The sequence below is a fragment of the Myxocyprinus asiaticus genome, chromosome 35, assembly GCF_019703515.2.
Source record: "Myxocyprinus asiaticus isolate MX2 ecotype Aquarium Trade chromosome 35, UBuf_Myxa_2, whole genome shotgun sequence".
NCBI classification, from domain to species: Eukaryota; Metazoa; Chordata; class Actinopteri; order Cypriniformes; family Catostomidae; genus Myxocyprinus; species Myxocyprinus asiaticus.
This window is the reverse complement of record NC_059378.1, coordinates 9414164-9484942: the sequence shown is the minus strand read 5'-3', so window position 1 is coordinate 9484942 and position 70779 is coordinate 9414164. Positions and strand designations below refer to the sequence as shown.

At 36.7% G+C, this 70779-nt stretch overlaps 6 protein-coding genes across 8 annotated transcripts; 5 read left to right on the top strand and 1 right to left on the bottom strand.

Annotated features, from left to right (window-relative positions):
* The first annotated feature begins 1511 nt into the window (after nt 1-1511).
* LOC127426300 (acidic mammalian chitinase-like) lies at nt 1512-6764 on the top strand. The gene is made up of 11 exons (XM_051673022.1): nt 1512-1576; nt 1661-1690; nt 1823-2027; nt 2185-2241; nt 2942-3107; nt 3531-3655; nt 3759-3882; nt 3959-4141; nt 5783-5899; nt 6007-6133; nt 6247-6764. Exons 1-11 carry the CDS (start codon nt 1552-1554, stop codon nt 6453-6455), a joined length of 1368 nt encoding a protein of 455 aa, XP_051528982.1. The 5' UTR covers nt 1512-1551; the 3' UTR covers nt 6456-6764.
* Nucleotides 6765-13057: 6293 nt separating this feature from the next.
* Nucleotides 13058-17485, top strand: LOC127426540 (acidic mammalian chitinase-like). Its single transcript, XM_051673410.1, has 11 exons — nt 13058-13093; nt 13187-13213; nt 13523-13727; nt 14281-14337; nt 14451-14616; nt 14716-14840; nt 15432-15555; nt 15697-15879; nt 16133-16249; nt 16341-16473; nt 16974-17485. The coding sequence occupies exons 1-11, from the start codon at nt 13069-13071 to the stop codon at nt 17222-17224; spliced, it is 1413 nt and encodes a 470-aa protein (XP_051529370.1). The 5' UTR covers nt 13058-13068; the 3' UTR covers nt 17225-17485.
* Nucleotides 17486-26194: 8709 nt separating this feature from the next.
* Nucleotides 26195-29972, top strand: ovgp1 (oviductal glycoprotein 1). The gene is made up of 11 exons (XM_051673408.1): nt 26195-26599; nt 26730-26753; nt 26894-27089; nt 27201-27251; nt 27456-27615; nt 27736-27857; nt 28420-28540; nt 28624-28806; nt 28952-29068; nt 29164-29296; nt 29429-29972. Exons 1-11 carry the CDS (start codon nt 26572-26574, stop codon nt 29770-29772), a joined length of 1479 nt encoding a protein of 492 aa, XP_051529368.1. The 5' UTR covers nt 26195-26571; the 3' UTR covers nt 29773-29972.
* A 2208-nt stretch (nt 29973-32180) lies between these two features.
* Nucleotides 32181-46167, top strand: LOC127426132 (zinc finger CCCH domain-containing protein 11A-like). 2 transcript variants are annotated; one of them, XM_051672686.1, is made up of 17 exons: nt 32181-32295; nt 33218-33747; nt 33883-34030; nt 35163-35282; nt 35392-35515; nt 37879-38067; nt 38155-38214; nt 38301-38381; nt 38478-38558; nt 38669-38737; nt 38825-38929; nt 39036-39560; nt 39702-39769; nt 42229-42601; nt 44317-44483; nt 44565-44707; nt 44862-46167. In XM_051672686.1, exons 3-17 carry the CDS (start codon nt 33977-33979, stop codon nt 45073-45075), a joined length of 2373 nt encoding a protein of 790 aa, XP_051528646.1. In that variant the 5' UTR covers nt 32181-32295; nt 33218-33747; nt 33883-33976; the 3' UTR covers nt 45076-46167. The 2 variants fall into 2 exon arrangements, with proteins under 2 accessions (XP_051528646.1, XP_051528647.1); XM_051672687.1 differs by having other exon boundaries at nt 32218-32295; nt 33678-33747.
* A 1354-nt stretch (nt 46168-47521) lies between these two features.
* On the top strand, nt 47522-52606 carry maf1a (MAF1 homolog, negative regulator of RNA polymerase III a). Of its 2 annotated transcripts, none has more exons than XM_051673031.1 (7): nt 47522-48249; nt 48412-48508; nt 48635-48797; nt 49562-49683; nt 49798-49917; nt 50630-50734; nt 50978-52606. In XM_051673031.1, the coding sequence occupies exons 2-7, from the start codon at nt 48426-48428 to the stop codon at nt 50997-50999; spliced, it is 615 nt and encodes a 204-aa protein (XP_051528991.1). In that variant the 5' UTR covers nt 47522-48249; nt 48412-48425; the 3' UTR covers nt 51000-52606. The 2 variants fall into 2 exon arrangements, with proteins under 2 accessions (XP_051528991.1, XP_051528990.1); XM_051673030.1 differs by having other exon boundaries at nt 48383-48508.
* Nucleotides 52607-52707: 101 nt separating this feature from the next.
* Nucleotides 52708-57404, bottom strand: LOC127426302 (tribbles homolog 2-like). Its single transcript, XM_051673029.1, has 4 exons — nt 56291-57404; nt 55268-55555; nt 54293-54585; nt 52708-54135 (listed from the first exon to the last, which is right to left on the bottom strand). Exons 2-4 carry the CDS (start codon nt 55553-55555, stop codon nt 53673-53675), a joined length of 1044 nt encoding a protein of 347 aa, XP_051528989.1. The 5' UTR covers nt 56291-57404; the 3' UTR covers nt 52708-53672.
* Nucleotides 57405-70779: the final 13375 nt, after the last annotated feature.

Below are 70779 nucleotides of genomic sequence, written 5' to 3'. Positions count from 1 at the left end.
ATTTTGTCCAGGTGATTTTAACTGTAAAGTATGCTTCATGATCACTCATTTGCATTTAGAACAGTGTTGGTCAGAAGCTGTCACACATAAAAAGCATCATCAATAGTTGTTTAGTGGTTCTAGAACCAAACACTGGTAGCAGCAGAGTAAAAGTTATATGTGAGAATGTAGAAGCACTCAAAAGTCATGCTAGGATTACAAAACCAAAACTACTGTACTGTTTAGATATGAATGTCCTCTTGTCTTTGCGTTTGTTTTGTTCTCATGCTTATATAAATTTTGTAATCAGATTATGTGTGCACTATGTAAAATTCCAATGACTTTCTTTTTTACCACCTTTTCCTTAATGAAATCATTCTGCTGTTTCACATTGTGTACAATTCGGCCTTTTTTGTTGATCCAGAGCTCCATTGCAAGATTTTGCTTGAAACCCAAATTCGATAGCCGTGAAAACTGTTCTCAGATCGGTAATGTCTCATTTTACACTATACAGAATGGCTGTATGTAAGCTTGCAGATTGCTACCTTGAAGGAATCTCAGGCTGTGATGTCAACAAGTTGTCTCTTTGAACTACAGTGTACCCCATTTGTTGTAAAGGCTGAGCCTGTCCACTGTGGACTAAATGTGAATAATGCAGCATTTGTAAAAATTCTTCAATTAAAAAAAAAAAATTGTATTTGAGAAAACTATGTCCAGTAATTATTGGCGTATTTTTTGCACACATAAATGCAGATATGCACATCCCAGCACATACGTGCTGGCTAAAATACGCCATGTAAAGAATCATGTAAATTATCTATAAACAGTGGACATACTGTAGGTGTAATCATTCACAATTCACAAATACAAATACCTCCACATGTATGTTTAAACCTATATTGACAAGCATTCTTACTTTAAATTATACAATATGCATGTACTTGTTTTTGTTCTGTTTGTAATTTTGTGTCTGTGTGACTCTTCAGGTAAATTTACTGTAAATGAGAGGTTATCCATTATACAATTAATATAAAACTAAATCTGATAATCTTTTGCCCCGATTTATTGATTTCTGATTGCTGAGCACGTTGATTGCATATTTTAATCTTCTTTAAAATTGTGGATATTACATTTTGTGGTGATAAAAAAATGTAATAACTTCAAAGGTAATCACACCGTACAGCAACATGCCAGTTATATGACTAGTTATTAATTTATTGCCCAAATATGATGAAGCCAGCACTTATCGCTTGTACTTTGGAACTATTAATAATGTATAAATATGCATGAGCATTAACAGCTCAGTCTCAGTGCAGCTGACACAGGTAAAGAGAAAAGCTTTTCAATTATTCAATGTTTAATTGTTACTTTAATAATTGTAATAGTTTGTAATAGTAAGTTATATTCATATGGTTTTGCACACAGCTAATTTTTGCTTTTTTCAACCATGAAGGTTCCACTGTGCAAAATGTACTAAGGCAGGCTAGTGAAAAAAATGTAATTTGATTTATAGTTTATTTCGTTTTTTCCAGCTCAATTTCTGAAGAATACCTGTTTGGCTTCAACATCAAAATGACTAAATTAACTCTTTTAGCAGGTACATTCCATACTTATATTAAATGATATTGTATTTTACTATGAACATTTTACTCTATACTTAACTATGTTGTCTTTTGTGTAGGGCTTGGACTCTTGCTAACACTTCAGATTGGTAAGAATCACTTATCAATACATTTTTCATTACACTAAAACTCTTTCATTGATGCTTTGTCAAAAAAAAAAAAAAAAAAAAGATTATGGATTATGGTTTATGAACTATTGCTAATATCAGAATTTCTTATAGTGGCCTCTACAAAGCTGGTGTGCTACATGGCCAACTGGGCCCAATACAGACCTGGCAATGGGAAGTTCACCCCGGAGAATGTTGATCCCTTCCTCTGCACTCATGTCATCTATTCTCTGGCCACCATCAGCCCCAAAAATGAGCTCACAACCATAGAATATAATGATGAAATCATGTACAAGTCACTAAACGACTTGAAAAATGTGTAAGCAAAGGCTGTTTCTATAGTAAATAAATAAGCATTACAGTGGATTGTAATTACAAACATGATTTAACTAACATGAATCAAGATTTTAAAGCTTTCGGTGGTCCATGAATCAAGTTTGAGTCTTTGAGCATTTATATTTGAATCTAATTTCTAGAAATCCTCAACTGAAGACGATGCTGTCTGTTGGAGGTACAGTCAACGGCATTAGTCCGTAAGTGATACACAGTTTACATCATGTGCATGTCCTAAAACTTGAAACATATGACATACAGTGTATACATATCCACCTTCTCACTATAATTTGTAAAATAAACACAAAAAATATCTAGAAATAAATAATTTTCATATAATATATACTAATATATATATATATATATATATATATATATATATATATATATATATATATATATATATATATATATAAACTGTAACAGTGTGCACTTTTGATTGTTCTCTACGGAAAAACATGATTATTTCGGAGAAAAAAAGCATGCTATGTCAGACTGAAAGAAAATAGCTTGAAAGTCCTAGGAGCAGTTATAGTCAGAATTGTTCAATGGAAGTTTATGGGAATTTTGGATTTTTGGGTAATCTGATCAGCTAGAAAAGATACACTGAAACAACCCGAATTAGAATAGGCTGAATGCTGAGTAATGATGAGGCGTATGTGCTGTTGCTTGAAAGCTCTAGGAGGGGTTAGAGTCTCGTACAATTTGATCTTGTCCAGGTTAGAGATTTCGAAAACACTCTAATCCAAATTTGTACAATAACAGTATGTTGGCTTTGTAAGTTAATAAAGTAAATGGATATAATTACAAAACTGCTTCAAATTTTCATTTATATCGTAATCAAGGCTTCCTCTGCCAACACATTAAACATGAGTTACTCTGCCACTCTTTGCACTCCAGATTTATTAAAATGGTGTCGACTCCAGAAACCCGCAAGGCTTTTATCCGTTCTGCAATGTTGTTCCTGCGTGCCCACAACTTTGATGGTTTGGACATTGACTGGGAATACCCTGGCCACAATGGCAGCCCACCTGAGGACAAGCAGAGGTTTACTACATTCATCAAGGTGAGAAGGCTATAAATGTTCATAAATGTTACTAATTTTGTTCGCTTGCATTAAAGATATATTTCACCCCAAAATGAAAATTCTGTCACCATTTACTCACCCTTATGTTGTTCTAAGCCTGTATTACTTACTTTCTTCCATGGAACACAAAAGATGTAAGACTAAGCAGAATGATGCATCTTTTTTCCCATACAATGAAAGTGAATGGTGATTGAGGCTAACATTCTGCCAAACATCTCCTTTTGAGTTTGATGGAAGAAAGAAAGTCATACTGGTTTGGAACAACATGAGGTTGAGTAAATGATGACAGAAGTTTCCTCTTTTTGAGTGAACTGTCTCATTCTGTCTCTGTAATTTGACTGTTTGTGTTTACGTTCTATGATTTTGGGACTGACTTTGTCTCTTCTGTGTGAAAATCCCCAGGAATTGAGGCTAGCAATCGAGCAGGAGGCCGTAGACTTGAAGAAAACACCTTTTGTTCTGTCTTGCAGAGTTGCCGCCTTTACGTCCACTATTGAAAACGCATATGAGATCGCTGCAGTTTCAGGGTAAGTTTGCTACAACTGAGGTCCATCAAGTTCCATCAAGCTAAAATAAGGTGAAAGCACATATAAAGTATACAAAACTTCCTCAATCTTCCCGTCATTATAGTCTGCTGGACTTCTTGAGCATCATGACCCATGAATACCACGGCCACTGGGATCCAGTGACAGGACACAACAGCCCCCTTTACCGGAGCTCCTTTGACAGTGGAAATGACGTTGACATGAACATTGTAAGTGTGACATCCATAAATTCACATTCAAAATCTAAAATAGTGTCCAATGTAAAATCTTCACTCTCTTCATTAGAACGCCTCTGTGACATACTGGTTGAATGGTGGCGCTCCTGCTGATAGAGTGCTCGTTGGCTTCCCCACATACGGACGGACATTCACGCTCAAAACTGCGGACACAGGTCTCGGTGCCCCAGCCAATGGCCCTGCTGGTGCCGGTCCCTACACACGTGATGCAGGATACTGGTCCTATTATGAGGTTTTAAAACATTACTTCACACTTACTTAGCTAGTCCCAAAAGTATATGAAAATATATGATCAGTGGTTCTCAACTTGTTTGGACCAAAAACAAAGACATGAAGTGTCGACCCAGTGCTGCACCAGAAGTAACAAAAATGTCCTTAAGAACAACATGAAATGCATTAATTTTACCATGAACTGCATAGGCCCAACAATATGCATAATTATTAACATGACTTCCATATGACCCGCATCAACACTGCCAAATACACTGTTGGATATATCCGATTACTAAGTAATTAGTTACTGTAATCGAATTAATTTTTATTCAAGAAAAAGAAATGTAATGCCTTACATTTTAAATTCTTGTAATCAGATTACAGTTACTGACTTTCAATTAAAGTAATTGCTTTTAAGTAATTTACTTGTGTTAAATAATATGTATAACACATTTAAAATATTAATTCATATGTATGTCTGTTAGATAGTAGGTGTCTGTGACAGCTGAAGAGTGTGCAACAATGAATGAGGAAATTTAGACATTTTGAATTTGAGGGGAAAACCAAAAACTTTTCTATGAAAAGTGATTTAGAAAGTAACTTAAAAGGAAATAATTGGCAATGTGATTACTTTTTACATTAAGTAATCAGTAAAGTAATCTGATAAAATTTTTAGGGAAGTAATTAGTAATTGGTAGTGGATTGCTTATTTTGAGTAACTTACCCAACACTGATCAGGATTGAAGCATCCCTGCAATGTTCTAGGAGGGTTAGTTTATGGTTATACAAATAAAACATAAAAAATAACCATAGGAGAATGTTCTGTTTAAGTTGCCAATGACCTTTCGAAGTGTCAGCCAATGATTACCAGACAATTTGCATATATGCAAAGTCTGTCTTTTTAGTGTCACAGGTTTTTTCCTCACTTATGTTGTCTTTTAAATTACAAAGCAACAAAAACTTTCAAAGTTCTTGAAAGAATGTTTCATAATTGATTTTTATACATAAATATTTACTTATTTGTTTGCAAACATCCCGAGACCGCAGTTGTTTTAACTAATGTAAAATCAGCAAGAACATCCTAATACCTTTACGTAAATGATTCCTCTTATTGCTTTCTACAACAAATGTACTGTATCAAAGCAATTGCCAGGACTTTTTTTTTTTCTTTTTTTGAATACAGGTTTTCAATGATTACTGTGCACACCTCCGCCTCCATCTCCACACCTCCGAGACATGTGAAAGCCGCTTAACACATGCAACAAACACTTGGCCAAATATTATATCAGTATTAGCCATATTAACATGTGACAAATAAATATGCAACAAAATACCATAAAGTTTGATTTGATTCTCAGCCTATGATGTCAACAACAAAAGATGTGGGAAGCGTTTTCTCTACCTTGTAAGCCTATTTATTTCACTGTCCAAACTATGCACAATTAAATGGTAAACTGCATTTTAATATTTACATTTAGCATTGTTTTTTCCCTGCTATCTGTGACCTTATCAAAACACAACCCACCAGCTGAGAACCACTTTATTCACATCACATTAAGTGTAACACTTCACCAAATCTAGGTCCAATGCATTTTGAAGTTTGATTTTGCAAGATGTGTCGGAACAACACAAGGATCATGGAATGTTTTGTGGTCCACAGATCTGCCCCATGGAATCAAGTGCCACATTGGGATGGATTGAGGAGCAGAAGGTGCCCTATGCAGTTCAAGGAAATGCTTGGGTGGGCTATGACAACCGTGAAAGCTTTGCTGCTAAGGTAAATGAATGTCTGTCTGTCAAATATGCAGAGAAATTTAAGACAATGCAAGGTTTGACTGCCGTCCCCTTATTCTGACTACTCTTCTGTGACATTTGCTTAAACAGGTGCAGTGGCTTAACTCCATGAACTTGGGTGGAGCCTCAGTGTACACCTTAGATTTGGACGATTTTGCTGGCCGTTTCTGTTATCAAGGAGCTTACCCTCTTGTCACCCATCTGCGCAACTCATTAGGTTAATAATCACTTTGAAAGGATAATCATGTGATGATGCAGAACATTTAATTCAAGCCATACTTGTGTAGATAAAGCAGTCTGAAATTCATTCTGTCCTCTCTATTTTCACAGGTTTCCCTCCCAAACCCACCACTACACCAGGACCTACCACAACCGCCGACCCCCTCAGCTCCTTCTGTGCTGGTAAACCAGATGGTTTGTACCCCAACCCTGCTGATGAGACCACTTACTTCCAGTGCTTCCGTGGAAACACATACCTGCAGAAATGCCAGCCTGGCCTGGTCTTTGTTGATTCTTGTAAATGTTGTGACTGGCCTTAAGAAGAACATCAAATATTGCAAATATTGCACTCCTTGCGTTTAAATCCATTAGTTCTGTTCAATAGAGCTGTCTAGAACTTTTAGAGGACTTGTTGTAAAATGATGTCCTCTTATTTCTTTCACTTTCAAAAGAAATATTTATAGCAGTGAGATTTATTATATCTTCTTTAAAATACACAAAGCTGCTCTTCTAAAGAATAAAACAATGCTAAAGACAGACCTTTTTTAATAATAATCTCATGAAACTGTGCTGTTTTGCTCCTGTTATTCACATTATTCACAAGTTAATAAACATTCTTACTATGAAAACTTTGGCATTTTCATTTGAATTCTTAATGGTTCTTAGCACTGCAGTCAACACGTTGACTCATGACAGTCGACTCTGCTCTCATTTTACTAACAATCTGGCGACTATCAGCAATGATAACCTACTGTACCTGTAGCATTCAGTAGGAATTTATATATGCATGGAAGCAACTAACAAAATGCTGTATTTAAAGGCTATGGGTGAGACTGTGTTTAAAAATAAAAGTGCTTGACTTTAGGGGATGAAAGTGTCAATTCAAACTGCTTACATGTCGGCCTGTATGGCTGGTGCCACAGCCAACTAAGCAGACCAAGTTTTGGAATATATTATAGTGTTATGTGGAAAATAAATTAGCTTTAAATAAATAAATATGTCATGTAAAATTTTGGGCTATTTCTACAGCTTGCACCTCACCCAGGCTTTCTCGTTTGCCCCCGCATGCAAGGTAATATTAGGAGCATCTTATTATATAATAATATTATTAACACACATCAGGCAAGCTCCTACCCCCACCAACCAATCTGACCATTTTTGATTATATGACTTACCTCAAAAGTTATCTAACTGATGAACATCAGTTCTCGCCAATAGCTACCATTTTAAATGTATTCTCAATTTGTGTATTAACATACAATATTCTCGCTGAGTAACCTATAACCGCTACCTGAACTCGAATGAATATAATAAACAGTAAACTTTCCCTCTGACATCATTGATCTTGCCAAGATAACATGAAAGGAATAGTTATAAAATGGCAAATTAGCCTGCTACTATCCTGATAATGTTACACTAGCATAAGAACTAAGAGTTTTTTCTATAACAGCTGAGCTAATAAACTACTAGCAGACATTTGGAACACTTTTTTATAGGCACACATTAGATCTATTTTTTATTTTTATTTATTTTTTCAAATGTAATGGTACCAGTCAATGAAATACATTTGCATTCAGTAATTATATATTTACATTTGTGAAATTTAAAATTTCAACCTAAATGGAGTCCCTGATCCAAAACACAAGTTACCATCTACAGTTAGTCTGTCATTGTGTACTGTGTTTAATAAACTGTGTCTATATTATCATCCTAACTTGATTTCCTATTCACTGTCTCATTATACGCATTTTCTCAGCCAATGATAAATAATAATTTACCTGATATTCAGCATGCTGTTGGTGAACCTCTGGATGAGTCCTGCGATGTAGACAGAGTTGAAGTTCCTCTTCTGCAGCTGGTTAAACAGCATGTCCACATGTGGCATGATCTTGTGAAATAATGTCAGGAAAAATCAGAAATCCTCATCTTCCAGCATTCTCACAAAGCCCCCGGCCTCTCTGACAGATGAAGGATCAAAGTTACCAGAGTCTTTGATGGTCAGGAAACACCATAGGAGGTCATCTTTGTGCTCATACACTGTGTTAACAGCACGACTGTGGAAGTTCCATCTTGTTGTCAAAGTTCCAGGAAGTCTGTGTGCCACCACTTGATCAAGCATGGCGGTTCGCTTGACACCTGTGGCTCCCCTCATCACAACAGCCCCATCATAGGCCTGGGTGATTAGTTTGCTCTCTTGTCCCTCAGGGAGGACTGTGCACAGCCTCTCCAAAAGAGCTGTGGCAATTGTGTCAGCGTTTGCATTCTGAAGAGGGATGAACTCGAAAAAATGCTCTTGGATGTTGTTATGGGGGTTGATGCACCACAGCACAAGCACCAACTGGCAGTGAGTCCATTGTCTCATCTGCCTGCATGGCAAGATAATCGGCCTTGTTTACTTCCTCCAGAATGCAATCTTTAAGAACTGACAGCATGCAGTCCAAAAGTTCGTTTTGCACAGTCTTTGAGGTGCCTTTGAAAATGGTAGCTGTCTGAAGGTGCTCGTCCAACACATTGTCTAGCGAGGAGACAAGATCTACTAACCACCTGAAAACACCAGGGTTGTCTGAAGATTCGGTCTCATCGTGGCCGCACAAGTCTAGCTCAAATGCCCCACAGAATTTCACACAGTCAATTATCTTTGATAAAATGCGCCTATTCTTATCCACCTCTTCATTGTGCTTTTTAATCCCCGATTCTGTGGCCTTCGTCCAGTTGCGTAGCACTATTGCCCATATGTGCTTCTTTGTCCTCTCTGATAAATGTTTTAGGTCCCTTAATCCTAAAACAGTCCATGTTCCATCTGTCCCCGTCATTTTAAAAAGTAGACATGGAAAGCAAAATAAGGCATTGGCATGACTACATCCAGCTAGCCAAGACTTTCTGCTGTACCAAGTACAGGAGAAGCATCGTGGATGGACTCAAGACGGCGCCGAGTATGGCTGCTGTGTTGCGAGCTCCGATACAACATGGTAGTGTTTTGTTTGTTTTGTTTACAATTCTTATGTTTTTTGTCTTGGATGTTGTCTGCCTTATTGTCTATGACAGACAAACACTTTTGGACATTGGTTCAGCAATTACACACCGTAAACCGGACTTCAAATTCCTCAATGCCGACCCGCTGTTTACAAACACACAAGTGGAGCCCTTTGTCTGGGCAGCCCGGACGCGGAAACGCAGAAGGAAAAGGGGAAACAGAGCTGGAGTTCTCATCAGAGTAAGACGGTGCACAAATCGACCCCCACTACCCAGAATTCTACTGGCAAATGTTTAGTCTCCGGATAACGAGCTGAAAGCACGGATCTCTTTCCAACGAGAAAGCATCCTGACTGGCTGCATATCTGCCTGGTACGGCAATAGCACAGCCCACAACCGCAAAGCACTGCAAAGGGTGGTGCGAACTGCCAGACACATCATCGGAGGTGAGCTTCCCTCCCTCCAGGACATATATACCAGGTGGTGTGTGAAAAAAGCTCGGAGGATCATCAGAGACTCCAGCCACCCGAACCATGGGCTGTTCTCACTGCTACCATCAGGCAGGTGGTATCGCAGCATCAGGACCCGCACCAGCCGACTTCATGATAGCTTCTTCCCCCAAGCAATCAGACTTTTGAACTCTTGATTTTCCACAATCAAAATACATCAGCACTGCACTTTATTACTCTTATATCTCACACAGGACTGTCATAAATTATATTATTATTATATTATATTCTCTCTTAACAACTTACTATCAACCGACAGCCTGAATGTCAATACAGTACAATACAACCTACTGTACATTCTATATATACTATATATACTTTTTTTATTGAATAATGTGTATCTATATTGTGCGTATTGTATACTGTACAGTGTATGTTATTATTTGTATATTGTGTTGTGTGTAATTATGTGTATATTAGACTTTAAATTGTGTTGTGTAAATTTGATGTTTATTGTAAATTGGTATATGTCTCATCACTGTCACGACTGCTATGTTGATCGGAACTGCACCCAAGAATTTCACACACCATTGCACTTGTGTATATGGATGTGTGACAATAAAAGTGATTCGATTTGATTCGTGTGTACGTTTTGCTCTTTTCGCTAGCCTGTTGTTTGATGTTGATGTCAGGTTGATCTGGGCCAAGCTCTTTTACCCGTAGTTTCTCCACCAAAGTTCTCCTCTCAAATTGATTTTGCTAAAGAGATCTTATTGAATTTGGGGGCAGACTGGGCAGCTGAGATCCTGCTCCTGTGTCCGCGTTCATCATTGCTATAGTATTACAATCTACTGGCAGAGACTGTCAGTCGTCCAATGAGACGATGTTGACAGGGAACGTGACTATGTCAAGAGTCCCAACCACCACTGACTGCGCACACTTGGGGCGCTGAGAGAATCGCCCCTCAGGCCGTAATATCGAGGCTGCTGAATGGCTAAATTTCTTTTGCACATGTGAATATCGTGTCAGCATTGGTTGCACTGCTCCGCCGAGGGGCGCTGGAAAAAGCCCCCCAAGCATGCACATTCGGTGGTGGTTGGGACTCTTGACAAGGAAGGGATGAAAAGGAAGCTAATTTTCCCCCACATAATGATTTATATATTACACGTTATTATGCAGTTTAAACACACATACTTAAAATAAGTTTTAAAAAATTACTTTAAAAATCCACAAGGTGGAAAGCACCCCCTATGGACCAGCCACCACTGTTTACAGTGCTGGTAGCCAGACCTGAAACAAGTATAGCCAAACAGTGAAACCAAACATGGACTGGACTGGACTGGACTGGACTGGACACAATGTTACAACCAAACAATAATTGACAAAGGACTAGAGGGAACATGAGGTCTTAAATACACGGACAAGGGAAACACATGACAAATACAACCAATGACAAGACTTAACTAATAACAAGATAACAATACTACTAAAACATGAACCAATGAAAATACAAGACTGATAACAAGTTAAAAAGACAATAAACCAATGAGAACAAGACACAACTGGAATGAATCAAAGGGAACACAGAGAACAGAGGCACAATAAAAATCAAACTTCAAACTAAAAGTCTTAAACCTTCTTGCGACCTCTAGTGGCCGCTAGGGAAATCATTACGACATCCTCACTATGCAACATTTTTCACAAGTGCCTAAGGCTTTTACATATTTAAAATTGTATTTATATTTAAATATAATGACAAATATTAGATTTTATTAAATTGATAAGATTGATAAGATTCGACAAGTCCTTCCAAAGTCAATGCATTCCTGCACTGAAAAAATAAAAATGTTCAATGAACTTAATAAAATTAAGGAAACTTTTTTAACAAAATTAAACCTTTTTCATCAAAAACTAATTTATTTGAATACATTTTATCAAGTATTGTTATACCAACTTAAATTTATTTTGTCACATCTACAAGAAACATTTTTGTCAAAGTCTTTAATGACATTGAGGCAATTTACTTTATACCACTTCCATTTTTCTGTCAAACATTTGTTGTTGTAAGTGTAATAAGCTGTGAACTTGTAGTCTCAGCAATATAGTATGGCATCTTGCCGATGAGTTTTAAATCAAGTTTTCCCACCAGGCGTTCTTCACATTTAACTCACAAACCACAATGATGGTGGCACTCAAAAATCATATTTTTTAGAGACAGATGCACTCACATGACACAAAAACCAAAGGGACAACAAACACAACACCACCAAATATTAAGAACTTAATTTGCAGTTTTTATTCATGCCGCTGCATTCTGGAAATCTGACATCACATGTACATCTGGTTATAGCCAATGAAAAATAATTCAGTTCTCCCAATGCAAATGGATGTGAACTTCCATTTAACAAATTTAAATTGATTGCACACAATATAATTAAGTCGTGGCAAAAAAAAATTACGAATTTTGTTACATTCAACAAAATTCAAAAAGGAGCAAAAATTTATTTTTTGAGTGTGTATGTGATCAAATAATACATAACTGACACTGCAAAAAGTTTAATGATTAGAACTGTGTAACCAAAATCCACATATGGTTAAGGGACTGGCTTCCATTAAAAAAGTTTTGTACATGTTCTATCTAGACTGATAAGCTTTAGCACACTGTAACAATGTGTTATGTGGTCCTGATAGCACACAAATCTTATATAATAAAATTATCTTTATAAAGACCTCTGCACATCATATTGATCCCATAAATGTTTGGTGTACTGGACACTGCATGGAAACCTTCCATTTAGATATCACACCTTCCATAGTCATCAGAAATAGAACTCCGAAAGTATATTTTTTAGTTATTTTCATGCACTGGGACTTTAATGAGAAGAATAACAACAACCTTGATAGGATTTGAATAAACATGAATGTTTAGGAAACAACTCTAAAAATAAAACTCTTACACTGTAAAAAATCTATTCATAGTTTTTGACACAAAATATTATGATTCTTAGAGTTGACAGACAATGGCATGAGTTGTCTTTATTTTAAAAAGCCTACACATTATATTGCAATTTCCATGGTTACATAATAAAATAAAAGACGTATTGGCATCTTTTTGCACATTTTATCACTGTAGTCCCAATTTTCATCTTATCTGATTTTGACTTTACAATTGTACTGAAAAGGACAAAGGTATTTTAGAGTTGTGCTCGTTAATGTCATTCCAGTCCATAGTTTAGAGGAGATACCATATCTTACACTGTCCCAATTAATCATCCCATAATTGGATACCTAGACAACACCCAGCTTTGCTCAGTACCTATAAAAACTCTGGGGTCGTGATATACTCGGAACATTTGTCTTGCTTGAGGTACCCCAGGTACGTTATGTCCATCAAAAATTTTCTACGTTTAGAATTTTTCTTCAAATGTACATTTCTGCTATCATTCTAAATGTAATTAAGATATTTCTTCTTTGTTACATGTGCACTTTTTTAAAGAAATTGGAACTGAAAATGGGGAAACTTACACTTATAGCAGGTAAGAGTAAATGTTGTTTATTTCTACATTTTTATTAGTGTTTAATTCATTCTATTATATTTTCCACTTACATAATATCATTGCTTATTCTAGGCTTGGGCTTGGTGCTCTGCCATGTCGGTGAGTCATTGAATATGTATTGCATCATTTAACAGCACCAAAAGTTGTTATTTTAATAAAATATCAAATATTGCTATGTTGAGAGATAACTGTCACTAAAAAAGTGTCATTATTCTAGACAGACATATTAGTCCAATTATAATGGTTTATGAGTGTAATTTAAGTCACCGCTATCAATATTTAAATTGCTCATTCATGGATCTCACTCTGTTGCAGCTATTGTAATATTTCAGTGCATATATGTCAGTGCAAGAGCCTCACACATTGACTTTTTAGCTAACTAGTGCATCTTTGTGTATCCATAACTAGCCTTTTCCATGGAGATGGCCTGCTACTTCACAAACTGGTCCCAGTACAGACCTGGAATTGGGAAGTATATGCCCTCAAATGTCGACCCCTTCCTTTGCACGCACCTTATCTATGCTTTCTCAATCATCAACTACGCCAACGAGCTTGTCACTTATGAGTGGAATGATGAGACCCTCTACAAGTCCTTCAATAACCTCAAGAATATGTATGTATCATAATTAAATTAAGAGCTTGCTTAAAATTTTAGTTGAAAATGTTCTCAAACTATTTAAAGGGATATTTCAGCCAAAAAAAATATATATATATATTATGTCATAATTTACTCACTTTCTTCCGTGGAACACAAAAGGCAGAGATATTAAGCAGAATGTTAAGGACTGACAGCCTCAGTCACCATTCACTTTAATTGCATCTTTTTCCATACAATGAAAGTGAATGGTGACTGAGAATTTTCATTCTGCCTTATATCTCCTTTTGTTTTCCATGGAAGAAAGAATGTTCATACAAGTTTGGAACAATATGAGAGTGAGTAAATAATGACATCATTTTCATTTTTTGTGAACTGTCCCTTAAAGATGAATTTTCTCTTAAAGACTTTAAAGCAAAAGATTATTACTGAAATTGTAAGATAGACCTACTGTATTTTATAAAGAAGTATTACTGGAGAAGTATAAAAGTAGAATTTAACTAAAAGTTAACATAAAATTACTCTTAGTAATGTCTATTATAATTACAAATATCTCCATTTATCCTCACAGAAATCCCCATCTTAAGACTCTTTTAGCTGTTGGTGGATGGAACTTTGGTTCAACACAGTAAGTATTTATTAAAAATATAATAAGTCATTAACTAGCTTGAGGCTGTTTACTAAGAACCATGTCAACGAAATTGCAAAAACATCAAAGATTGTTTCCAAAATCCATCTTAGGTTCTCCATCATGGTGTCCACTCCAGCAACCCGTCAAAAGTTCATCAAGTCTTCCATCGCGTTTTTAAGAACTCATGGATTCGATGGTCTGGACTTGGACTGGGAATACCCTGGATCAAGAGGGAGTCCTCCCGAAGACAAACAGAGATTCACACTGCTGTGCAAGGTCAAATTGGAGTCAAATGCCATGTTTAATCACCTATTGTGGTGCACTTTCCTTACCTGATCTCTTTTTATATTTACTTAACTACTTTTCTCTTTGCAGGAACTTGTTGAGGCCTATGAGGCAGAGAGCAAAGCTTCTGGCAGACCTAAACTAATGCTGACTGCTGCTGTAGCAGCTGGCAAAGGAACAATTGATGCTGGATATGAGATTGCAGAGATTGCCAAGTAAGCATGATGATTCCTATTCCAGTGTAATATGGAGAGATGCATTAAGTAAGCCATTCGTAGGTTGATTCCCATGGGATGTGTAAACACTGAGGCGCTCTCAAAACATTGCTATGTTTGTTTGAGCATCCGACCAGCACAACATAGAAACACTGGCAGAACCAGTGCGCTGAGTTTGGGGCAGGACTATCTGTTTGTTTGACCAGTGGCTGACAGGGGGAGTGTTTCGGGAAACTTGTTAGAATGTGATTTGAGATGCATACAAGATGCAAATTGGCCAAGTGAAAATGCATTTGGTTTCGACAAAGAAAATTGGGCACATAACACCTGTTGCCTTTTTTAATGCAACTGTCAAAGCAATTGTAGCCACCTCCTGTTTTTAGTTTTTTTGAGCCACATCAAGTGCAGCATAATTTCACTCACCACCATTAGCATCATCATAGAAATCTGTTATATTTTTGAATATAATCTTTGAATTTAAAATGGATTTATATCTGCTTTACACAGACACATTTATTTGGACAAGTGTAAATGCAATGTGCATACCCAATCGGATAGCAATCCTGAATTGTGTGTTTATTTTTGTCCTAGGTACCTGGACTTTATTAATATCATGACTTATGACTTCCATGGAACTTGGGAAAGATTCACAGGACACAACAGCCCACTGTACCAGGGGTCAAAAGATGAGGGAGACCTGATCTATTTCAATACCGTAAGAACTGATACCATCAAATACTGATGAGCTTTTTTCTGTGATGTACAACTTTCATATTCGTATAATTTTACCTTTAAATTTTAAACCTACACAATTTATAGTTTCCACATTTTAAAAACAACAATTCTCCAACTTCAGGATTTTGCTATGAGCTACTGGAGGGACAATGGCACCCCTGTGGAGAAACTCAGAATGGGTTTCGCAACATACGGTCGCACTTTCCGTCTGACAACTTCAGAAACTGGAGTTGGAGCCCCAGCAAGTGGACCTGCTGCAGCTGGAGCCTACACTCGTGAGGCTGGATTCTGGTCTTACTATGAGGTGGGAGCTTTAGAACAACCATTAAACCCACAAGATTAAGCCATAAAGTTAAAGGGATATACACAACACACACACACAAAAAGTCTGTTTGAAACAACATGCGGGTGAATAAACGATGACAGATTTTTCGTGGGTGAACTATCCCCCTAAAAGAAATTATGATGAAAAATACTCACCAAAAGTATCATTCAATGAAAACGCAATGACTTTGGAACAGTCCCAACATCTATTATTACTTTCAACATCTATATAGATCTGTGGCTTCCTAGAGGGAACAAACATCCAGTGGATTGATGATCAAAAGGTGCCTTATGCCACAAAGAACAATGAATGGGTTGGATTTGACACCAAGGAGAGCTATGAAACTAAGGTATGTTGAGCCTTTACTGCGTGGGGATTGGGTTAATTGACAAAATTTGCCAGCAACTGACCACCAACTCCTTAATTCTTTGCCTCTCAAGGTCCGTTATCTGAAAGACAAGAAATTTGGAGGAGCCTTTGTGTGGGCCCTTGATCTGGATGACTTTGCTGGACAATTCTGTAGACAGGGAAACCATCCTTTAATGGTCCATCTACGCAATCTTCTAGATATTGGTAAGAATTCACAAGCTGTCATTGCAAAAATGGCTGTCTTTAGTCATATTACATTTTATATTAAGTGTTTTTGAATACTTTATGCTTGCTTTAAAATTGTTATACAATGCACTCATTGTGTACCAATGTTGTTACATTGTGCTTAGATTAAGAAGGGATGGTTAGATGGTAAACCTTGTTCTGCAAAAAGTCTTGCTAGGTTCACATTCAATATTCACGTTTATTTGGAGCCCCCTGCAGTGAACCAACCTTTACCCCAACCCTAACCCTTGTGGCAAAATATTGTATATGTAGAAATTAGCATATACCAAGATTAATAAATGCTGTACAAGTATTGTGCATTGTTAGTGGATGTTAACTATTGTATTTTCACTAATGTTAACAAATGCAACTATTGTAAAGTGTTACCCACTGGTTTTTATTATCTGCCGTTAAAAAACATCAACCATAAAAATCACAAAATCCAAACTAATGCTAATCAACGTACTCTTTTTCAAAAGTGCCTACACTGCCTCCAGCCACCACCACAAGACCTGGTGAACCAACTACAAGTACCACCACAACTACCACAACAACCACTCATGCTCCAGGACCAGGATTTTGCAATGGAAAGCCAGATGGACTCTACCCCCATCCTGAGGACCCAGTGAAGTTTTATAACTGTGCAGGAGGCAATTCTTACCTGAGTTCCTGTTCTGCAGGCACAGTGTTTGATGACAGATGTAAGTGCTGTAGTTGGCCCAAACACTAACAGATCGCTAATGTACAATCTAATGACAAACCATATACGAACTCTGGACAAAACAGGACACTGAGAATTTGCATTTGCACACAAAAGCAACTTTAAATAGGAGCATTAGTATAGACTGCAAATAATTCCTTATTGTGTCTTCATCCCATTTGAATGTACTGTATATTGAAACTGTATTAAGCCTCTTTTTGAATGACTGCTTTGTCAATTTGTTTCTTTTTTCTTTTTTCTATGAAGAAATTAATAAACTATCTTGTCATTTCTGGAGACGTTTATGGAAATATATTTTACAAGTGCAAACAAACTCATCGCTCAAAAGCAAAACTCAAATACTTAACTCAAAAGCAACTTCTCAAAGCAAAACATCAAACATATGGGAAAAAATCATATCTATAATGTAAATAATGACTTAAATGAAACAACAACTATAATGTGAATAACGACTTTAATTTTGGACTGTTCCTCATACAAACTAACACACATGGGACTACTTTTATGATATGATATGGTGCATCTTAGTCATCTTTGAAGCTTCAAATGCTTCAGTCCCCATTCTTTTTTAATCACAATTGAAAAAAAGAAAAGAAAAAAAAACACTACATTCTGCAAATCTTCAACTTTTTGTTTTCCACAAAAGAAAGACCTTATTAGGCCATCACATCATGATGGAAACTTGCGCTAGTGTAATTTCTTTAAGAAAGAAAATTGCTGCACATAGCCACATACATGTTCCACTTTCACATCCATGTTTAGTGTTGTCATTATGAAGTTATGTTTACATTTTTAAAGTTTCCTAAATGGGGTCAGCTGATACAGTAACAGTGAGAGACAGTACAAACTGTACAAAATCACACAGCATACAGTCAATAAAAGTGGTGTGTTATCAATATACATTATCAAAGGTCTTGGATAGTAGATCATTAGTGTATTTCAACATAAAAAGGACACAAACTGGAGATGTAAGAGGCAATTCATTTTATCTGAGCAAGATGATTAGTACTTTAAATGATTAAGGCTCAGCTATACTGCCCAGCCCTACAATCAAAAAATGACTTTGATTTGATTCAATCGTGGACAGTGGATCCACATGTTTAAAATGAGTTTTATTAACTTGAAATTACTATGTAATCTCAACACAAAAACGTTGTGTAGAAAGAACCTAGTTGAATTGGGTAAACCCAACAAAATTAGATGTGTCAATGTAACTCAAATAAATCTATTTTATTTATTTTTGTACACTGGGAAAAATTAATCAGTGGGGTTGTAACACTGTAACAACAACAAAAAAAAAAAATAGAATATTTTCAACAAATGAATCTGTTTGTTAATTTACTTAGATATTTTAAAGGTGCAGTATGTAAGATTCAGAAACCCTTGTTATTAATGACACCTGTAGCCGTTATGTGTACAGCAGCCAGCTACCTCGTGCTCACGCTCATGCATACACTCCATAGGGATGCGAGCGAGCGAGCATCGGCCAAAACAATGAGTGGATCACGTTCGGTACAAAGAGACCGAACGTGATCCACCAGCATCATGCTGACAGATGAGGTAGCATAATTACAATTACACAGTTATGATTGTTTTACTAAAACCTTTGAGACTAAATAAAACCACTTATCAGCTAACATAGCATACTGATACACACATACAGTTACATACTACCGAACTATACCAGACAGTTTACTGTTGCACCGCACTGTTATGTTGCACTATTGTATGTTTTGTATGTCATATGTTGTACTACGATCAAGAAACCAGCATATTTGCTTAAATTTATCCTGTATACCTGACTTTTAGTATAAAGAGAAGATCGTTGAAATTATTCGAAAGTTACGAAGCAAAGTAGCTTGCAATTCGTCAGCATTAGCAAGCAAGATCAAGTTAACTAAAATTACACAAATCAATCCTTATGGCACTATATTTCACATTCTTTGCAGTTATGTAATCTTAACTGTCTAATAAGAAGAATGCCAATTCAGGGTCGGTTTTGATCCCCAAAACCGAACGAAGGTCCCTCCAGAAATCAAATGCCCTGTCGATGTTCACTCTAGTTTTCGCTCCACCACGATCACATTCCCGCTTAGCCGGATGGGATTCAGTAGAAGGCTCTCGGGAGTGCACAAAAATGTCACATCCTTTGGATTTTCCCGGCAAAACCGACCCGCTCCCTTGGCATGAATATCAGTCTACAGGCTTTAATAGGCAATCTAGGAAGTCCGGGAAGGGCTCATTTTTTAAAGTTGCGTTACAAGCCATTCACACATTGGCAAAAAAAAAGGAGAATATTACATGAAAATTGTTACATATTGCACATTTAAATAACCAACTTAATATCATTAGTTACAAATACATATTTTTTTATGGTTAAATGTTGTATGTATTATCTTGAGTAATCTCTACAAGGCTTTATAGGCGTGTGGATTTTCGATATAGTATTTAAGTTACATTTACTTGTTACTTAGTTGCTGTCCTTTTCTGCATATCGCTGCCCCCTTCCGCATATCGTGGCGCCGTTTTGTGGCACATTCTACATAACGCTGTGGCACATGCAGCCCCATTTCACGGCCGGCCCACCGGGAAAAGTCCCGGTTCTACCAATGGCCAGTCCGCCACTGCTCCATAGGGACACGAGCGAGCAAGCATCGACCAAAACAATGACGTAACGTACAAAGAGACAACGTGATTCACCAGCATCATGCAGCATAATTAAAATTACATAGTTATGTTTGTTTTACTACAAACTTTGAAACTGTATATTATATTTGACTCTCCAGTGCTGCAACAGGGCTAAAACAAAGTGTGGATATAGGTCTGACTATGCGAGACTGTAGTTTGAAGTAATCACTTTTCTTTGCATGATTCATTGACTGCATTTATACGATAGCTTATGTCAGCGTTAGCTAGCTAGCCAGCTTTATCAATAGCTGTTAGCTAAATTTGGTGGATGATGACAGTAGCTGTTTATAAAATAGACTGTACATTATAAATATGTTGACACAATTCAGTATTGATGTGATTCCATCACAAATGTCATTTTGATATATTGATGTGCTATAGTTTTATAATAACAGAATGTATATATTTTCTGTATAACCAAGTTACATTACACTAATGAATGGAGCTTTTTGCATTATCTTGAACATTGTCTAGCTTTCGTTTCATGTGTTATTTTTCATGTGGTATTATTCATAGTTTACCTTGCTGAATAATTACAGATTAACATTGTTTATGACAGTTACTGTGCAGGCTAGATCAAGTTAGCTAAAATTACACAGATCAATCCTTAAGGCACTATATTTCACATGATTTGCAGTTATGTAAGCTTACCTGTCCAATAAGAAGAATATCAATTCAGGGTCGGTTTTGATCCCCAAAACCAAACGAAGGTCCCTCCAGGAATCAAATGCCCTGGCGATGTTCACTAGTTTTCGCTCAACCACGATCACGTTCCCGCTTAGCCAGACGGGATTCAGTAGATAAATGTTTTTTTTTTTTGGCTTACTCTGAGTTTGTGTAGGAGTCGGTGCTGTGCTGGGAGTTGGATGTTTGCTGGATTCCTTCTCTAAGATAACATTACCTATTGTTGCAGTTTGTTGTCGCTGTTGAATAGCGGAAGAGAAGCTATTACTGTCTGAGGCAAGGCTCTCGGGAGTGCGCATAAACGTCACATCCTTTGGATTTTTCCGGAAAAACCGACCCGCTCCCTTCGCATTAAAATCAGTCTACAGGCTTTAATAGGCAACCTAGGAAGTCCGGGAAGGGCTCATTTCTTAAATTGCGTTACAAGCCGTTCACACATTGGCAAAAAAGGCGAAAATTACATGAAAATTGTTACATATTGCACCTTTAATGTTAGTAAATGCATTTCTTGCCCTTGATCCATCTGCAGAGCACTATACATATACAATACTCATGTACACATGCTGTATAAAAGACGAAAGAATTATAATTTTTTGGGGTGAACGAATTTAACTACTGTGTGTTAACATTAATGCATTATGAACTAACAATTAACAAATTTCATAAATTTACATTAACCCAAAATATTGTTCATTGCCACTTGAGTGAATTAAACTAATGTTAACATATAAAAAGTTGTAACTGTAGTTCATGGTGAAATAATAGGTACTGTTCCTATCTTGTACATATTTTGATACCAAACCTGTTTCTTTGTACTCCCATTTGTGTTTTAGTCTATATAAGTTGGTGTGTTTTTGTGGTTTGTATTTTTCTTGTATACATTTACAAATGTATTGCTGTTGAAATGTTTAATGAATTTGTAAAATTGTAATATGAATAAATATTTGGAATTTCTTTTGAAACACTTGTTGACTACACTTTTTTATAATAAATAGGCTATATTAGGAAACTTGGAATATAAATTAAATGAAAATCAAGTGTAACTAACTTAAAAATATGTGTAGCCTATCAGAAAAAATAAGTAAATATTTCTTGATAATGGTAGTTCCCTACAAGATAAATACTGCCTTTATAACTTAGAGAAATGGCCTGTAAATTGATAATTTGAGTTTGCATTACATGTAATGTTTAATATCAAGTTCAAAACACTCAAAAAGCTGATGCAAAGAGTTGCTTTATTTACTTTATTTTAACATTTAATCATGCAAAGCATGCTGGAAAGTTTCATCAATGTTTCTATTCATGTAGTCCCAACTCAAATGGATTAATTAAACTTCCATTTTACAAATAGATAGAATGCAATGTTATCAAGTTGTGACAAAATGTTTTAGAATTGTGTTGCTTAAGTTCATTTTAATTAAGTAAACTGAGCAAGCAGCAAAAATCCTTTTTTGTGTGTATTCAGTCAACTAAAAGGGTTTAAAACCATGAGAAAAACATGTTAGTTAGTTATGTTAGTTATTTAACATGTTAGTTATTTATTTCTTAGCCCCATATGAAGAAAATCATATAATGGGAATAACTTTTTTTGGTCTGTTCCTCACACAAAACTAACGCACAAGTCATATACTACTTTAATGATACTTTTATGGTGATTTTTACTTAGACCTGAGCCCCATTGAAAACCTTTGTAATGTGATCAAGTGGAAGATGGATGGCCACAAGCTATCAAACAAAGCCGAGCTGCTTGAATTTTTGTGCCAGGAGTGGCATAATGTCACCCAACAGCACTGTGAAAGACTGGTAGCGAGCATGCCAAGACACATGAAAGCTGTGAAATCAGGGTTATTCCACCAAATATTGATTTCTGAACTCTTCCTAAGTTAAATCATTAGTATTGTGTTGTTTAAACATGAATATGAACTTGTTTTCTTTGCATTATTCGAGATCTAAAAACACTGCATCTGTTTTTTGTTATTTTGACCAACTGTCATTTTTTTGCAAATAAATGCTTTAAATGACAATATTTTTATTTGGAATTAGGGAGAAATGTTGTCAGTACTTTATAGAATAAAACAAAAATTTTCATTTTACTCAAACACATACCTATAAATAATAAATCCAGAGAAACTGATAATTTTGCAGTGGTCTATTAATTTTTTTCAGAGCTGCATATATATATACTATACGTACTGTACAGTATATAAATTTGTCTTAAGGTGCTATATGTAAGATTGACAATAAGCGTTTGAAATGGGTACTGCAGTCCAAATTCAAAATATTGGAGAGTTGCCTGCTCTGCCCCAGACTCGAAGCTCATGCGGGTTGGCAGAATGTTGACATGCAAATTTGCCAACTCAGCATCCGTTTTAAAGGATTTCTGGGCTTTAAGCTGTCACCATCTTCCAAAGGCATCTCCAATATTTATTCTTGTTTTACTATGCCTCTGGTCATGGTGGTTTTTAGATGGATGGCGAGGCTTTTTAGGTCGGGTGGAATCTGTTAGCTCTGATCCAGTTGCTGGCTTCCATGGCTGCAGCATGCAGTGTCAAATCTGGCAACCCAGCGGTGTCGAAATACTATTGGTGAGTGAGCAGTGGGTGGGATCACACAGGCCAAAACATAAACAGAAATTCCGGCCTGGAATAGAAACTTCAAAGTAGAATATACTGGCTGAAGCATTGTTATTGGAGAAGCCAGTATTTCAACTTAGCATGTTTCCTAAATCTCTAATGGCATATTATGGTCATTTTATGATTTAGTACAGTAAAAATATTACATATAGCACCTTTAAAACCTGGTTTGGTCTTCATCTTTATTACAATAATGAACAAACACAATCTGTTTTAACTGATAACACACAAATTATTGTATTGTTATTGCACATATTGAACACATCATTCAAACATTCACAGTGTTGATTGGAAAAGTATGTGAACCCCTAGGCTAATGACGTCAACAAAAGCTAATTAGAGTCAGGAGTTGACAAACCTGGCATACAATTCATGAAACGAGATTGGAGGTGTGGGTTAGAGCTACTTTGACTAATAAAAAGCACTCAAACATTTTGAGTTTGCTATTCACAAGAAGCATCTGCTGACATGGATGACTCACAAAAAAAGAGATCTCAGATAACCTACAATCAAGAATTGTTGCTTTGCATAAAGCTGGAAAGTGTTACAAAGTTATCTCAAAGAGCTTAGCTATTTATCCATCCAAAGTTAAACAAATTTTCTTTCAATGGAAACAATTTAGAACTTTGGCTACTCTCCCTAGAAGTCTAGCCATCCAGCCAAGATGACCCAAAGGGCACACCGCAGAATGCTCAGTGAGGTAAAAATGAACCCTAGAGTGGCAGCTAAAACTTGAAGGAATCATTTGAACTGGTTAACATCTTTGTTCATAAGTCTACTATACAGAAAACATGAAACAGGCATGTCCATGGCAGGACACCACGAAGGAAGCTGCTGCTTTCCAACAAAAACATTGCTGCATGCCTGGAGTTTGCCAAAGACCATCTTGACACTACACAACACAACTGGGAAAATGTTTTTGGGACTGACAAAGGTTGAATTGTTTGGGAAGAACATACAGCAATACATATGGCGTAAAAAGGGCACCGCATACCAACATGAAAACATCATCCCAAACTTGAAGTACAGTGGAGGGAGCATTATGATTTGGGGCTGCTTTGCTGCTTCGGGGCCTGGACCACTTGCCATCATCGAGGGATAAATGAATTCCCAAGTTTATCAAGATATCCTACAGGATAATGTCAGGGTTGCTGCGCGCCAGCTGAAGCTCAGTAGAAGCTGAGTGATGCAGCAGGACAATGACTTTAAACATTTAAGTAAATCCAATACAGAATGACTTCCAAAAACAAAAATCCACCTTTTGGAGTGGCCCAGTCAGAGCCCAGACTTTAACCCAATAGAAGGTCTGGAAGGCTGTGGAATGATCTCAAGAGAGCCGTTCACACAAGAAATCCTAAGAATATGGTTGCGCTAAAGCAGTTCTGCAAGGAAGAATGGGTCAAAATTCCTTCTGAACATTGTGCAGGTCTAATTTACATTTATCAGAAACGCATTGTTGAGGTTATTGATGCCAAAGGAGGATCGACGACCAGTTATTAAATCCAAGGGTTCACTTACTTTTTCCACAGTACTGTGAATGTTTAATGGCATGTGTTCAATAAAGACATGAAAGATTATAATTGTTTGTGTGTTGTTAGCTTAAGCATATTGTGTTTGTCTATACTTGTGACATTGATGAAGATGAGATCACATTTTATGACCAATTAATGCAGAAAACCAGCTAATTCCAAAGGGTTCACATACTTTATATATATATATATATATATATATATATATATATATATATATATATATATATATATATATACTGTATACATGCACACACACACACACACATATAATGTATACGGTATATATATTACAATAAAAATGATGTAGGCTAATCTTTAAATAAAATAAATCTTGCCTATATTCTTACACCACTTAGTTCACTCTAACTACAACTACTTTTATGTTTTAACTGAAAGCATTGTTATGTTAAGAAATCTCATGTTAAGAAAATGCTTAATAATTAGTATTTTGAGAAGCTGGCACTTGCTCTGTAAAAATGCATATTATCAGCAAATACACTGGTGAATAAATAGCATGTGTGACTATTTCTGCAACTTCAGACGTCTTTAAATTTAAATGTAAATACAAAGGAAATGGACATTTAAAAGTTGTAAAAATGTAAATATAATATAAACTTTTATAAACTATTATAATGTGCCACTGATATTATCAGAGGTATATGGATAGAGTTTTTACACAAAGCTAATATCATGAATATAAATTTGTTCATAATAGCCTTTTACTGCTGTGCTTACATTGTTCATACAGTACCTGACTCACATTGACTTTTCTATGACCCTGTTCTCTCTCTGTGTGAAAGACAGAAAATAAGAAAATAACATACACTGCATAGAACAAATGTACCTTTATCTGTTTGAATAATGGTCTTACACAATTTTCTTACATAACACCGGGTACATTTTATAATCAATAATTGCGTTAATAACTGATAGATATGGTTCCAGTACTGGAATTTCCCTGTATGATCTATTAGAAAATATGTGAGCTGCACATGCTTACACATCCCTGCCATATTACAGGCTGCTGACCCTGAGTTAATTCTTAAGGCTATTAAGGATCGTGTAAAATTTGTCATATTATCTTTGTCATATCTGTCTGCATGCCAAATGTCCACACGCCTCAAGTCACTAAAGCATATTGTGTTTGTGATGACAAATTTTGTGACTGTAGCAGCAATACTGCAGTTTAGTTACAGTACTAGAGTTTCTAGTTTCGGTAATAATGAAAAAGGTAAAGAGCTTGAGGTAAAATTCAAAATAGGTCACTAACTAAAGAAAAATAGGTTTCTTTTGAGAAAAGTTAAAAACATGATCTGAAAAGATAGGAAGTTTAAACAGTATTCATGGTGTTGTTTTTAAATGCACATTTTTTATTATTACAATGTAATTACAAAATAAAAATAAAAAAGGATTAAAAAAGTATTTAAAAATAGAGCACCTTCCTTCACAATCTCAGGTGAGTAAATTGCCTTTAAATTGTCAATGTATTCTTAAGTGTTTTGAAAAGCATTTCATTCTACTGTGAGCAGCCTCAAGGGAACGACTATCCACACTCTTGTTTCCACTGTGAAAGATATACATTGTGTTTGTATCTTTGTCTTTAAAAAATAAATTATGAAATTGCTCAAATCAGGTAAATCTTGATTGGACAATGGCTAAAATATGACCAATCTTGATTTGTCTATAGGCTATCTTAAATTAGAGTGGACATTTATTGTAATCCTATACATGTGTAGCCCTTCCTATCACTCTCCCCACCCCTCACTTTACATTGTGGCTTTTCCCACAAAGAACACAAGGGACATGTAGCAGCAACAAAATGAACAGGGTAATAACACATTTAACAGGTATTTAAGCATTTTTTGTCATTCTTAATGACAATAATTAATAATTGTAGAATTGTTTAATTACAATATACTAACACACATCTCATGTAAAACCATTTAATAGTTATCTTATTTTATTAATATTTTTTAGGCTTGAATCTGCTCTTTCAATTTGGTAAGATGATTTTCATTGCACTGTGTAGTATAGGAAGAAATGAAATGTAGAATGTTGAAAATGAGAATATTTCATAGAAACAACAACGTTATGACCAAATTACTGATGCTGACACACTGATTTGCAATTTTTTTCCTCAGTTACTTGTTCAAGACTGGTGTGTTACCTCACAAATTGGTCTCAGTACAGAGCAGGAGCTGCAAAGTATCTTCCGGAGAATGTGGACCCAAACTTGTGTACTCATTTAATCTATGCATTTGCCAATATAAACTATATAGCAGGTAGTGAGTGGAATGATGTGGCATTCTACTCAACCTTCAATGCACTAAAGAACCGGTAGGTTTGTGGCCCAAGTTTTTGACTTAGAGTCTTGTTTTAATAATTGATTTGTCATATGTTTTGCTGCGTGAAAAAGATTTTACAAAAATGTTTGTTCCACTTTTGAAGAAATCCTCAACTGAAAACCTTGCTGTCTGTCAGAGATCAGGACTCAGGCCAGTACGTTTTCTGTTGTTATATTTTTGAAAATGTTTCCCTCTACTGGTAACAGTTTTTCACACGATTGTTGTATACAGTAGATCTTCCAAATAAACACACACACACACACACACACACACACATATATATATATATATATATATATATATATATATATATATATATATATATATATGTATGTATGTATGTACATGGTCTCACCAGATTCTCCAACATGTTGTCCAAATGGACCAACCGTCAGACATTCATCAAGTCTTCCATAGAATTCCTTAGGAAGCATAAATTTGATGGACTGGATTTGGACTGGGAACACACTCCAGAAGAGCCACCGGAAGATAAGCTGAAATATACACTATTGTGCAAGGTTAAAGCCAAGTATATGTTCATATAGTTCCAAGAGTTTTCCATTGCAACAATATGAATAGCATATATATATATATATGTGTGTGTACCAATGTAACAAACAAATTCTTTGAAACTCTAGGAACTTTTGGAAGCATTTATAGCTGAAGGCGCAAACAAAGATACAAGACTGATTTTGACAGCAACTGTATCAGCACAGAGAGAAGTAATTAAAAGGAGTTACAATATTCCAGAGATCTCAAAGTAAGTGAAAAATAACATCCATTCCATATCAATTTATAAAAAGTTACTACATTTCAATTTCATAAAGGTTTTCATTAAATTGAGTTGCGTAATCTTTGACCAAATAAAATGAAGAAAAAAAAAACCTAAATAATTTAATTTGGTTAAAGATTACACAAGCCAAGTCAATATGATAGAAATATTTTATGAAATGTGTAAATCTTACAAATAGGCTAAGTGTCAGTAATTAATAGTGGTTTAGGAAATTATTATTTTGCTGTTTCATATGGTTTATATTCTATTCTATGCGGATAGTTATTATATTTATATGGCATTGATGTTAATTTGATTTTATATGTAACATCCTATCTAATTGTTCAGACTGAGAATGTATTTATTTATTTACAAATTAATCACATGGTGCTTTGTATATGTTTAGAAAGAAATATGCCCTCATAAAAGAAGTAAAGATATCTCTGAAAATCAAACACAAAGGGCAAATATTGCCCCTTAATTAAAAACTTCATTTCTGATACCTTGAAAGTGCAAAAAAATACTTTTTATTTTTTTATTTTTTTTCTAGATACTTGGACCATATTAGTGTCAAGACATTTGATTTTCATACCTTTGAAAACGGAATTGTGAGACATCACAGTCCTTTGTACAGCAGTATCCATGATGAGGAGGATGCCTACACAAACACTGTAAGAGGATTATCTTTTTCCATACTCATACAAGCACTGGCTTCAACAGTGACACAGTAATATAATTTGTATCTTGCATGCAGGATTATGCCCTACAATACTGGAGAGTCCAGGGAGCTCCTGCTGAGAAGTTATTGATGGGCTTTGCCACTTATGGCCGCTCCTTCATCCTCTCCTCCACTCAGAGTGGTGTTGGTGCCCCGGCCAGTAACTTTGCTTCCCCTGGACCTTTTACTCAAGAGATGGGCCTGTGGTCTTATTTTGAAGTTAATGTCATGAGTCAAGCATTTTGTTTGATATCGGTTTTTTTTTAAGTTTTTTTATGTATTGCAAATGCTCTTAAATGTATCATTGGCAATTTCCAATTATGTGTTCAGCTTTAATTTGAACATTCTCTTTTGGTTTTTCAAGATTTGTCTTTTCCTAAATGGTGGTGTGATACAGTGGCTAGAGGACCAGAAAGTTCCATTTTCTGTTAAAGGGAGTGAATGGGTGGGTTTTGACAATCTAAAGAGCTTTGAGACAAAGGTACATCTCTACTCATCTTATGCCATGCTACCATTATGTCTAACCTTACAGATAACGTAACAAGAAATATGACAGTTTTGCTTTATATTGTTCAGATAAAATACTTACAGGAACATAGCTTTGGGGGAGCGTTTGTATGGACTCTGGACCTGGATGATTTTTCTGGATATTTCTGTGGACAAGGCAATTACCCTTTAGTCCGCCAACTGAAGAAACTGTTAATAGTTGGTGAGATTTACAGAACTACATGTAACATATATAAAGCAAATATACTGTAAAAACTGTTACCGTTACATCTAAATGGTTGTTTAGTTTATTAGAACTTTCAGATTCTGAAACATGTTTATTTATTTGCTACAGGAGCAAAAGAAGAAATGCATATTTCCATGACTACAAGCACCAGCATTTCCATCAACACTTTTGCAGTGGTTGGGCAGAGCTCTTCACCACCGACAACATGTATGAAGACTCTCAGCTCTCTTCCGGCACTGGAAAGCCAGTTCTGTGCAAACAGACCAGATGGATTTTATCGCAAAAAAGATGATCTTAATTTATTTTATTTATGCCATAGAGGCAAGACAAATATCACCTGGTGTATCCCTGCCATTTTCAATCATTCTAGAACAGCACAGCCATCACAGATTATAACTTTCATTGCATTTTGGACTGCAAGTATCCTAACTCTGTGGCATACTCTACTTTAAGAGCTTTGCACTGATTTAACATACAAGCATAGTGCAGCATACCTAAAATATATCCTATATAAAACTGTACATGTGGGGCACTTGTGATCGTTATTGTGGATATCACTATTAAAGAGATAGTTCTCCAAAAAATGAATAGTCTCTAATTATTTACTCAACCTCATGCCATCCCTGATGTGTATGAATTTCTTTCTTCTGCTTAAAACAAACAAAGATTTTTAGAAGAATATCTCAGCTCTGTAGGTCCACACAGTGAAAGTGAATGGTGGCCAGAACTTCGAAGCTCTAAAAAGCACATAAAGGCAGCATAAAAGTAATCCATAAGACTGAAGTGGTTAAATCTATATCTTCTGAATAAATATAATAGGTGTGGGTGAGAAACAGATCAATATTTAAGTCCTTTTATCAATATAAATCTCCACTTTCACTTCCACGTTCTTCTCCTTTGTTTTTGGCAATTTGCATTATTTGTGCATATCACCACCTACTGGGCAGAGAGGATAATTAATAGTAAAAAAGGACTTAAATATTGATCTGTTTCTCACTCACACCTATCATATCGCTTCTGAAGATATATACCACTGGAATCGTATGGATTACTTTTATGCTGCCTTTATATGCTTTTTGTACCTTTAAAGTTCTGACCACCATTCACTTGCATTGAATGGACCAACAAAACTGAGATATTCTTCTAAAAGTCTTCGTTTGTGTTCAGCAGAAGAAAGAAAGTCATACACATCTGGGATGGCATGAGGGTGAGTAAATGATGAGAGAAGGCTAATTTTTAGATTAACTATCCCTTTAAGTCTTTTTGACTCACAAGTCTGCTGTAAAATTTGCCTTATTTACCTTTGAGCCATTTTAATCAATAGCCAAGCAATGAATTTATCAAAGAAAGTTGCTCAATGATGTATGATTGATGTTGTCAATAACTGATTGCTGAATATATTTTAAAATATAAGTAACTGTATTCCACTACAGTTACAATTTAAATCATTGATAATTAAAATTACAGTTACATTCAAAAAGTATTTTGATTACTGAAGAGATTACTTTGTATTTTATTGTCATTTGTTTCATTTAATATTTAATCCTTTCAGATCGATAACATTTATACATAGAAATGATTCAATCCAAAGTGCATTTGAACAGCGGTGAAACACTTTCTTATGATGTGTTACATTCATACGAGCAGACAGAGAAGTTTGAAGTAAGTTTGGAGCAGAAGAAATTGAAATAAACCTTGTGTAAATTGTCAGCTTTACGCTAAGCTAAAATGCCATTTTACATGCACATGTTACCAGGCATGATCATATTTTTTTATCAAGAATATTCACGTTGGATCATAATTTCTTTTTTTTATTTTAGTAAGACCTTTGATATTAGGGCAAAAATCGTATTCTTGATAATAATTTCTGTATTGTTTTCCTGTAAAAATATCTAAAAATCCTTAGAACAAGATCAATTTGATTTATCTTGTTTTAGAAACAACACTGCATAAGATATTTAGGTTTTTCAGAGAATGTATGTTTAACATGTGTATTTTGTCTTACTGCACTGCAGAGTTTTTATAGTCAAAACAAGTGAAAAAAATCTACCAGTGCTGAAGAAGTAATCCAAAGTATTTAGAATACGTTACTGACCTTGAGTAATCTAACGGAATATGTTACAAATTACATTTTACAGCATGTATTCTGTAATCTGTAGTGGAATACATTTCAAAAGTAACCCTCCCAACCCTGTATATATATATATATATATATATATATATATATATATATATATATATATATATATATATATATATATATATATATATAAAATACTATCCTATTTTAAAGACTATTATTAAAGACCATGAAAATGACAGGATGTAGATCTGAACTGAGATAGAAAACATTAACATTTACATTGTAAAGTGCTAAGATTAAAAAAAATAAATAAATAAATAAAAAACGAGCTTTCCAAAGAAAACCAATTGTCAATATAAGTTAATAATTTATAATTTAGTCAATATAATTTAATATTTTACAATACAAATATAATTTTGTGTGGTTAAAATAATAATAATAATAATTACAATAATAATAATAAGATAAGCCATTTTAAAGACTCTTTCAGGAGATCCATTTCTGTTAAGATATATATTTAAGGTGGAATTTGCCTATATATATATATATATATAATCTGGCCATGCAAAATATAAAAGTTTACCACTTGTTCACATTTGTATAGGAGCATACTGTGTAATACCCTAGATCTTTCAAGGACAAATTATATAATTAATATTCCTTTGGTCACCTTGGGTTAAATAAGTAATTCTAAGGACAAATTGCATTTATATAATAAATAAATAAAATATATTAGTCAATCAGTATGTCACATTGACGTCAACGCCTGACTGGACAGAGCCAGGCGCCATTTTGTTCGCCAGCGAAGCAGCGAATGGACGAGGCCAGCAGGACCGCTGAACACTCCTCATACATCAAACCGAATATTCTTAATTCCAGTCGGTATTAACTGGTAATTGTGGACGCTTTATTTAATCTGTTTGAAACATTTATTTATTGAATTACTTATTTTAGTGAAAAAAGAGTAATAATCGTGTTGCAGTTAAGGTGTTAGCAACATGCTATGTGATAAGTCGTAGAATATTGAGTTTTTAGGTACACAGCTTTTAAGTTTAAAAACATACAAATTTCTTGTTCTATTTACATTATGTAGACGGTGTATTTCTCGATGTTTCTGCTTTGATAGATTTTATAACTCTAGCAATAAGTTTAAACATAAGGTAATCGGTCAGAAATCTAGGCCTAACATCAAGAATGCTTGATTTGTTGAAACAAGCTACTTTAGACATATTTAAATAGTGGATTTAAATCCATAAAGAGCGCAATCGGTTAATCAATTAGATTTGATTTAGACACATTTTGCCATTTTAATATCGGGTTTATCAATTGGTGATTGTTTTAGTATTTTTGTTCTTTTGGTTATTGTTTATTGGTCATTTAACTGTGATTCGTTTGTAAAAATGTGGCCTTCTGATGATTTAAGATTTAAAAACGTCTTTACTAATTGTGTAAACGTTAATGGTGTCTGCGCCGTACATTTACAAGTATGGACACAAAATCAGCCAAATGTCGATTCAGCCAATAACAATTTTAAAACGTAGTAAAAAACTTCGTCTTAGCAATGGTCGAAAAAATAAAGCTGTACACCAGCTACCAAAATAATCGCCTCAGACTTCAAAATATGAAATGATCGTGCTAGTTCTTTGTCCCGAGAGTTCATATCTATTACTATTTGAAATGTGCTTTGTCTTAAAACTTGTGCTTTCCCCAATAATACTGTTGTTCATACAATAATATACATTGTGTCCCTGTCCTTATTCAAATAACTATTTGTTCAGCACATGGGAAGTGTTTTTGTCTCTTTTTAAATGTAGGTTATGCAAGAACGTGTTCTTCATCCAGAGGATAACTGGATATTTGACTGCATTAGTTTCCCTGAAGATTGCTGCTTTTTTTTTTTTTATCTCACCATTGATTGTTTTTTCCCCCCATTGGGCATTTTTCCCCCTTCAAAGTTCCAGTCCACCCCATTTAAATTTTCCACCCAGCATCAGGAGATGGAGAAGACATCCCTTTTTTCTTTCCATCACCTACAAGATATGCAGTCCCTTGGCTCTGCTTTTTGACATCATCTAGCTTGCAGTTTTTTTTAAACTTCCCAAACCACTTTGAATTTTCAACATTATTGGAGAAAAAAAAAAAAAGGACATTTTCTACCATCGACTAATTTTAAAGCAGTCTAATGGGAACAGGTCTCTAAGAGAGGCACAATAGGCCACAAGTTGCCTCTCTCACTCTGTTCAGTCTTTACTCATCAGTCAAGTATTCCTTCAGGATCCACATAGTGCGGAGTGACCCTTCAAGAAGTGCTTGAGATCACCAGGAAACATCTCAGCCACTGCAGGTGAATGAAGTTCAACGCTTTCTTTCTTTAGTGTTTTAATATCGGTTGCCATTTGGCATTACTCAGGACTGAATGTAGTTAGATAATTTGACCAGATCAACAGGAGTATGAATAGGCTTGTAACACTCTAAATAGGGAGATTCACGTGAAGCCTGTCGCAGGCATCCGGGACGAGATCCCAACATCGCTGAAGAGCTCCTGACCTGGAAGTGTACAGACTTGTGCCAGTATGACCATGCAAGGAAATGACTGCTATTTCTACTACTACTCCACCTGTACCAAGGTAAAATGAAGTCTAGAGACACTGTTGATTCACTTTCACTTTTGGCTGTGCTTTGGTGAGAAATTTCCCTGTTAGTAACTCTTAAGCCCAAAGTATTTCTCAGTTAGACTCAAATATTAAGCATCTGCGTACAGGACACGTGACACAAATTTCATCATCAGCAGAGTGCTTGAGCACTGAACGGCTGCGGCCCGATTTTTCTAACCAAGCACAGATGAGCCATTGCTGTCACAAAGTGCTAGAAAAATATGTAATCGCCACCAAACAAAAGCAGACAAAGGTGGAATCAACAACAGTGGATGTTCATGACAAACCTGCATTTGTAAACTTTTTGGTTCTAAACTCCTGAAGAGAAATAGTCCAGTATTTCATAGCAGTCGTAGTGCGTATGCCTCATCCGCCTGTGTATGCACGCACAGTCAAATGAAGTATACTTTGAAAGGCTGAGCATTTGACTACGCAAATGCAAAGTGTTTGCCACAAAACTGAAGTATACTTTGGGCTTTAAACTACATCAGCTTATTCATGTATGCAGTGTACCCAGAGTAACGGATTACATGTAATCTGGACTGCGTAATTATAGTACAAAAATCAAATATTTGTAACTACAATTTTAAATACTTGTAATCCGATTACAATTACTTTTAAGGATAACATCATTACATATTAATTAGGCAAAGGCAGTTAATAATTGATCCATTTAAATCTGTTACCACACATGGATAGGGTTTGTAATACCAAAATTGTCGGGAGTCATATCAATTCTCATTTTGATCCATTAAGTTTTTTTACTTTACATTTAAGCAGCATTGTCAAAATGGTACAAGCTAATCCTACTCAAATGCATGTGACATCACACTAACAAGAAGTAATCAAAAAGATGGCAGATTAAATAAGTTAAAAAATGTAATTAAGATGTTACATTACTGACTATAATTTTAGTCATGTAATTTGTAATCGGTGCCAGAATACAATTCTATAATACAGAAGTAATCTACCCAGCACTGCATGAATGTATATCTGTTTGCTCAAAAGTGGATTTTTCATGTTTCAAAATTGCAGTTGAACATATTTTATTTATGTAAACTGAATATAGTCATTAATGTTTTTGTGCTGCATTTTTCTATTAAAGGGTGACAGCTGCCCTTTTCGTCACTGTGAGGCTGCCATGGGTAGCGAGACTGTCTGCACCCTATGGCAAGAGCAGAGGTGCTTTCGCCAAATCTGCAAGTTTCGTCACATGGAAATAAAGGTTGGGGCTCACCACCAAAACACCTCTGTGTTAAGTTCTTTATGTTGTTACTTGAACATCATCTTAAATGGGATCTCAGCAATGACTCACTTTGTTACTCCTTTTATAGAAAAACCGCAAGACGATCCCGTGCTATTGGGAGAATCAGCCGGAAGGCTGCCAGAAACCTCACTGTGCTTTCCATCATGAGAAGTCACGCCTCATTGATGGGATTTGTTTCCCTCCAGATGAAGGTATCGAGTCGTCTGTACAGTTTTTTTTGTTGAAGCATATTGGTTTTCATAAGCAAAGAACTTGTAGTTTAAAACAGTGGTTCCTAACCTGGGGTCCACGCCCACCTTAGGGGGGCGACAGAGTTCACAGGGGGCTTTAATGTGGTCAAAGATTGATTATATGCACAATACCAGTAAGACAGTATGTCAGCTTCCTCGTTTAACTCAACATGCAGTATCTCAATATAAAAAAACGTGCAAAAACTTGACACCCTGTCAGCTGTAGCAAAACTTCATGAAATGTCACTCATCCAACCAGAGCCTCTTTACAAAACTGCATGAGGATGAAGTGCATCAAATATATTCTGCGGAGGTGCACTGACTGTTGTGTGGCCAAGTGCTTGTGAGTTTACTTTTCTTGGATTTTGGAATAACTGCAACATCATAACCACACACTGCAAGACTGCAAAAACTTATTAAAACTGCATACCTTGTTGACGTGTTATACGCATTATAAGGAGACCATCAAATGGACTCAGGGCTCTGCATTGGGGTAGTCGAAATACCAGTAGAAATCTGTTAACAGCAAGAAATGTTGAAGTATTTTGTCTGTTGTGGTTATACAAAATCCAAATGGCAAAGAATGCACATTCCAAAAAAATAATTATATTGTAATGTATAGTTTTTATCAGTTGTTATACTTTTGCGTTATTTTTGTATTTCTCACGGCCTTGGATGATAGCGCTCCCTCTCTCTCGCACGCACGCGTGACCAAACACAGTGAGAGATGAGATATGATACAAAAGCCCCACTTCTCTTAGTTACTGACACCATGTTTTCCTTTCGGCATCTGTTTTGCCAGAAAGTACGGAGACGCTATCGCACAAGTAAATGACCTCAGCAATTATGATGTAACCCATTTGTCAACCGCTATGTATAGTTATGTATGTATATTTAGTCAACAGTCAGCCACTTTAAACCCTTCAGAGAAGGGGTTACACAAATGGAGACAGAAAAATAATTACAATTATGAAACGTTCTTTCCACCATATTTTTTTTTCATGTATATGCATTAAATAAAATAAAATACAGTTATATACAACTTAAAATAACTGAATTTTTTTTGTTGTTGAAGGGGTACCCAGTTAGTGCACTGCACACCACTAAGATATTTATATATACATACATACATACATACATACACTGGTGGCCAAAAGTTTGGAATAATGTACAGATTTTGCTGTTTTGGAAGGAAATTGGTACTTTAATTCACCAAAGTGGCATTCAACTGATCACAAAGTATAGACAGGACATTGCTGATGTAAAAAAAACAGCACCATCACTCCAACACCTTATCCTTGAGTAATCATACTTAATTGCTAATTTGGTACTAGAAAATCACTTGCCATGATATCAAACACAGTTGAAATCTGTTTGGTTCGTTAAATGAAGCTTAACATTGTCTTTGTGTTTGTTTTTGAGTTGCCACAGTAAGCAATAGACTGGCATGTATTAAGGTCAATATTAGGTCAAAAATGGAAAAAAAGAAACAGCTTTCTCTAGAAACTCATCCGTTAATCATTGTTTTGAGGAATGAAAGCTATAAAATGCTTTACACTACAGTCTTCAAAGACAAAGGACAACTGGCTCTAACAAGAACAGAAAGAGATGTGGAAGGCCAGATGTACAACTAAACAAGAGGATAAGTACATCAAGAGTCTCTAGTTTGAGAAATAGATGCCTCACATGTCCTCAGCTGACAGCTTCATTGAATTCTACCCGCTCAACACCAGTTTCATGTACAACAGTAAAGAGAAGACTCAGGGGTGCAGGCCTTATGGGAAGAATTGCAAAGAAAAAGGCACTTTTGAAACAGAAAAAGAAAAGGTTAGAGTGGGCAAAGAGACACAGACATTGGACAACAGATAATTGGAAAAGAGTGTTATGGATCTTAACCCCATTGAGCTTTTGTGGGATCAGCTAGACTGTAAGTTCTATGGCAAGTGCTACAGGAAGCATGGAGTGAAATGTCACCTGAGTATCTGGACAAACTGACAGCTAGAATGTCAAGGCTCTTCAAAGCTGTCATTGCTGCACGTGGAGGATTTTTTGATGAGAACTCTTTGAAGTAGTTTAAGAAGTTCTGAACATTTTTTTCAAATTGTAATAGTAATTTTTCACATTATTAATATCCTGACTATACATTGTGATCAGTTGAATGCCACTTTGGTGAATAAAAGTACCAATTTCTTTCCATAAGAGAGAAATCTGTACAGTGCAGACTTTTTTGTAATTAAGTTAGGGGGGCTTCAAGGAAAAAAGGTTGGGAACCACTGGTCTAAACAACTCAGATTTACAAATTGGCTTTTGTCATTGACTTGCAGGGCAAGGAGTGCGGAAGGAAAAAGAAGATGCCCCACATGAGGACCAAGTCATCCAACTCCCTTCACCCTTTGCTCCCCCCACCAACCCACAACTTAGAGGGGTCATTAGAACTGAGACCCAAGAAAATGTGCCCAGCCCCACCCATCCACCCGTGGTCATCAACCCTGTGGATGATGATGATGAGGATGGTAATCACAGACTTCTGTGACATGTCACATTTCATATCATGTTTCTTCTAGAAATATCTCACTGTTCTGATGCTTTAATATTTGCAGACCAGTTCTCAGAGGAAGGAGATGAATCTTTTGGAGGCTCACCAAGGAAACTGATCAAAAGTAAAAACTATTTTCTGTGCTCTTACTCTGTTTTTTTGTATGTGATTAGAGCTTTATTTAGACCTAAGCATTGATTTTTCACACAGATGATAATCTGAATTTTGGAATCCAGACACTAGAGGAGATCAGATTGAGGAAGGCACTTTTGGCCAATTTAAGGATGACTGGTAAATAAACCCTCGATGCTCTTGTTTTTCATGTAATTTGTTGTTCAGACATTTCAGTTTTAACAATTATTTTCTGTTCCTTCACTTTCTTTATAGGGCAGTCCACCATGCAAGGTTCTGATCAAAACAATGGAACTGCTATTGAAAAGGAAAACATTCACTCTTTCTCCAAGATTGGTACATACTCCAAGTAGTTTTCAGTTATTGGCTATTCTAAGATAAGGGCTACTTTGAATAGTATTAAACCAATAATTAATTTTAATACCATATTAAAATCATTGTTTCAGATTCTCCTGTTAATGAAATTGGAAAGAGAAAAATTACAGACAGACTTGGGAAAAGAAATTTTAAAAGAGGTAACTAATTTACATTATAGGTTTGTGTTTGAGTGGTGTCACGTTTTTACACACTTGTGCATGACTTTGTCTTGGATTCTTGTCAAGATGTTCCTGTGGATGGAGAAATACCTTTGAAACGGTGCATTGCTGAACGTCTTGGTGGAATTGTTGAATCATCCACAGAGCATGCAGACATGCCACCACAGAAAGGTAAGAGACCTGTTATTGTGCTAGCACTATTTCAGTGTTTTTAAAAAAAATCATTTTCAGTGTGTATTTACTTTGTGTGTATGTGCTTGCGCTTCTCTTTTCTCAGCTCAGAAACCAGTGCGTGAAAGACTTGGATTGGCCACTGACCTCGCTACCACTGATATGGAGCCAAAGTCATCTGGAGATATTCGTATAAAATCCCTTGAGGAGATTCGGCAAGAGAAAGCTGCCAGAACCCTCAAAGTGAGTAAAGTGGTCCGTGTTGTGAAAGAAGTCCCAGCAAAAGAGCCGAGCCCTTCCAAGAAAACTGCTGGTGGAGCTCAAGTTAAGACTTTCTCTGAAATCCTTCATGAAAAGAAAAAACTACAGGAGAAACAAGCCCAGGAAGCGAAAGCAGCTGCCAGAAGCCCAGAGAGAAACGAGGGGCCAGCCACTGCCGGAGCTGCAGTCAAGGCCTCTGTTGCAGCTGGAGAGGTGAGAGTAAAGACACTGGAGGAGATACGCAGGGAGAAGGCTGCACGAATGCAGGCACAACTGAAAGAGACGACAAATGACAAGACCCCATCTTCAAATGAAGCGGAGTCTAGTGCAGCTCCAAAGAGGCACATACTTCGCATTAACAAAACCTTACGTAAGACATGCATACATTTCTCTTGATTGACACTGTGTGCTTCCAGGAAATGGTTTAATAATTGTTACCTGTATCCAAGTCTGTGTGTTAACGTAGTTGTCTTTTTTTTTTTTCTTTTTGTTTTTTTTTTTTTTTTTACAGCATCTACAAACGCTGCGAGTCAGACAAAACTAGATGCATCTGACAAGAAACTGGGACCTGCTATAGAGGTAAGACCAGTTGTGACCCAATCTAGAATTGTGGCTTTGCTTCTGTATTTAGCATACGTCCTGTTTGACACGACTGCAGTAGCAGGAATGCGTTGATCTTTGACTTTGATGTTTCTGCCTTTATACAGGAAAAAAAAAATATATATATATATATTATTTTTTTTGTGTTTGCTTATTATTTCTTAATTCTTAACCACAATTACAAGTATGGTAAATATTTTACATGGATGCCAAACCGTAGCCAGGAGTGAGAATGCCATAACCTGTGAATTTAATATTCCAGTTTCAATACAAGTTAAGCTCAATCATCATCACTTGTGGCATAATGTTGATTTACTACAAAAAATGATTTCGACTTGTCACTCCTTTAAAATAAAAGCTAAAATCTGGGTTACAGTGGAAGTGAATGGGGCCAATCCGTAAACGTTAAAATACTCACTGTTCCAAAAGTATAACCACAAGATGTAAACAATATACGTGTTAACATGATTTTAGTTTGATAAAATTGTTTAATAAACTTTTCTGTGTAAAGTAAAATCCAATTTTACAACTTCCTTGCAATGACGACGTAACACGGTAAACCCTAAAACGACCATAAAAACCACTACAGTAAAAAAAGACTCAAGTTTTAACAGATAATGTAAGTGCTTTTATGAAATTAGAAGCTTCACATTTCTTTCTTTAAACCCTCTAAAAATTGGCCCCAATCACTTTCATCTTGAGTGCCACGCTATAACCTTGATTGTAAGTTTTTTTTTCTTTTTTTTATTTTTTATAGAGAAAACGGACGAGCCAAATAATTTTTTTATATCTGACTAAATTCGCTACCTGTGTGCTGTTTGATCACAGCCGGCTGCTTTCAAATGCTCACATGCGTGTGTCTGCCCATGCACTTGTGTCTTTTGATGAATGATTTGGTGATATTACTTTAAACACTGCTGTTAATGAATTACCAGTGTAAACAGATGGGATTAAATCTGTGCTGCCTTGACGAGATATTAAAGCAAACACAGCCGTTAATCTATAAGCAGATGAAACAGATTCTTAAAAATGTTAGATTTGTGTGATGTCTAAATGTATATAAGCTGCATGCTGTCTGTTATAGGCATTCAGGCATTCTTACTGCTAGTGGTGCATTGATCAGGAAATTTGAGGCCGATACCGATCTTTTTTTTTAATTTTTTTTATTTATTTTTAACGCTAAGATTGGCCGATACGATACCGATTTTAATTTTTTGTTAAGTGCCCTTTGCCACACTTTTGCAAGTTATATTGTGCAGTTATGTTTATGCCCCAAACTGTAAAATTATGGCAACACATTACAAAAAGGTTCCATTTGTTAACATTATTTAACAACATTACAGTAGTTAACATGAACTAATGAACTTAATGTTAGTTACAACATGTACTATTCAATTTTAAAATCAATTTGTGTTAGTTAATGCACATTAATGCACTGTGAACTAACAGTTGTATTTTTATTAACTAACATTATGATTAATAAATGCTGTAAAAAGTATTCACTGTTTGTTCATGATACCTAATGTATTAACTAATGTTAAAAAAATAACCTTTTTATAAAGTATTACCAAAATTACATAATTACATTAATTGTGAGTTGCTAACATTTATTTGTATTGAAAACAGTTATGTATAGTTCTGTTGTCAATATCAAAAGGTCATTGTGACATACTGGCAACCATTAAAAACCATGAGAGCATCACGCACAGCAGAGATACTTTCAAATATAAGAAAAATATATCCATTACAAGCTATAAAACTGCTCCAGTGAGAAATCATTAATATCTATGATTTGTTTACTGTCTTTGGCATTTTGCTGTAACACATCACTAATTATTAAGCAAATGTATGAAGACGTGGTGCAGACATTGAAAGTTAAACAGTTATATCTGTTATCTGCTATTAGCGGTATTGTGACCAACATGAATCTGATTTAAATTGGGATCCTCACAGAATAGCGCTGGGATGAGTGACTGATGAAATATTGAGAGCACCCGGAGAGCGCGCATGTTTGATTGACACCAAGAGTGCTCATGATCGCTCAGTCTATATTGCTCCATTGTCTGATTGTCACGACTCATGTTACATCACGTGTACTCAGATTTGTATTTGCATGTTTATTTGTTGTTTTTCATTCGTTTTTATACCCGTTAGCAGCCTCTTTATCCTCTGTGCAGCGAGTCAGAATAACTACTGTAATGACTCTAGAAAATACTTTGTTTAATACCCTTATGTCCAGGTTTTGTAAATCACTGAAATAAGCATTTTTCTTCAGAATCGTGAGAGAATCGTGATCTTTATTCCCAAGTAAATAAATCTTGATTCTCAGTTTATCCGGAATCGTGCAGCTCTAGGTTCTATTGCTTTTGATTCGACACGCCGCTCACGTCTGGTGTTAGACAGGATGTAAATCTGTTTCTCTGTTTAACTTGTTCCAGGCAAATGGGAAAGGGAAAACGTCTGGCAAAACTGTTAAAGTGAAGTCTTTTGAGGAGATCATGCAAGAGAAGAGACTCCGCAAGCAGCAGGAGGAGCAAGGCACTTCCACCATCCAGAAAGAAGCAGGACCAGCCTCACCTGCTGCCTCACCACCAGCCTCTGAACCCTCCACCAAGCCTCAGACCTCTGTGAGACAGCGCATCACCCTCAAACCCAAGACCCTTCCAATCCCTGCTGCTGTAGTTTCCCAGCAGAGCTCCCCTGAGCAGTCTGGGGAGAGTGATCGATCTTCAAAGACACTGACGACCCCAACCCCTGCAGTGATACCTGTCCAGCTAGCTGGGGGAAGCATTCAAACATTGGAGACCAAAGGTACTAATCAAGTCTAATTTAACAATTCTATTCTACTCAATTTAAAAAAAAAAAAAAAAAAAATTATAGGAAATATCCCAATCGGACTCTTTAATTTCACTTATAATTAGTGGTCGACCGATATATCACAGAGGCCGATAAATCGACTGCTTGCATGTGAAGCAACTGAGACATGTAAACAACCAGTCACGGTTTTTGTTGTTACGTGTCATCGTGTTACTACAATAATAGACCAGTGTGCAACACAGTGTCATTTAAATGATCCGCATATCAGAGCCGCGAAAGACGCGTTTGAGCTCATAATGATGAATTGCTCACCTGTTTTATTCTCCCTCTCTCTCCTTAACAGTTCCCTGTAACTTTAAACTGTCTTGTCTAATGATAAAAAGGCAAATATCAAACTAATCATATACCTTCTGCAAATATGCACATATCTCATTTAAACAGATGTAATAAACCAACCTCACTTCAGCATCATGTGGAGCACTTATTTATCTTCCTCTAAAGCATGTATTCTAACAGTCTCTCCTCAACAGTTCCTTGTCACTTTTCTAATGATAAAATGCAAATATAAATAAAACTTCTATTATATATCATCTGCAAATATGCAGATATCTCGTTTAAACAGATGTAATTCACAAACCTTATGAAAATCCAGCATCGAGCACTCATCTAATATCTTCTCTGAAGCACGTATTCTGTTGGCCAGAATCAAAACTTCAGGATCAAAAGTTCCTTTGATTCACAAATCATGAAGACATTCCAAGCAGGCGATCCAGGCCATTTTAAACTGTCAGGAGATTGAGGCTTGTGCTGGATACGCACGAGCCCGTGAGTGTGACCAGAGTCTTTCTAGCAAGTCAGTCCACTGTCAGCAATGTTTGGAGTGCTCTCAGGAGACTATTTCCAGTCATGAAAGTGCAGCTCCTATCTACTTGAATGGAGAAAGACCAAAATCTCCAAAACGGTTGGTCAAGATTACGATCAAAGTACATATTTTCAAATCAGCAGTAAAATCAGACAACACTGGTATCATAAATGGTGGTGCTTTACCCTAGATTACGCTAAAAAATGCAATTTTCCCAGCTTTTATAGCTGATGTGCATGCGCGTTCGCGAGTTGATTGACAGGCGATGTCTGTTTCTTAAAGGTGGTTGGCTCTTTTACCTGTAAGGCAGGACTTCCTATCTACATCCGTTGACCATTGGCTGTAGTTGGGCATTCTAATTTCTCCCATTACTTTTAATAGAAGTGGCCCATCTTTGCTAAATAATCTCTGGTGCAGATTCAAAGAAAAAGTGCTTCATGTGTGCTATGAGTAAATGTTTTATTCACTATGCACTGTATGTACAATTGGTTTGATTTGGCATTTTTTGAGAATGCGATTGCTAACGTAGACATGCCATCTATGGTTGCTGGCATTGTATCGGCCAATCGCCCACCCTGCTCTCTGGATATCGGCATCGGCCATTAAAAAAATAAGGTGGCAGTGAAGTGCAAAACAAAACAAATCTAAAAACACAATGACAAATGGCAGTGTTGTGTTTTCTGATTTGCTGATGTATTTCTGAATTGTTATTGTCTTTGGATTCACTGTGTTTTTAGATTTGTTGTTTTGTTTTGCACTTTACGGCCACTGTAAAAAAAAAAAAAAAAAAAAAAAAACATATTTGTCGACCACTGCTTATAATTGCTGTTTTGTGTCTCCATTTCAGTGAAGCCTAAGGTCAATGTGAAGCCATCAGTGATGAAGCCAGCAGCTCAGCTTGACCTAAAGAGAAAAGCTTCTAAAGTTCATCACTCTGCTGTTGCTGAAGTGAAACCTCTTAACACTGCCCATCAAACACCGTCATCATTAAATATTCCGAACAAACGGCTTAAGGTGAGAGTTTTTTTATTTTCTCGTACAAGTTAGGTGTTTCTACTAATCTAAATAAAATAACACTTTTGCATCCTCTTTCAGTTGGCTTCACCAACCTCTGCGAAGGATGGTCAGTCTGACACTCAGCAGGTGCCCTCTGACACTATGGATGTAAAAATAGTGCCTATGCTTGAGCCCAACAGTAGCACGTCAGCAGCTTCTGAGACAGTTGCTGTCCCCAAAAGGTATATAACATGAGAAATATTCTTTATTCTTTGTTTTAGGAGGCAGGAAAAATTTGATGAAGTTGAACAGCGTGAAAGTGCATGCCCAGTTCAGACCGTCTCAATCTTTGAAATAATTTGCATCCTATTTTATCCTTGAATTGTTTTCCCATAGCCCTGTGATCAGAACACCTAGTTCGCAGCGTTCTCGGCGGTCCAGTACAACTACTCGTACTCCTGCTGTTGTTGTTAGCAGTTCATCAATGGATGACTTTGAAAACCTCTTAGATGAATTTACTGACGATCGGCTGGAGGACGACTTGGAATTGGACCCAGGCAAAGGAGAAGACGACCTCCTTTTAGAACTTTCCGAGATGATCGACGGTTAGACATTGAGCGTTTACATCCCTTCACTTACAGGCCTGTGCCCTCTGCCCTAAAACCCACTGCCACTAAGGATTAGAAAGGCCTTCATGACTTATTTTAGTCAACAGCATTTTAAATTAAAATGTTTTATTTGCAAACTCATAAATGTCTGTTGTAATTACCCTTTTTATTTTCATGTTTTTTTGTCAATGTAAATGATTTTTTTGTCAATTAGTGCTCAAGTAACTGTCCCCCCCCCCCCCTCATTTTTCTTAAATTTTACTTATTGTTCTTACTTTGACTTCTGTCAAAAAAGGAAAAAACTTTGTTCTGATATTGCAGGTATTGTTTAACAAGCCACCATAGTATCAGCCTCAGGTTAATTGTGTTGGAAGTCATAGATAGCACTAGCACACAAATCGTGTTACAAAGACAGGAACTTTTCACTTGTGTACTATGTATACTGAAAGTAGTTTTTTATTAGGCACAGCAAGACTACACCTTTCTTAAAATTGTCTTTGATTCACATGTATTTATGAAGTGAGTCATTAAATGTTCATTTGCCCGTGTTTGAGAAGATTATTTTAATGGATAATTTCCCTCATCTTTGATCTAGCATAGGACAATATTTCTGTCCCTCTTGTTTACTGATCTTACATAGAACTAAAGGAAAGGGATTCTGCATTTTAATTTTTTTCCTTTGGGCAGAAGCAATGCTAGCGCAAATTTTACAAACATTCCCTTGGGACTGTCTCTAAATTTTCTCCTCGAGTAGGTTATGTGAATTTGATTTAAAGTATTAGCAGTCAAGTTCCATCTCAGACTTCTGATTTCAGTGGGACAAAATGTAAATATAGAAAAGCTGTGTTCTCAGGGAAAATGTTTCTGCTTAGGAACTGCTTGCTTACCTTTTATATCCTTTTCATGTTTTATTTGGAAGAGTCTTGCCCGTCCATGTCATCCTCGCTTAGCCTTTTTATTCAGTTTGAACTTGAAATTGCGTAATTCATTTAGAACTGGGATCTGAAATGTATTTTCTGCTGGAGTATGTGCCTATACTTGAATGGCACCTCTACAAACCATCACTGTAAATAAAATGTCTTTATGAGAATATATATTTGGGTTTTATTTTTGAATGGCTTTATTTTTGCCAGTCCATTTTCTCATATTACACTTTTTCATTATGCAGCATTTGGGGTTTAACTAGGGCTTATGCCACTACAGTATCCCACACAGTAAAACTCACAACTCCATTTTAACTCGATGCAAAAAGCAATTATTGGAATAATGGGAACTAACAAAATCCCCCATTGAACGGTGTTTAAACTCATGGCTGTTTTATATATTATTGTACATTAAAATTACATTTGTACATAAAAGGTTATTTAAATCTATTAATTCCAAGGATTTGGTAGGTGGCTTACAAAAGGAAGTCCATTTTAATATTTTGGGTTTTGGGTTCCCATACAAGTTTAGCTCAACTGAAAGCATTTGTGGCTTAATGTTGATTACAAGTAAAAGTAGGCCTAATTTCGACTTGTCTCCTATTCTTAATAAAAGCTAAATTCGGGGGGCCTGGGAAGCTCAGTGGGTATTCACATTGACTACCACCACTGGAGTCACGAGTTCAAATCCAGGGTGTGCTGAGTGACTCCAGCCAGGTCTCCTAAGCAACCAAATTGGCCTGGTTGCTAGGGAGGGTAGAGTCACATGGGGTAACCTCCTCGTGGCCGCGATTAGTGGTTCTCACTCTCAATGGGGCAAGTGGTAAATTGTGTGTGGATCGCGAAGAGTAGCATAAGCCTCCACATGCTGGGAGTCTCCGCGGTGTCATGCACAGTGAGCATTGGCGGTCTCAGAAGCGGAGGCAACTGAGATTTTTTCCTCCGCCACCCGGATTAAGGTGAGTAACCGCGCCACCACAAGGACCTACTAAGTAGTGGGAATTGGGCATTCCAAATTGGGGAGAAAAGGGAATAAAAAATAATAAAGCAAAATTCTGGGTTACAGTGAAGCACTTAACAATGGAAGTGAATGGGGCCAATCTGTAGACGTTAAAATACCATTTCAAACAATATTAGTGTTAACGTGAATTTAGGGTAATAAAATCGCTTGCTAAGCTTTTCTGTGTAAATTTATATCCAGTTTTACAACTTCGTAGCCAAGACGACGTTACAACGTAAACCCTAAAACGCCCGTAAAAATTACGATTTAAACAACTTTACAGCTCAAATAATACACGAGTTGAAACAGAAGAATTACTGCGCTTTAAGCTATGTAAAGGAAAAAATTAAAGTGCTTTTATAAAATTACAAGCGTCACATTTCTGCCTTTAAAACCCTCCAACAGTTGGCCCCATTCACTTGCATATTCTCGCGGCTCAAGTGCCTCACTGTAGTTAACGTTATGCCACAAATTCTGTCGTTAAACCCCAAGCCAGTAGGTGGCAGTAAACCTGTAACACTGGTGTCTGTGACGTCGTAACCGAAAAGAAAGAACAACAGGAAAGAGACAACTGCGTATCACTGCGACTGAAAACTGCAAAACACAACGCTCGTCCTTTGCTGTTGTCATTTTTCAACACTAATTGACAAAGGAAATCGAGGATTAAGGCTTTTATAAGCCTTGGAATTCTCCTCAAGTTCTGATTCAATTGCTGGGATGCATAATTTCCCTCTAAATTTTAGCTTGTTTAATGGCAGGTATTGGAAATTTCACAGTAAAAAGGAAGAGATATTTATTAGACATAGAAGTACAATAAGCAACCGGCGAAGATTACTTACGTGGTCGTAAAAATCTGCAAAGGGTAAAAATCACTTTTTTTTTTTTTGTTTTGTTTTTTTTTGGTGCGCTTTTTAAGGTAATAGAGAGGCGTTTATTTTCGAAATTGAGGTATTTAAAAGGGGCATCTGAAGGAAACATCGAGGTTAGAGGTTGGTCAGTATTGACCCAGTATTCTTACTGATTATTCTCATTTTGCTTCTGAGCGTTGTTTTAGTTTGATTTAACAGCACAATAACAGACCGATGCTTGTTTATCGTAGTGATTGACATCTAGTGGTAATAAAGTGTCATTGCAGTGCTGTCAAAACTGTAAAATACAGTAAAATAAACCATGAAGCTCCTGGAGAATTCAAGTTTTGAGGCCATAAACAGTCAGCTCACAATTGAGACGGGAGACTGTAAAATATTTGGACGGTAAGTGTTCAAATATCCTTCATCTTAGTAGATAAAATGATGTAAAGTGGCAAAGCTTCCTTTTATAAAAACATTTGCATATCTGGTGGGTGTACAGCAAACCACTAACAGCACTGTGATGTGTCTCTGCTAGTATTGAGAGTTATTCCTGTAAAATGGCAGGGGACGACAAGCAGATGTTTAAGCTGTTTTGTCAGGAGGGACAGCCACATGTACTGGAGGCTCTCTCTCCTCCGCAGAGCTCTGGAATCAGTCCCAAGTAAGTCAAAGACTTTTTCTCAGGTACTGATAAGCATTTCACAGTTAGGAAACCCCACACATACACTCCATGCAAACATCTTGCTGAAGGTCATTGCGTGTTCACCGAAATATATTTTATATTCAGACTGAGTCAAAGTTTGGATGATGGAGAGGGTCCTCTCTCTGACAAGTGCAGCAGAAAGACGCTCTTTTACCTGATCGCCACTCTCAACGAGTCCTTCCGGCCGGACTACGACTTCAGTCGCACCAAAGGCCATGATTTCAGCAAAGAGCCCAGTGTAAATTGGGTAAGAGTACATTTGGACATAAAATGCTTAAAATGGTACATTTACAGAAATAATGGGTCAAAACAAGCAACTATCACTAAAAGAACGTAGTTCTGTTGGAGCCATGGTCTTGTTAAAGAAATATTCTGGCTTTCAGCTCAATTGACAGCATTTGTGGCATATTGTTGATTACCAGAAAAATGTATTTTGTCTCATCCCTCTTTTTTTTTGTTGTTGTTGTAGTGAAGCACTGCCAATGGAAGTGAATGGGGCCAATTTATAAATGTTAAAATACTAACCATTTCAAAAGTACAGCCTCTAGATGAAAACAATAATGCATATTGTTAAGTGTGATGAAATCACGTGCTAACCTTTTCTGTGTAAAGTTATTTTAAGGCGTAAAGCCGTAAATCCTTAAATGACCGTAAAAATAAGACATTTACAGCTCAAGTAATCCACGGGTTTTAACAGAAGAAATAATGTAAGTGCTTTTATTAAATTATGAGCTTCATATTTCTGCCTTTAAACCCTCCAAAAATTGGCCCCATTCACTTCCATTGTAAATGCATCACTGTAACCTCGATTTTTTTTTTTTTTTTTTAAAGTAAAGAAGGGACGAGTCGAAATCACTTTTTGTGGTTCTCATCAATATGCCACAAAGGCTGCCGATTGAACCCAGAATGTTCCTTTAAAAGTGGCAAGATTTTTAACATATTTTAGTCATATTCAGTCTTTAAGTGGGGGGAAATGTCAACACTGAGTTAAATTATTTTCTGTTTTTGCAGGTGTTTAATGCAGTGAACAGTAGTTTGTCTGCTGCAGCTGGTGAGGCATATAGTCACTTGCAACCTCAGTTATGGGAGGCTGTAGACAAGGAGATTAGCCTTGCTGAATGTGATATATACAGGTAGATATACAGCAATGGAATCCCCATTTTTGACATTTTAAAGAATTTTCTTTGAATAATCTAAGACTGCATTACCATGCATGCTTATAAAGTTCTGATTGCATTTTGTAACAGTTACAATCCAGACCTGGATTCAGACCCATATGGGGAAGAAGGAAGCCTTTGGTCCTTCAACTACTTCTTTTATAACAAAAGACTGAAAAGGATTGTGTTCTTCACATGCCGTTCTGTCAGGTGAGGATTTCTAGATCAGAAAGCAAGTTCATCTAAGCATGGTTCTGTGTCATCTTTTGAAAAGTTCTGATGTGTTACCATATTACAAAGATACGGATAGTTCACACAAAAATGAAAATTCTGTCATTTACTCACCCTCATACTGTACCAATCCCGTATGACTTTCTTTCTTCTGCATAACACAAACGAAGATTTTTAGAAGGTCCATTCAATGCAAGTGAATGGTGGACAGAACTATGAAGCACATAAAGGCAGCACAAAAGTAATCCATACGACTTCAGTGGTTAAATCCATGTCTAAAGCTGATAGGTGTGGGTGAGAAACAAATCAACATTTGAGTCCTTTTTAACAAAAAATTCTCCTCCCTGCCCAGTAGGTGGCGATATGCACAAAGGAGAGAAGAGAATGAAAGCAAAAATAGACATTTATAGTAAAAAGGGGACTAAATATTGCTATGTTTCTCACCCACATATATCATGTACATATAGACATGGATTTAACCTCTGGAGTTGTATGGATTACTTTTATGCTGCCTTTATTTGCTTTTTGGAGCTTCAAAGTTCTGGTCACCATTCACTTGCATTGAATGGACATTCAGAGCTGAAATATTCTTCTAAAAATCTTTGTTTGTGCTCAGCAGATGAAAGAAAGTCATACACGTCTGGGATGTAAATGATGATCTTTGATCTTTATCAAACTGTGCATTTTTTAGTCTTTTCATGGCTCCCCGAGACTCTGGTATCGGCACAGAACTGGATCTGGAGCTGGATGAGTGCAGCTATGAAGAAGAGGAAGAGGGGAACATGGATGAAGAGAGGTGAGAAATTGGGCAAATTGGGACAGGAATAATTTGTAACAGAAATGACTTCTTCAGGAAATACTGCATTTCTCTAAAACACCTATGCCATTGTTTTGTCATCATTGAGATTTGACTGACATGTGACATGCAAATAAATCACATGGTAACAGAGTATTTGTGTGTAGAGAGCCAACAGCCAAAAGCAACATTGCTGTGTAATTACCAAACTGACAAAATCGATGTTATTGGATCTTTCTACAGGTATGGTGCACTGTGTGCCTGATAATGGAAGCCCTCCTCCCTGTCCCCTGAAGCCAGTCACCTCTTGCCTGAGTTTTAATGCCTTTTAGCGTTTTCTGTTTTCCTTGTTCTTTTTTATATTGTTGGTAATTTTTTTTACAAATGGAGAGGTGTTGTAATCCAGAGATTTTGAAGTACTATGCCCTGCAATTTAACATTTGCCATTACTTTTTGTCACATGACTGTGTGTGCGTGCGTGTGTGTGTGTGTTTTGCATTGTTTCGATTGAGATTCTCCTCTGACATTTTCCTCATTAGCCTTGGAGGGAACAAAAATGAAATGTGTTTTTACAATTGTTTTTTATTGTTGTTGTTTCCAAAGCGGTCTTTCTTTTCTCTCTGTTTTTCCAAACCTAATTTATTTATTGATTTGAATCATTGCCAGTGGTTTAACAACTCCATAAAAGTCACTTGAGTATTTCCACTAGGTGGCGCCTTTGAACCTAAAGAAATAATTCACCATAATTTTCTTTTTTCTCTCTCTCCGGGGTTACTCTTCAGGTGTGTATTCAGTTTTCAGTGGGTTTTTTTATTTGGTTTGGCACCAAATTTGCAAGGCATTTTCAGCATTAAACAAAGTTTGAGAAATTGGAAATTGAGTTTCCATATGTTTCAGGCCAACACATGCTCACAGCAAAGCAACTCTATTTCCAGTCTATTTTGAATCTTTTGTGATGGATATTACTATTTACAGGTCAGACGGTTTCCCTAATTTAGATTGTTTCGCTATTAATGTGTAATATAGTGTTGTATGTCGTAAAACATTTTCCTGCTCGTAATCAGTGTAAACATCACTCGATACATTCACTGAGAGAAGTGCATTGACCCAGCTACAATCCGTTATCATAGATCAACTCCCCATTTTAGTTTCACCACAAAGCTAACAGATATATGAAAAGAAAGAGATAAGATTGCCATTATGAACATAGATCAGTTAAGTCTTGTTACTGATTTTTTAGTGAGTGGGTTTTTTCATGACTTCTGAGGTGTATAACGTGAAGTAAACATTGCAACTCAGCTTTCTTTCACTTGGACATGTTAGTTTGAAGGACAAAATATCCCTTCCTTTGCTTGTTTTTATAGCAGTAGTCCCAACATGGTGCTGTGGAAAGATATTAGATGTGATCAAATTAACTTTGAGAAGGGGTGTCAATGAAAATTGCATTATATTGCTAAACTGTTACATTTCATTTTGTTTATAAAGCTTGATGTAAAAATCAGAGCACTTTGATATACTACAGAGTGTTTAAGTATCAATATAACAGCAGGATATGCACTTGCAGTATCTTCAGTATTTCATTTTGGAATATAGTCCCTCATAAGAGGGGAGTTCACAACACGTCACAAGAATGAATCCAACTGGATGCTGATTCAAGCATCAACACTGTTAATGATTCGTAAGCATTTCCTTCTTGACAGCTTAGAGAGCCTTTTCTTTATTTTCAAAATGCTATGTTAAATACACATCTGCTGACTTGATGTCCATAGTTATTTTACTCTTGAAAAATATATATATATATAGATATACACTGCTGTGTTGACATTTCTGTGCTAGTCATTTAGAATGTATACATAAATATGTAAATCTTTTCTGGGTTTTTTTTTCTTCTCACAACTACTGGCCCAGTATCATTAATCAAGCCATTAAGTAAGTCTAATTATCATTCTTTAAGTCATCAGTGAGCAACAATATAGTCTTGTTGGGTTTTTTATTTTTGTGGCAACAACAAAATACTTATCTTAAAGGTACAACAACCCTTGAAACAACATGTAGTGTCCGCTTCTCTCTAGTAACAAAAAGAAATCTACAAATTGACAAGTACTTTAACAACAACAAAAAAAAGTCATAGCACTGCATGCAGGAATCACCAACGAAGTGTATGTTAAGCTTTTGTTTTGCTCTACAGGTACACTGCGAAACCATTATATGGACATTTCTTGTGGTGCATGTCAATATATGCTCCACAGCCTTCAAGGTCGAACCTGCTCTACTGCACAAATACATAGTCTAATAGATGAAGACATTTACAAAGAATCAGATGTAACTGGCAGAGAAAAAAAAAAAAAGCCTTCTGAATTCTTCACATGAAAAGGAAACAAGCACTTCTGCTTCTGTTGCAGATCCACAGGCTCAAGCTGGGAAAAACTCAAATCTTTGGTACTTCAAGTCCAACAACAACATCGGCTGTTTTACTGGGGGGGAAAAGGCACTTTAAATAGTCATACCTATAATTTTCCATTGCAAAAAAATGATGTAAACAGTACATAAAGGCACACAGTGTGCATCAAGTATTGCAGGATTTAAGTTAGAGGTATCAAACTATTAATTGACACAACAAAGCTGCTTCCACAACACGTTTACAATGGGTGAAATCCATGCACTAATTAGGCAATACTGTTGAACTTAGTTATGATTTTCTTTCTAGACTTAATCCAAACTGTGCCATAAATCAAAATCTGCTAGGAAAGCAAGTTTTTCGCAGCCCATGTACAGCACAAGCCCTGCATGTGTCGTTTCTTGACGAGATCACCGCAAATGGGTATTTTCAGAGGTAACAAAACACAGTTACTCCCCATCCCCACCCCCCCCACCACCTGTGGCGTCCGGGAAGTAAACGGAATGAAGGAGGCGCTTTCATTTACCCCTTGTGGAATTACTAGCAATCTTCACTCTTGCTCGGTTTGAAATCAGGGACAATCTGATCCGTTGAGTGTCTGGTGTTGGAGTGCTGGCTGAGGGATATATTGTTGCTACAGTGCAGCCATGGGTGGAGAAGAATATCTCCAGCCTCTAGCCTCTCTGAAGGACATTTCCTTAGCATACAACACACCAAAGACTTAGCCCTGGGTGAAAGAGTGTCGGGGATGGTGAACGCACCCCTACGAATTTTGCTGAACAGTGCTGTGGGTTCCACATCCTGAAATGGGTAACGTCCAACTAACATGGTGTAAAGAACAACACCAAGGCTCCATATGTCGGCAGCCTTCCCAGAGTATGAGTGTTGCGAGTTTAAAATCTCCGGGCCGACGTAGGCCGGGCAGCCATGTTTGTCTGTCAGCGAGTCGTCATTGCCGTTAAGCAGACAAGAATCCTCCAAGTTTTGCAAGACCAGCTTTGTTCTGAAAATACAAAACGAATCTGAAATCAAAATGAAAAATACAAGGTTGCACCTGTGCAAGTCATGCAACTTGTCCCTGCTACTACCTTAAACTTTACATTTGCATACATTTGATAACCAGGAACTATATAGCATCAATGTTACTTTGGGTTACTGACCTCTGCGGATCAGTGAACAGGAACTTGCGCAGTTTAAGGTCTCTTAAAACGACGCCGTTCTCGTGACAGTGCGCGACTGCAGCTGCCATCTGGCTGAACAGCCGCACGGCCTCGTCCTCCTGCAGTCTCTTGCAGCTGCGCACATACGAGTGCATGTCCCCATAGTTACGCTCAAAGAATATGTACATGTTGTTCTCCCCCAGCAACACCTCCGAAATCTTACAGATATTGTTGTGCGGCAACAGGCGTGTGTAGGGTGCGATGAACTCATGATACTTCTTAATTGAAAACACCTGATGGAAACATACCAAAACATGATGATTATTGATCCTTCATTACATATATAAACTATATTAAGAAATAGATCATATTCAAGTCCTTTTTTACTATCAATCACAACTTGCTTTTGGCAACTGGCATTCTTTGTGCATATCGCCACCTATTAGGCAGGGAGGAGAATTTATAGTAAAAGGACTTGAATATTGATCTGTTTCTCACCCACACCTATCATATCGCTTCTGACGACATGATTTAAACCACTGGAGTCATATGGGTTACTTTTATGCTGCCTTTATTTGCTTTTTGGAGCTTTACATTTCTGGCCACCATTCGTTTGCATTGTAAGGACTTACAGAGCTGAAAAAAATCTTCTAAAAAAAGTCTTCATTTGTGTTCAGCAGAAGAAATTAAGTAATACACATCTGGGACGGCATGAGGGTGAGTAAATGAGAGAATTTTAATTTTTGGGTGAACTTTCCCTTTAAGATTTTGTGCAGATGTCTTAATATAAAAATAGTTAAAACGTGTGTAATTTCTGCACCACTAGCATCACCAAATAAGGGTGCAAAAATAACGACTTCCATTGGTCAATCAAAAACAGGTAGGCTCACACAAATCTCATGCAATTTGCTGAGCCAATATCGATAGCGCCACAGTGTTTAAACTTTTCAGGGGCTGGAGGATTTATATGCACACCTTGCATGTGTAATCCTGTTCTGTGACATGATGAACCACTCTGAAAGTTTGAGCTCCTTCTGTGGCCTCCAGCAGAATGTAGGGTCCGATACGGGACACATGGTGCTTCTCCGAGCCTTGTTGTTCCAGGGTCTGGGACAGGGGGCGAAGACAGGGAACGAGACCAGGGGAGGGAGGCTGGCTGAGCCTGCGGCGCTTGCATTTGAAGGTGTCGGTGTTGTGAGAGTCCTCAAAGTCTACTCGCTTCAGTCTCAGTGGAGGTGTTGGAGTTGACAGGTTCATACTCATCTGTGACAAAGACAACTGAGTTAAAGTTCATGACCTTGTGTCAGCATGGCTTAAACCATAAATGCTGATTAGGGGAAGGATGCAAAGGTAACTTAAAAAGTGGATTTGTTAATAAACTGCTTGATTATTGTACCCGACATCATCTAAGATCCACAGGTACCATTGGACAATACCACGCGCGCGCGTGCGCGCGCACACACACACACACACACACAAAACAAGGATGGGAGAGTCATTAATGTGGTGTACTAAAGAGAGGTAATCTAGCACTAACGATTGACTTAATTATTTGATACTTGATTGGCTTTCGAAATGTTGCTCGGCGCCTATGAGTCACACACAGTGTTGAAGTTTTCACACATTCACGCGCACGTCATAGTATGACGTAGCCAGGTTTCTTCCACTTCACCCTATATTTTAGACCTAACTTTTTTTTTTTTTACCCAAAATGTATTTAAATGTCTTGTATATGACCCTTTTAGAGTTTAGAGCTCAATAAATTAGAAACAAAAATACATTAAAAATAAAAGTTCAAACAATATCGAGGTGTAACGTGAGTTGCACCATCACTTTCCCTCTAAAGTTTAACCACCAAACTCTCTCAATAATGGTTTTAATGGGGGAAAAGTTGACCACTAATTGACGCCAATCTCCAGGACTCTTTTGTTAAGTACTAAACGGTTATTTGTAGAGGTTAATGTGACACTAATTCAAAGGATTACAGGATTGCCTTACCTCGCTGCTTGAGACAAAGGACCCACTCCTCTCCAAAACAGAACAATGAAAACTACGGGCGCACTTAGTTCGGTCTAGTTGTCAGAGAACATTTCCAAAAGGGAAAACAGAAAATGTGATGCAGCGAAGACGGAGAAGTTGTTAAATGTAGTCAAAAATGGAAAAAAATCTTTGCCAAGGAAAAACAAATACAAATTCGTCAGTTTGGACAGTATATGACTTAGAAAGATCTCCGACTTTGAAGTGTTTTGCAGACATTAATGCGCTTTTTTTTTCTGTCGTAAACTTTGCCTTTTTTTTGTTCTCTTCACATCTGTAAGTAAACTGACCCACCGGAGAGCGCTTGTTGTTAACACGAATGTCTTTGTTCCTTATTCCCGCTGAATGAACGCGTCTTGCATGGACAATATTTCCTTTGCTTTTTTGGTTTTCACGAACGTCCCTGAATGGCCAGATAACGTTCAATATCCTTCGCGGCGTTGCCCTGGAAAAAAGAAAGCTCTGTAACGTGGTGTTTAATATAGATAACTGTAAGTTTGACAAATAGAAAATTGTCCAAAGAAAGTTGAACCAGAGGACGCGTCCGAATTAGTGATAGCGCAGAAGTACTCCTTTGGCTGGTCTTTTGTTGCAGTCTAGTTATCCTTTGAATTGTAATAATGTTTCCTTTAGATCACACATCAAACGTGGCACCCAGCCTGACCGTCCGAATGTAAATTCTCAATTTGGCTAGACACGTCTAATATGCTCAGATGTGTTACACCAGCCTGACTCGATGATGCTGTTCTTAATAAGATTGCGACATGTTAGCTCCGCCCCCTCGGGTCTGACGACATCTAGTACAGAGCTTCGCAATAGTAGGCTACGCACTACTGTTAAAGTTGAAACAGAAAGCGTGCCGTAAAAGGACTCGTCTTCCGAAATTTAAACGGTAAACACCTCTGAATTGACCTTAATATTTCGACAAATGTTCAAAAGCAGCGCATGTTTTTGTGACGTCCACATTGCAGCGCGAGCTATGCGGTACATGCAGTATTTTAGTTTAATAGCGGGGGAAAATGCATTAAAAAAATAAACAAAGCAATGCACGAACATTAATGAAAGCAAGCAACACAAACCATGCACTGAATATATAGATAAAGCCTATGTTTACACGTTAAGTTTGTGCCTTTTGACGTTGCTGGAAGAGCAATATGCCCCACCCCTGTGTATGACTCAATACTAAGGTTGGTGTTGCACTATTCATCAGGGTGGCATGCAGGTGACACAGATAAAGACTCAACACCAAAACCATCAGCAGAATTGATGTATTTGTTGTAGAACGTATATAAGCATGTATTTAATGTAATAGTTCTATGCATTTTGGGTTACAAATAGACCTACACCTCTTTTAAATTTCTGTGTTCATTACTGCTGTCCCATTGATTATTTTGCACACTCTGCAGCTGCACTGCATGTTTACCAAAGGTCTCACTGACTGCAGTGACCTACAGTAAGCAGGCTACAGTGACAGACGCACTAACCTGAGATAGTGTGCACCAGTCAGGCGGCAGGATGCTTCCACTGCTCTCATGGTTTCAGACTGAGTCAGAGGTTTCATGCATGAGTGTGTGGGTGGAAAGAGGTTTCCTGGATTGTTCCACCATCAGAGGTCTTGAGTGGGAGACAAACCGTTCCTTAAAATGGAAACGTTTGTGCTGCACAATGCATTTTAGAGTTCTATACACCTCTGTTGTCTTAAAAAAAAAAAACAAAAAACAGATGCAACAGTTATAGCGCTAAAATAGGGGAATACATTATTCTGGGGTTTTCTTTTATTTGGTCCTCTAGCATAGCAGCCACAACTGAGTCATGACATTAAATACCTAATATATCATCATGTGAAAGTTAAAAGTGTAATAGAGTTGTTCTCCATCTTCACAGAGAGGGAATTGATAGGATGAATATGACTCTATTTCCAAGAAGTCTTCTTTCTGTCTGTGTCTACACAGATGTCACATGTTCCGGAAGTAGACATATTGTCACCATGGGAACAAGCAATGTCCTCACAAAGGCTGTCTCAATTTGATGGACACTAATAGTGGTTTACCCCCATGGAAGTGCTGGTCCAATGTGATCAGGAAGTCAGGAATATCCTCCTTCTCGTTTCTACCAGCGGATGATAGTCTTTCGGGAAAAGAGCACATATGTTCTTTTGTATCTTGATGGTTTTGATGAGGAATGCTAACTTGTCCGAATTGTACATGTTTGTTTTTCTTCTTTGTCGTGACTTTATTTAGCTTAGACTTCCATTATATTCTAAGCTAATGGTAATTTCTATCCCCTAAACCTACCTAACCCTTACACAAACCTTTTTGCATTTTTAGATTTTCATTAAATCATTACTTAGTATGTTAATTAAAGGAATATTCCGGGTTCAATACAAGTTAAGCTCAATCGGCAGCAATTGTGGCATAATGTTGATTACCACAAAAAATTATTTCTACTCATCCCTCCTTTTCTTTAAAAAAAGAAGAAGCAAACATCGAGGTTACAGTGAGGCAGTTACAATGGAAGTGAATGGGGCCAGTTTTTGGAGGGTTTAAAAGCAGAAATTTGAAGCTTATAATTTTACAAAAGCACTTACATTAATTCGTCTGTTAAAGCTCATGTATTATTTGAGATGTAAAGTTGTTTAAATCGTAGTTTTAGGGTTTGTTGACATTACATCGTCATGGCAACGAAATTGTAAAATTGGCAATAACTTTACACAGAAAAGGTTAGTAAGTGATTATATCACACTAAAGTCATGTTAACACACATATTGTTTACGTCTTGTAGCTATACTTTTAAAACAGTGAGTATTTTAACGTTTACAGATTGGCCCAATTCACTTCCATTGTAAGTGCGTCACTGGAACCCAGATTTTTGCTTTTCTTTTTAAAGAAAAGGAGGGGCAACTTAAAAATTATTTTTTTAATTATATTTATTTATCACACATATACAGTGAAATTCTTTTTTTCCACATATCCCAGCTAAGCTGGGGTCAGAGTGCAGGGTCAGCTATGATATGGCACCCCTGGAGTAGATAGGGTCAAGGGCCTTGCTCAGGGGCCCAACAGTGGCAACTTGGCAGTGCTGGGGCTTGAACCCCCAACCTTCTGATCAGTAATCCAGAGCCTTAGCTGCTGAGCCACCACTGCCCCTAAAATAGTTTTGTGGTAATCAATATTATGCCATTAATGCTGTTGATTAAACTTAACTTGTATTGAACCCGGAATATTCCTTTTAGCCATTTTCCTCATGGGGACTGTTAACTGGTCCCCACAGTGTAGATGATTTCAGATTTTACTATCCTTGTGAGGACATTTGTTTTCCACAATGTTGGCAAAACCTAACCCACACGAATATTCTCAAACACAGACACATGTTGCTGAATTAACGTAGCTTACAAAAAGGGACAGACATGGATGTCAGTGTCTAATTGGATTAGCTGTGTGATTGAACTGGCTATGCTATAAGCTCACAGATATTTCTCTAGGGGACCGGCTCCACCACTTCCGCAGAGAACAGTGTAATCTTGTTAGCCACAATACTATTAGCACAACAGAAATTAATAGAACTTCACTCATTAATAAGTTCTTTGTACCTGTAACTATTTATTTCTTATTCATAGAGAGGTAAGAGCAAACACAAACATTATCATATACACTGAAAAAAACTTAAGAGTGGGGTTTACTTAAAAAAAAAAAAAAAAAGGGTAATTTTGAGTAGAAAATGAACTTCAGACTTCACAAAACAAAAAGTTCCTAAATGTAACAATAAAAACGGTGTAAATAAACTTGCAAACAGTGAAACCATTCAAGTTCATTAATTATTCAAGCACACTGGGAACACCAGCTTTGAAAAGTTAAGTAAAATTTACTCAAATTAGCAAATAAATATGACAAGTTTTCTTCTTTAGAAGTGGTACATGATTACGCATTGTAAAGATAACAAACAATCATAAATAGTATTTATTTATAAGCTAGAGCATTCATTTTTACATTTGAATCGATTCGAAATTTCTTTAATATTTTCAAGTTCACGCTTTAACTTATTTAATGTAGCAAGTACAAAATCTTTTCTGCTATATTTACTTCACTACAAAATATTTGTTTTCAGTGTGTACTGAACAAAGATGTACGAGGATCAATATCGAAAACCGCATTTTGATCAACCACTGATGTGAATACTGGGTGGGATGCATCCCTTTCAATAACTCTGGTTTGATTTAGCAGCTTGAAATGAAATCATAAATAAACTTGCACCTTTTTCTCTCTTAAGTATCTTTAACAATAGATACAGACAAGGGGAATGGTGTTGTCAGTTCTCCTCAAGATTAAAAGGTGATAGGTTGGGAATTGAGATGGGTGGGCAATTCACACTCATTTCACCTCTCACCAAAACCAAAATACTTTTCAATCAGTATAACAATTACACAATACAGAGTACTGACCAACTTTCTGTCCTTGACCTACACTGGTGGCCAAAAGTTTGGAATAATGTATAGATTTTGCTGTTTCGGAAGGAAATTGGTACTTTAATTCAACTAAAGTGGCATTCAACTGATCACAATGGTCAGGGCATTACTGATGTAAAAAACAGCACCAACACTAGTTGAAAAAAGTCATTTTTGATCAAATCTAGACAGGCCCCATTTCCAGCAACCATCACTCCAACACCTTATCCTTGAGTAATCACACTAAATTGCTAATTTGGTACTAGAAAATCACTTGCCATTATATCAAACACTGCTGAAAGCTATTTGGTTTGTTAAATGAAGCTTAACATTGTCTTTGTGCTTATTTTTGAGTTGCCACAGTATGCAATAGACTGGCATGTCTTAAGGTCAATATTAGCTCAAAAATGGCAAAAAAAAAGAAAGAAAAAAGAAACAGCTTTCTCTAGAAACTCATCAGTCAATCATTGTTTTGAGGAATGAAGGCTGTACAATGCTTGAAAGTGCCAAAAAAAAAAAAATCTTTAGATTTCATACAAAGGTGTACACTACAGTCTTCAAAGACAACGGACAACTGGCTCTAACAAGGACAGAAAGAGATGTGGAAGGCCAGATGTACAACTAATCAAGAGGATAAGTACATCAGAGTCTCTAGTTTGAGAAATAGATGCCTCACATGTCCTCAGCTGACAGCTTCATTGAATTCTACCCGCTCAACACCAGTTTCATGTACAACAGTAAAGAGAAGACTCAGGGGTGCAGGCCTTATGGGAAGAATTGAAAAGAAAAAGCCACTTTTGAAACAGAAAAACAAAAAGAAAAGGTTAGAGTGGGCAAAGAGACACCGACACTGGACAACAGATAATTGAAAAAGAGTGTTATGGATCTTAACCCCATTGAGCTTTTGTGGGATCAGCTAGACTGTAAGGTGCGTGAGAAGTGCCCGACAAGACAGCCACATCTATGGCAAGTGCTACAGGAAGCGTGGAGTGAAATGTCACCTGAGTATCTGGACAAACTGACAGCTGGAATGTCAAGGATCTGCAAAGGTGTCATTGCTGCACATGGCAGATTTTTGGATGAGAAATCTTTGAAGTAGTTTAAGAAGTTCTGAATTTCTTTTTCACATTATTAATGTCCTGTCTATACATTGTGATCAGTTGAATGCCACTTTGGTGAATGAAAGTAACAATTTCTTTCCATAAGAGCAAAATCTGTACATTATTCCAAACTTTTGGCCACCAGTGTAAGTAGATCAGTTCTTTTCAGATTATTAGCCTGCTGTTGTGATGGTGAATCCATGGAAAAGGCCATTTCTGTAAGATTTGTGTCATCACTCTTTTGTAAGTTATTTTAATGAAACTAATCACACGTGCTTTAAAGAGAAAGAGAGCAGTCAGCAGGTCATTTCCTTTTTTAAGCTTTACTCTGGATCCTCTGCAATGTTTTTGAAAGATTGTGAAAGTCTGAATTCCACAGCAGTGAGTGGTCTTTCGCATAAACAAGTTACTCAGAACTTGTAATAGCACATAGAATGGCTTTGTACGCCTATTCTAGGTCTTTAAAAAGTCTATAAAGGAATATTCCTTGTTCAATACAAGTTCAGCTCAGTCGTCAGCATTTGTGACTGTTGATAACCACAAAATGTCATTTTGACTTTCTTTAAAAAGAGCAAAAATCTGTTACAGTGATGCATTTACAATGGAAGCGAATGGGGCAAATCCGTAAACATTAAAATACTCAGTGTTTTAAAAATATAGCCACAAAACATAATATGTGTGTTAATGTGATTTTAGTGTGAAAAATTTTTCTGTGTAAAATTATATCCAATTTAACAAATGGAAAAAAAAAAAAAAAAAAAATATATATATATATATATATATATATATATATATATTTTTCTTTTTTACATTTTTTAAATGGAGGGACGAGTCAAACATTTTTTTTTTTTTTTTGTGCAAATCAACATTATGCCAAAAATTCTGTTAATTGAGCTAAACTTGTATTAAACCTGGAATATTCCTTTAAGAGACTTTTAGAAAACATTTGATTTTTTATTTTTATTATTATTATTATTATTATTTTTTTTTTTTTTTTTGGACAGCCAGTTCACTTTGCTTGTCTTTGGTGTACACTGAACTCTCAAGGCCCTTGAAACTCTTTAATTTACTTTTTTTATATGTGTGTTCAGGGCTCTAATTTATTGTAATTAAGTAGGTTTTCCACTGTGGTCCATTGTGGTAAATAGAGCTCCACCCTATCTGTCTATAGTCTTTAGTGGTAAGTCTTTTCATTTCTGACAGCTCAATCTGATTTCAAAGCTTAAACGCATATTGCATGTGTATTGACTGTTTTACTTCATAGTGGGTCATTAATGGACACGCAAAAGAACATTGATTCATCATTCTCTCCTAATTAATAATGGGACAGTCTTCTTTCTATTGTTTTATCAACAGCCCTGTCTTATTTATATAATATGTTGTTATATTTTGTCATTTCATTCTGATTTTATTTGGTATACTTCTTTAATTTGGTGTAATGTAAACTTGTAAGTACGCTTACAAGGTGCCTGATTAGCTTAATGAGCTGAATGAATTTGTATGTCAAACAGCACAACTTTTAAAGATAAGAAAATTAGCCTGTCCTTTCAGACTTAGGCTGAATTCATTTTAGTGTATCTAGAGAACTTGAGTTTGTTATACTCAATAAAACCTCTGAAATCTTGTGAAACGCTAAGTGACGAACAATCCTCACAGGTTTATTAGTAATGACCTCTTAGGGGGCATGGGTAGCTCAGCGAGTATTTACGCTGACTACCACCCCTGGAGTCACGAGTTCGAATCCAGGGTGTGCTGAGTGACCCAGCTAGGTCTCCTAAGCAAACAGATTGGCCCGGTTGCTAGGGAGGGTAGAATAACATGGGGTAATCTCCTTGTGGTCACGATTAGTGGTTCTCGCTCTCACTCGCAGAGAGTAGCATGAGTCTCCACATGCTGGGAGTCTCCGCGGTGTCATGCATAATGAGCCACGTGATAAGATGCATGGATTGACTGTCTCAGAAGAGGAGGCAACTGAGACTTGTACTCTGCCACCCGGATTGAGGTGAGTAACTGGGCCACCACAAGGACCTGCTAAGTGATGGGAATTGGGCATTCCAAATTAGGGAGAAAAGGGGATAAGAAAAACAATACAAAAGTAATAACCTCTCAAATGTTTATTTTACTTGTTCTGTCCAGTCGTCTGTTGACTGTAACCACCAGGTCTGGCTGGTGATTATGAAGCTCTGGAAGATTTCGTCCTTTCAAGCCTTTGGTCTTTTAATCACTAAGCTATTTTAACAACAGCTGTTATGAGACCTGAATGAATTGAATACTTCCGTCTGGACTCGGTTTTGTGTCTCTATCTCTCTCTGAGCACATGCTGTCGAGCACTGAGGATACAGTTAAGGCTTGTAATCCAAGCTGGCTGACACAGTGATAGATCAGACACAGATCTAAACATACAGTAGGTATACACAGACTACAAGGCCACAGGAAGTGGGGGTGCTGAGGGTGGTGCTACAGCCCCTAGCGAATAGTAGATTTGCATGATGTGCACAGAGATATGTGGTGTTTGCACTTATGAGGTGGGAGATCGTAAATAAAATGTGATGTGCATTCAAGTGATTTTAGATGGAAAGAACTGACTCATTTGGCTATTTCATATTTCTTTATCTCTCTATTTTACTTACTGGCACTTACTTTTTTTGTAGCACCAAAGCAACAAAATGAAGTGAACAACTGTGCATGTTGTGTAATTAATGCTTTATCTATTTTATCATTCTCATGATGTCACATAGTATAATTATGGGAAGTGTACTTTTGTTGCACAAGCCTGTGGCTTTATAAAGCAGCTAAATGAGTCTTATTTTATGCAAACTAACTAAACTGAACAGTCAAAATCCACAAGTAAAACTGAATTATTACCAATGACAATTAGCCTCCGCCATGATTCTTAAATTGACATACCCCCAATTCGGAAAGTCAGGGTTCATAGAAAATGGTGCCGTTCATGTGCACTGAACTTGTAAATAGGATCATTCTGATATGACTTGAATGCATTAATATTATGAGTTGTATGGAGATAATTAAAGCAGCATCAAATCAAGCACGAAAATGTACACGCCAATTCACAAATACACATATCCACATATGCTTATACCTTTAAAGTTGAAGTGTGCAATTTCTGCACCACTTGTCTAACCATTCGGAATTGTAAAAATAATCACTTTTTCCAGAAAACTCCCCATCTTTCTTTGGTTGTACAAACAGATAGCCCCACCCCAGACTCATGCCATTGGTTGAGCCAATGTTGCTGTGTCAGACAAACAAACAGAGCAATTTTTTCAAAGCACCACAGACACAGTATTAAACTTTCAGGTAAAATCAACATACAAATGGCTTAATGGCTGACTCTGGATAATAAGCTGGGATACAAGAAAGAGTTACAAATAACAGCACAACAATTACACATATCAGCTTTAAATATTGTGTATGTATCATACCAATATTATTCTGTCAAGTCATTCTTTTTTGTCCACAGTTAACACAGAGGTCTCTTGATATGTCTACATTTTCTTCAAATGTGTCACCTGCACAAACTGTAGTGATAAACTTATGGGCGTTTTCTATATAAAGGGCATTTCTCTCTCTCTCTCTCTCTCTCTCTCTCTCTCTCTCTCTCTCTCTCTCTCTCTCTCTTTCTCTCTCTCTCTCTCTCTTTAGTACAAGAACTTAACATACATGTCTTCTCAGAAAATAAAGCTGGTGCCATTTGCACAGTAATCTTGTGAGTGGGTAGAAACTGGTGTTTAACATGTTGTGAGTGGGTGTGCGTGTAAGGAGACAACCATAATTTATTTTAGTTTGTTATCTCTTTTCTATTTCCCCATAGTCTGGCAGTGGCATTTACAGTTAGTTAGTGGCACTTTGCTAGTGTCATTTGAAGCAGCATAAAGGACACTAATGCCAGAGCCAGTTTTCATGTAGTGTCTTTATCATACATTGCACAATGATAATAACAGGTTTATGATCACAGTATTTTAGTTCTAGCAGCCCTAACCCTTAACCATTCAGCTGGTATTCATAAGTAAAAGATTCACCCAAAGTAAGCAGCATCTGTTGTGAATTGCAAGTGCATACAGTATGTATTCATATGAATCATTATTTAGTTGTTTTGATGGAACCTGCTGAACCTGCAAACAGTTGTATGTCATGTTATAATTTCACTATGGTAGATTGTGGTTACAAGCTACTGCATTAGTGCACTACAGCTAAAAACTGAGGAGCTGAGTGCATGCTATAAAACATAGTATGCTTGTTTTGTACTCTGTCAAATTATTATTTTATTTTTTTAAATGCATTGGTAAATAGATGCAATCTGAAAATGTGTGACAGTTTGATTGGATGCTAAGGCTAAGCTAACAAGCGTGTCTTGGACTTTTGGCAAACAAAGTCCAAAATTTGCTCAGTCTGTGTCACTTATAAAAAATGTGACACATAATTACCTAATTAATTAATTTCCCATTTTGCTGCATAGAAAGTCTCTATTTAGAGAAAACTTCAACTGGATGATTACCTAATCTTCCAGCAGATGACACAACACTTGCCTCAGTGGTTTTCTCAAACATTCTCAACAACAGTAAGTCCCTTCCACTTTAATTGTGCAGCAATGTGCGTGAAATAACCAATAGTCTCACCAGAGAAACAAAGAGGTTTTGAACTTCATTTGGGTATCAGACAGGGGGTGAAAAAAAAAAAACAGTGGAAAGTCATAACCATGCTTGCTGAGTCATTTAAATAGTGTCACACATTTTCTGTGGTATGACCTATTTCTGAAGGTTTTTGACAGGTACAGTAGCTTTACTTTTAAAAATTTTCTGAATATACACTACCGGTCAAAACTTTTGAAACACGACTGAAATGTTTCTCATGATCTTAAAAATCTTTTGATCTGAAGGCGTATGCTTAAATGTTTGAAATTAGTTTTGTAGACAAAAATATAATTGTGCCAACATATTAATTTATTTAATTACAAAACTAAAATTGTATTTAAAAAAAAAAAGAAAGAAAAGGTTTTGAAATGGATGACTTGGACCGAATAATTAAGAAAGTGGAAAAGCAGCCACTAAGTGCCCAGCATATAGATGGGAACTCCTTCAATACTGTTCAAAAAGCATCCCAGGGTGATACCTCAAGAAGTTGGTTGAGAAAATGTCAAGAGTACATGTCTGCAAATTCTAGGCAAAGGGTGACTACTTTGAAGTTGCTAAAATATAACACAGTTATGATTTATTTTAGATTTTGTTTAGTCACAACATAATTCCCATAGTTCCATTTATGTTATTCCATAGTTTTGATGACTTTACTATTATTCTAAAATGTGAAAAAAAAAAAAAAAAAAATTATAATAAAGAATGAGTAAGTGTTTCAAAACTTTTGACCGGTAGTGTATGTAAAATTACTGGAAAATGCTGGAAAAACAGTTGTGTCCTAAAATTAAGATAATACAGTATGTGTAGTAAATGTGATGGGATTCTTCTTCTACATTAGCACGCGGTCACACTGTTTGAATAGCCCTGATTCAACACCTCTTCTGTGTGGGGTAGAAGTGTTGTGTTTCAGTCTCAGACTTAATCACATTCATAGGTGTTGCTAGACCATATTAAAGGGGGCTTCAGGCCCCCTGTCTTTCAGCTTAGTCTCTATAAATATCTGTAATTAACTTAGCCCTTAGCCCACTTTAAAATCTGTGGTTATGTGATCTCTCTTTACGTTTACTGAAAACGGCAGCTACAGTAAGATCTTAGGTTATTTCACTCTAATTTCTCCTCTTACCAGTCTTTAATATATGTAAAGTTTTGTCTTTAAATTGTAAGTTGAGCAAGAATCACACTTACAAACCTCTCACACTCAAGGTAAGAAATATTCCTCATGATCCTAGATTCATGGTCATCCCTTTTTATGTACGTCATTCTACATATCGCTGTTGTTTCCTGATAAAATGAACTCTAGAGGCACGACAACAACAATTACTTTTATTCACTTATACACAATCACAAATAAAATGGCATATTATCAGTTCATATACAGTTCATTCCTCACACAATGCTGTCTTATAACACTTTTAATATAGCGCATGACTTGCAAGGCAATACTTGTCCACTAGGGCTGTCAATCGATTAAAATTATTAGTTGAATTAATTACATGGTATGCAGGTTAATTAATCGAAATAATCACAATTAATTGCATGCATAAATATTTGCTGAGAAAGCCCCTCAAATAACAATAATTCAATATATAATGAATAATTCTAAATAGTTACTGTATATTTAAATAATTCTCTCTCTCTCTCTCTCTCTCTCTCTCTCTCTCTCTCTCTCTCTACACACACACACACACACACACACACACACACACACACACACACACACATATATATATATATATATATATATATATATATATATATATATATATATATATTTATATATATACAGTTGTGCTCAAAAGTTTGCATACCCTGGTAGAAATTGTGAAATTTTGGCATTGATTTTGAAAATATGACTGATCATGCAAAAAACTGTCTTTTTTTTAAGGATAGTGATCATATGAAGCCATTTATTATCACATAGTTGTTTGGCTCCTTTTTTAAATTATAATGGTAACAGAAACACCCAAATGGCCCTGATCAAAAGTTTACATACCCTTGAATGTTTGGCCTTGTTACAGACACACACGGTGACACACACAGTTTTAAATGGCAATTAAAGGTTAATTTCCCACACCTGTGGCTTTTTAAATTGCAATTAGTGTCTGTGTATAAATAGTCAATGAGTTTGTTTGCTCTCACGTGGATGCACTGAGCAGGCTAGATACTGAGCCATGGGGAGCAGAAAAGAACTGTCAAAAGACCGGCGTAACAAGGTAATGGAACTTTATAAAGATGGAAAAGGATATAAAAAGGTATCCAAAGCCTTGAAAATGCCAGTAAGTACTGTTCATTCACTTATTAAGAAGTGGAAAATTCGGAGATCTCTTGATACCAAGCCAAGGTCAGGTAGACCAAGAAAGATTTCAGCCACAACTGCCAGAAGAATTGTTCGGGATACAAAGAAAAACCTACAGGTAACAACAGGAGAAATACAGGCTGCTCTGGAAAAAGACGGTGTGGTTGTTTCAAGGAGCACAATACAACGATACTTGAACAAAAATGAGCTGCACGGTCGAGTTGCCAGAAAGAAGCCTTTACTGTGCCAATGTCACAAAAAAGCCCGGTTACGATATGCCCGACAACACCTTGACATGCCTCACAGCTTCTGGCACACTGTAATTTGGAGTGACAAGACCAAAATAGAGCTTTATGGTCACAACCATAAGCGCTATGTTTGGAGAGGGGTCAACAAGGCCTATAGTGAAAAGAATAACATCCCCACTGTGAAGCATGGTGGTGGCTCACTGATGTTTTGGGGGTGTGTGAGCTCTAAAGGCACGGGGAATCTTATGAAAATTGATGGCAAGATGAATGCAGCATGTTATCAGAAAATACTGGCAGACAATTTGCATTCTTCTGCACGAAAGATGTGCATGGGACGCTCTTGGACTTTCCAGCATGACAATGACCCTAAGCACAAGGCCAAGTTGACCCTCTAGTGGTTAAAGCAGAAAAAGGTGAAGGTTCTGGAGTGGCCATCACAGTCTCCTGACCTTAATATCATTGAGCCACTCTGGGGAGATCTCAAACGTGTGGTTCATGCAAGACGACCAAAGACTTTGCATGACCTGGAGGCATTTTGCCAAGAAGAATGGGATCTGTAATAATACAGATCATTAAAATGCAATACATTATTTTGGCATACAAGAAAAGCATTGAAAAAAAAAAACAATAAAAAAGTGGCTTAAGAAAGCAGTATATTGTTTATTTCCATATCATTATCATTATTATACATTTCACAGCAATCCATTTTGCAACCGAATCCATCAATCAGTCCAAGATTATAAGGGCTTGTCTAAGGATGTTGCAATGTTGCGTCGTGTCATAAACATACCGTTTGTAGGTCGCTGTGACAAGTGAAACGCGACTTGAGGTCCCTGCATTCGGATTTGTGCTTCATCAAGATGTGTTTGAATCTTGTGCGGTCTGCTGTCGGTGAGTGTGGTTTGTTCTCTATATAAGCTGCACGTTTACTATTCACCTTATTCAGCCCCGCCCCTTTTCAGCGCTCCGCTCTGCTGAATTTTGTCGTCTAACTTCCTGTTTGTATTGAAGATACTGAGAAGAGTGGATGGGTTACATGTGGGAGCACAGAAAGTATTTTTTGTCAAGAGTTGATGGTGAGTCTACATCACCCCTCTACTACGTGAAAATGAAAATGCTTGGACCTGGCAGATCACATTCAGACAGCTATGACACACTGCACTTTTTCATGATACAAGTGTTTCAATTAACCTAGTTTCCATCCACTTTTCACACTGTTTTGTTATCGACAAAGTGAAAATGCGTAAAATAACGTTAGCAAAATTTGCTGTCTTCTGCCTGTTCCATTCAAATGGCCTTTTATCAATAAAAATGGTGTGTGTGATGATGTCATGCTTAAAAAACACTGTTGCATAAGTTTTGCAAAAGAAATCTGCCCTCAAGCTGTTTCCATACAGAAATATGTGTATATTGCTAATTGTGTACCTTTCACCTCCCAGATGTCCCTAATTCCCTAACCCCCCCCCACCCCAATTCATTGAAATTAGCCAGCTTACTGTCATTCTAATTTAACAAATACATGCAATCAGAAGAGGAGGAAGTACAATCAAAAGGGAACAGTTGCCCTTAATATTAGTCCTGATGTTGCGTCTATCGCTGGTTGCCATTGGTTCTGACCCGAAAGCGAATCAGCATGGCCCTGTTCAAGCTGGCAACCTGCAACAAGTAGTGGGGGAAACTTTCGGTCTTAGTATAAGGACCATCAGTCGATGT

What these genes read in the sequence shown, in the direction of transcription:
- LOC127426300 (XM_051673022.1), top strand. Translation starts at nt 1,552, where the DNA reads ATGACTAAATTAACTCTTTTAGCAG. An exon ending in TAAATTAACTCTTTTAGCAG is followed by an intron (nt 1,577 to 1,660) that starts GTACATTCCATA and finishes TCTTTTGTGTAG; the next exon opens with GGCTTGGACTCTTGCTAACA. An exon ending in GAGATCGCTGCAGTTTCAGG is followed by an intron (nt 3,656 to 3,758) that starts GTAAGTTTGCTA and finishes CCGTCATTATAG; the next exon opens with TCTGCTGGACTTCTTGAGCA.
- LOC127426540 (XM_051673410.1), top strand. Translation starts at nt 13,069, where the DNA reads ATGGGGAAACTTACACTTATAGCAG. An exon ending in CTTGGTGCTCTGCCATGTCG is followed by an intron (nt 13,214 to 13,522) that starts GTGAGTCATTGA and finishes ATCCATAACTAG; the next exon opens with CCTTTTCCATGGAGATGGCC. An exon ending in AGGAGAGCTATGAAACTAAG is followed by an intron (nt 16,250 to 16,340) that starts GTATGTTGAGCC and finishes TTGCCTCTCAAG; the next exon opens with GTCCGTTATCTGAAAGACAA.
- ovgp1 (XM_051673408.1), top strand. Translation starts at nt 26,572, where the DNA reads ATGAACAGGGTAATAACACATTTAACAG. An exon ending in AATATTCCAGAGATCTCAAA is followed by an intron (nt 27,858 to 28,419) that starts GTAAGTGAAAAA and finishes TTTTTTTTCTAG; the next exon opens with ATACTTGGACCATATTAGTG. An exon ending in GCCTGTGGTCTTATTTTGAA is followed by an intron (nt 28,807 to 28,951) that starts GTTAATGTCATG and finishes TGGTTTTTCAAG; the next exon opens with ATTTGTCTTTTCCTAAATGG.
- LOC127426132 (XM_051672686.1), top strand. Translation starts at nt 33,977, where the DNA reads ATGACCATGCAAGGAAATGACTGCTATTTCTACTACTACTCCACCTGT. An exon ending in AACTGGGACCTGCTATAGAG is followed by an intron (nt 39,770 to 42,228) that starts GTAAGACCAGTT and finishes AACTTGTTCCAG; the next exon opens with GCAAATGGGAAAGGGAAAAC. An exon ending in TTCCGAACAAACGGCTTAAG is followed by an intron (nt 44,484 to 44,564) that starts GTGAGAGTTTTT and finishes ATCCTCTTTCAG; the next exon opens with TTGGCTTCACCAACCTCTGC.
- maf1a (XM_051673030.1), top strand. Translation starts at nt 48,167, where the DNA reads ATGAAGCTCCTGGAGAATTCAAGTTTTGAGGCCATAAACAGTCAGCTC. An exon ending in AAGAGCCCAGTGTAAATTGG is followed by an intron (nt 48,798 to 49,561) that starts GTAAGAGTACAT and finishes CTGTTTTTGCAG; the next exon opens with GTGTTTAATGCAGTGAACAG. An exon ending in GCTGAATGTGATATATACAG is followed by an intron (nt 49,684 to 49,797) that starts GTAGATATACAG and finishes ATTTTGTAACAG; the next exon opens with TTACAATCCAGACCTGGATT.
- LOC127426302 (XM_051673029.1), bottom strand. Translation starts at nt 55,555, where the DNA reads ATGAGTATGAACCTGTCAACTCCAACACCTCCACTGAGACTGAAGCGA. An exon ending in AACAGGATTACACATGCAAG is followed by an intron (nt 54,586 to 55,267) that starts GTGTGCATATAA and finishes TGTTTCCATCAG; the next exon opens with GTGTTTTCAATTAAGAAGTA. An exon ending in CTGTTCACTGATCCGCAGAG is followed by an intron (nt 54,136 to 54,292) that starts GTCAGTAACCCA and finishes TTGTATTTTCAG; the next exon opens with AACAAAGCTGGTCTTGCAAA.